This window comes from Hyalella azteca, unplaced genomic scaffold (assembly GCF_000764305.2).
Source record: "Hyalella azteca isolate HAZT.00-mixed unplaced genomic scaffold, Hazt_2.0.2 contig4579, whole genome shotgun sequence".
In the NCBI taxonomy this organism is placed as follows: Eukaryota; Metazoa; Arthropoda; class Malacostraca; order Amphipoda; family Hyalellidae; genus Hyalella; species Hyalella azteca.
Window position 1 is genome coordinate 22429 of NW_025934792.1, and position 60948 is coordinate 83376.

At 38.4% G+C, this 60948-nt stretch overlaps 4 protein-coding genes across 4 annotated transcripts; 2 read left to right on the forward strand and 2 right to left on the reverse strand.

The window, feature by feature from the left end:
• Nucleotides 1-14310: 14310 nt before the first annotated feature.
• Nucleotides 14311-20787, reverse strand: LOC108682068. Its single transcript, XM_018171178.2, has 7 exons — nucleotides 20727-20787; nucleotides 18894-19022; nucleotides 17850-17951; nucleotides 15970-17667; nucleotides 15468-15766; nucleotides 14913-15234; nucleotides 14311-14525 (listed from the first exon to the last, which is right to left on the reverse strand). Exons 2-7 carry the CDS (start codon nucleotides 18982-18984, stop codon nucleotides 14317-14319), a joined length of 2721 nt encoding a protein of 906 aa, XP_018026667.2. The 5' UTR covers nucleotides 18985-19022; nucleotides 20727-20787; the 3' UTR covers nucleotides 14311-14316.
• A 3977-nt stretch (nucleotides 20788-24764) lies between these two features.
• LOC108682076 (RNA exonuclease 4-like) lies at nucleotides 24765-27469 on the forward strand. The gene is made up of 5 exons (XM_018171189.1): nucleotides 24765-25207; nucleotides 25539-25732; nucleotides 25995-26130; nucleotides 26422-26524; nucleotides 26809-27469. Exons 1-5 carry the CDS (start codon nucleotides 24981-24983, stop codon nucleotides 27022-27024), a joined length of 876 nt encoding a protein of 291 aa, XP_018026678.1. The 5' UTR covers nucleotides 24765-24980; the 3' UTR covers nucleotides 27025-27469.
• A 135-nt stretch (nucleotides 27470-27604) lies between these two features.
• Nucleotides 27605-32694, reverse strand: LOC108682069 (phenoloxidase-activating factor 2-like). Its single transcript, XM_018171179.2, has 5 exons — nucleotides 32639-32694; nucleotides 31015-31408; nucleotides 30531-30723; nucleotides 29262-29306; nucleotides 27605-28995 (listed from the first exon to the last, which is right to left on the reverse strand). Exons 2-5 carry the CDS (start codon nucleotides 31401-31403, stop codon nucleotides 28393-28395), a joined length of 1230 nt encoding a protein of 409 aa, XP_018026668.1. The 5' UTR covers nucleotides 31404-31408; nucleotides 32639-32694; the 3' UTR covers nucleotides 27605-28392.
• A 10282-nt stretch (nucleotides 32695-42976) lies between these two features.
• Nucleotides 42977-60683, forward strand: LOC108682075. Its single transcript, XM_018171188.2, has 14 exons — nucleotides 42977-43225; nucleotides 49794-50003; nucleotides 50320-50812; nucleotides 51095-51243; nucleotides 51771-51982; nucleotides 52846-53014; nucleotides 53354-53607; nucleotides 53915-54148; nucleotides 54480-54566; nucleotides 54843-55029; nucleotides 55279-56667; nucleotides 57931-58022; nucleotides 58555-58639; nucleotides 59451-60683. The coding sequence occupies exons 1-14, from the start codon at nucleotides 43124-43126 to the stop codon at nucleotides 59469-59471; spliced, it is 3684 nt and encodes a 1227-aa protein (XP_018026677.1). The 5' UTR covers nucleotides 42977-43123; the 3' UTR covers nucleotides 59472-60683.
• The last annotated feature ends 265 nt before the right edge of the window (nucleotides 60684-60948 follow it).

A 60948-nucleotide genomic window follows, 5' to 3' on the forward strand; every position in this document is an offset into this window, starting at 1 on the left:
CTAGCTGAACAACTGATATGCATGCAGGTGAGACTAACTCATATATTAGCGAGCAATTATCAAGGTAAATAATTAGAAATTGTGGATTGAGCGCTTGCGTAATCTTTCAATAAAATTTCGAAATAGGTAATGGTTATTAAAAAGGAATTTGGAAGGAAATAGGATAATTAGAACTCCATGGATACATAAATCTCACAGAGATAATTTATATGCATAATGGATAGATAAAACTACAACTTAAATTTGTCACCTGCGGGAAAATTTTAGAAACTATATTTATATTAGATAAATTTATTAATACATTCTAAGTTATGTTTTGAAACTTTCTTTCGTATGTACAATTTGGAAGGATATTTCAAAGCATCATTTGCAGAGGTTGTTTTTAATGAATATTCGCCTCTCATTCCTTTAATTTTCGTTCCATGTGGTTGCCTAATATCCATTTGAATGAATTGTGATTCCCTGGTGTTCTCAAGATATCATTAACAATTAATTATAAGCCCAGATTTAATTTTGGAACTTTATTTTTCATGTGAATTTTTAATACAGATTCTAGAGAAGGGGGTCAAAAATTTTTATGTCATTCAAAATATATATACTATTGAGATTATGTTTGTCAAGTATCTATTAATATTTGTAGAAGTTAAAGTTTGTTTGTTTGATTGTGTGTTTGAAGCATGGCGCTGTTATGATTTGATTTCAAATGGGGGTTTGAAAGTTTTTTTTTATATTGTCATTGCTTTAGCTAGAAAAGTTTCAAGGGGATTAGCTGTAACGACTATTCCGAGTGACGACGGCTTTGCTGCTAGTGCATCATTTGGTTGTTTGTAAGATTGTTTGCCTGTTTGTTCCATTGGTCAAAGCTTGCAATTTTGTAGAGTATTTTTTCTTCCCATAAAATATGCTCCATAAAATATTCATAGTCTAATATTTATTTTGAGCTTTCATTTTCGGTACATTCCTTATATATAAACTTTTCATACATTCCATAAACCTTTTATACTCATAGTATTATTTTATGTCGAGCTCACATGTTGAAATGCTTCTTTCATTTTCGGTACATTCCTTATAAAATTTTTTCTTCCATTAACCTTTCCTAATATTTTCAATAGTTTCCTTTGCGTGTCTGTAAATCTCAGACACGTTTTCAAACATTTTCCTTAAATATATAACAACATTTTCTAAAGTATTACCATCTTTTTCAGGGCATTTCCATGAACTTATTGGTCAACATTAACACCATTCAATTCTCTGCATTAGTCTCATTTTTTCCAGGCGTTTGTTCGAAATTTTCATCGAGTTTTATAAAATTTTACCAATTTCATAATATGCTTTCACACCAGTTCGCCAGTTTTCTTCCTTCGAATGAAGAATTTGAATTGAAAAAAACAAGTCAGTGAGACCGTCATAAGGTTGACGGTTATTCTACATCAAACCGTTCTCCAGGTACACTCAAGTTTATTTTTTTTATTATTTGTCTTTGATCAAAACTGATCCAAATAGCATTGCAATTTCTGCTGTAGGTGTAGACAAAGCTTTAAAGTTATTGATAATTAAGCACTGAATGGCCGGCGAAGTCAAGGAGCAATGTGAACCGGTGATAAGCGTGTTTTGTACAGATTAAGAGGCGCAGTGAACGCGAATTTCTGGACTTTTATTTCGTCGACCATGTTGTAGAAACCAAAGCTGGACATACGAATGTTGCTATTCTTCAATTTAGGATTGCAGTTCCTAACACAGAGTTAGGAGCACATACAGGGGTTGGCCAAAATAAGGGTAACACGTGATGTTTTTATATCGTAGCTTTTGAACATGTTATAAACAATGAAAACGTGACATATTTTCAAGTTTTATTGTTTATTGTTCCTGCCAATTGATGTTTTCTGCTATTGTGACAGAAACTTCCCGAATGCTTGACGTTTCTTAGGAAAGACGGAGACGGAAAGTAATGAATATTGTTTTTAAAATAATCTATATTTAAAGAGAACACTGGCACAAAATAATGTTGATGGGCTTGATCATGTAGACTAGGTTCTGCTTGGCGAGATCTTTTGCACACGCACCCACCGAACCGTTGGCGATTGTGAAGCTGTGGGTGCACGACAGTAATCCGATTTTAGTTATACGTTCGATACAGTTATAGGTTACTGTTATAAGGTTAGGTTATAGTTATAAATTTGTTGAAGTAATAAGTTTGTTATAGTTATGAGTTTTTTGGATTAATAAGTTTGTGATAGTTTCGAGTTTGTTATCGTTATAAGTTTGTTAAAGTTATGAATTTGTCATAGTTATAAGTTTGTTATAGTTATGAGTTTGTTATAGTTATAGATTATACAAGTTACAATGCGGATGATAAGTTATTTTTTAGGATTGACTGTACAGCAGCAGATCACGGACCCAGAACTAAGACATTCACGTAGCTCCCCTTCATGACCAGGGGCGCACGCCCATCCCAGGGTAGGTCCCATGCTCGATCCAGTAGGGCGACAGGCGTCAGACAAAGGCGACAGGCGTCAGACAAAGGCGACAGGCGTCAGGTAAAGGCGACAGGCGTCAGGCAAAGGCGACAGGCGTCAGGCAAAGGCGACAGGCGTCAGGCAAAGGCGACAGGCGTCAGGCAAAGGCGACAGGCGTCAGGTAAAGGCGTCAGGCAAAGGCGACAGACGTCAGGCAAAGGCGACAGGCGTCAGGCAAAGGCGTCAGGCAAAGGCGACAGACGGCAGACTAAGTAGGCTGTTAATAACCTGGTGCGGCTTAAAACAAACGGTTGAATTTAAAGGGAGCGTTGGCACGTCTCCAAACGTCTTGTCTCTAAACGTTGTTACGTTTGATGACAGGCAAAAGAGTCATTTAATGCCGACTGCCTCCTCCCAACCGTAAAACATGACGGGAAAACATCGCCGACCGTACTGATATGGGGTAACATTTCTCGAAAATCCGCTGGACCAATAATTTCTCTTCATGGAAGAATAAACAACAGTGACTATATTTGGAATTTGTAAAGAATGAGTTCATCTAATGGTTCAAGCACTGTTTCCGGAGGAGATCGCTATCTTTCAAGATGATAATGCCCTTGTCCATACAGGTGGAATTGTTAAAAAATTGGAGGAACATTCTAATGAAAATTAGCATCGCATTGGGCCACTACAATCACCAGACCAGAATATTATCGAGCATTTAAGGTCGATTTTAGAGATGCAAGTCATAAATCGATTCCCACCACAATCGTCTTCAAAGGAGCTTGAGGGAGTTTTAACTGATGAATGGGTTAAAATTCTTTTAGAAGCAATTCACAATTCGTATGAATCAATACCTGGGAGAGTTGTGGCAGCAATTGGCGCAAAAGGTGGACCCACACTAAATATACGTATACTATAAATACCAAATATATACTAAAATATATTTTGTGGATTTTTCAGGTGTTTCCCTTATTTTGTCTAACCCCTGCATGTACTGTATAGGAACACCGCTGTTGGAAGTTCACCGGCCCAGTGCTTACGTTATCTGGTGCACAGGTGTTATGTCACTCGCTTTAGTGATTGAGGAAGCTTTCCTCTCATTCATGAAATTGTGTACACTCTAGAAGTATTTTCTGTGTTGTAGCTTTCTTTTCATGTTTTACACGCATTATACGCGGCACGATGAGCGTCTTGAAGAGTTTCAGAACCGTTAAGATGGATTTTCCATCCCGAATGGGTTTATATTATTTAAATTTTAACCCATAGTTTGTTAATTCGTTGTAATATGGCACATTTATCAGTCTGGCTGAAGAAAACATTCTTCAAGTATTTTTTAAAACAAATTTATTGAATTCATATCATAATTGAAGGAGATTTCATCCATGCACGTAGAAAGCATCGTTGATTCCTTTGAGTGAACAAATTTCAGCGAAGTCTTGCTTTGAAAATGACATGTTATTTCATCATTTCAGATGTATTTTCTATCATTGACATGACTCTGGCAATGAATTCCGGATTCCATCAAACCATTGCGGTAATTTAGACCTGGAGTTTCATCGAAACTTTCATAAGCATTTACTTTCGCATGACTCGTGAAAGATTCACCTTCGTATCACTTTTAAAGTAAATTTTAAATATCAGTCAAGTTAAGAGTCTCGATTCTCTGTCTTCGGAAGCTGTTCAGGGTTACGCGAAAGTTATCGTTCATGTTTTTTCGTTTTTTGAAAATTCTCCTTGAAATTGGTACTCCTGATCTATGCTTTATGGAAATGAGATTCCAATAAATAACCCATGAGTAGAAACTAAGCGGGGGTAGAGAGTTCACACGGTACGATTCAGGCGAAGGCTTAAGATGGCTTCTTAGAAAATGATAATTGCATTTCAATTTTAATTTTCAAGCCTGAGTTTATCCGGCGAACCAATAATAGCTTAGTATACTCATGAAATACAGCTAGGATTGATTCGACGATTTTTGCTATCATTTGCACATAAACGCACACTCGTTAATTATTGCAGAGGATTGCTAGACCTGAATTGATTTCACATTGTTGCTGGACCTGAAATCAGGGAGATCAAAGTCAAAAACAGTTGTACTATGGATCTGTCCATTAAACGATTATCAAATATGCAAATAAGTCTCAAACTTAAATAAACGAATTAATTATACAATCTAATTATCTTATTTTACATCCTAAACAATATATTTCAATTTAAAAAGAGGAGAATTCTTCCGCTGCAAAAGAAATGCTTGAAAATATAACTATTTATTCACAAATGCAAGTCAAACACAGTATATACAATCAGATTTCTCCGCTTTATCATTAAATGTCAACTTCTGGGCCGTAATTAATCGGCCACAGGACCATTTATTGCCATATGAAAAAGATCCATTGACACATTGCTTTTCAACAACAATGTTGTCTGAGCACAAAGCAAAAGTGTTGTGCTTGATGACTGGAGAAAATATATTTATTTAGAGTGTGACCTTCTTTGCTTGCTTTTATAGCACGAGCCGCGTCCAGAATAAATCATTGCAGATATAAATATAGTTTTCTTCGAAATTCAGAGCATGCCAATTAGTATAACTACTCCTGAAGAATGACATATCTGTTGAAAAACAATGTCAGCTTCTGAAACTTGAAATATATTTAGAAAAACGGTAATAATTAAAACAAATAATAAAAATACATAGAAAAATCTAGTCAACTAATTATTTATTGTCGACTGTAGTTAATAAAACTTATAATCCTCAAAAAGCATTTTCAATCCATCTAGACGACTTGAGAATAAATCACGGAAATCTCAAGTCAAGGAGTAAAATTGCCTTGCTTAAACGAATATATTCACATTTAGTCAGTACAATCGTCAAATACTCGTAACGATTGTTCATACTATTAGAGGACACAATGCAATAGTGTTTTATTACAGTTAGGTATTTTGATTTTCGGTTTTAAGTCACCTCTGACGTGACCTCGCTATGTGTGCTATACACTTACTCATTGCTGTGTGGTCCAACACGTCGGTACGTTTTACTTTTTCATTTGGTTTGTTTATTTTGTTATAATGTTCCGTTTCAGTTCGGTGGTGGTATTTAGAGGTGTTCACGATTATGATTATCAGTTTATTAGTTATTTGTCACATTTTCATGATATTAGGCTTTTGTTGTTTGTAGTTCTAAATTCTTGTTTACTTGTTAATTTCAGGAAAGCTCCAAATATGGAGCCAAAGTAAGAATTACAGCAAAAATAACACACGGTAATAATATTGTATTTATTTGTACTAAAGTTTGGTTGTTATTATATCTTTTAATTATCATTTTTATTCATCCTTCAATAGTTGTCCGTACGATCATAGAGGTACGATCATATTGTCCTGGTAACCCCAACAATATTCGAACATAACTTCCTACGCTGGATTGATTGTGGATGAAATTCAATTCATTTCTCAAAAATATCATCGTTTTAACGCAATTTTGCCATTAGAAAGTAAGTTTTCATAATTTTTACGTTATATTCCAAAGCTTAGGTCTCTAACTTGCTTTTAAAATTATGTTTCGATCTGAAATCTACCACAAAATCTTTTCAATGTTGATTCAAAAAATTTCAAGGTGACATTCTTATTTACTTTGAGAAATTGTGACTTGCATTCCCTAGACTTCATCTAGAGGGACGCCAGACAAGCTCTCTACTGTCAACTTACTGTACTTACTAGCTCCCTCTACTGTAGCTCGTTTGGTGAACAGTACTCTTCGTCAACCGATTTAAGTGCTCCGTGACTGCACACCGAGCAGCATTGCGATTTAAGTGCTCCGCGACTGCACACCGAGCAGCATTGCGATTTAAGTGCCCCGTACTGCACACCGAGCAGAATTGACGGGATCTTGTTATATATTCTTCGATGGCTGTGGACTAAGTCATACTTATGGGCTTGATTATCTACGTCCTGGTATGAGCATCTGAGCAACAGTGTGGTCAACCACTTCCACCCATATGGGCAGGAGCAGCAGCTTCCACCGAAGCGTAAGGCCGCAGTACCGTTTAGTCCTGTGAGTGCACCGTTTGACTTTTGAGGCTGCATGATGTCGGTTGTTGGCTGCTCACGCTGATGCTGAATATTCTTCTGCTCGCATATAAACTAAAACTAGTATTGATCTATACAATTCTATTTATATTTCTAAATTGTTATATATTCAACCAAATATACATTGGTGATGATTGCTAAAAGGAATGCCATTTCTTCATAGACGATAGGAGGGCCTCTGCATGCCTTCCGTATAAACGCAATTTTAATCGATGATTAGTTTATATAATTGCGGTCATATGACAGCACTGAGCGGAACGACATTGGTTCAATGGATGTAGAGAGAGCAGTCGCATGATGATTTTGGTTGGGAGTTTGATACATAGAAAGATCGTGGATCCTTTTATTACACAGTTTCTCAGCCCAGGTGAGTCATCTTCTTTCTCGTATCTTTATGCCGAATTAATGAATAAATAACGGAATATTTGCTGCCTTTAACTTTGTTTGATGTTCTTATCGAGCAAAAACATGTTCTTATCAACAATGTTTTTGTTTATTCTTCATGGCCTTAAATATATCTGTTAATTATTTTGAAATTTAGTTTCTTATTATTATATTATTATTATATTATATATTAGATGTATTAGTTTCTTCTCGAGACGCGTAAAATTAATTTAATAAAAACAACTTCTCTCAACTTATTACGCTGAATATTCGAAGCATCATAGAAGTATGATGAAAGAAAATATGTGGCATAAGGGGGAAAAGGCGCATATAACTCGAAGTAATATTTTATATCAATGTCTTTTTTTGCAATTATTCTGTAGATAATTATTTACCATTAATAGAATGCAAATACCTTATAATCCTTTCTTTTGATCGATGGAGCTTGAGTTCCAATCAAATAACAAATTAAAAAGTTGCAGCAGTATCCAATTTTGAAATTAATTACGTGATTTCTTTGATTTAATTTGAATCTGAGAATTGCTTAGATTTAGCTCATTATATCTAGTATGACTAATCTAAAAGCGAGCATTAATTAGGGTCATCTGTGAAACTGTTTGACAGCCAAAATTTGGCCGGAATTAGAAGTGATTAACAGATTTAGATTGATTTTTCTAAATAGAATTAGGAATGATTAGATAGTGGTCATAAAGCTGGATGCGAATGGCGTATTTAGAATCCAGAAACAGTTAAAAATAGAGCTAGCTGAACTGTACCATAACTGTTCAAAACCCTACTTTTGAACCAAATATAAATGCTCATTAAACTATTGGAAGTTCTGACAGAGGCATTCCAAATTTTATATATAACGGAATACTAATTTTGAAGTTACAATGCTGATTTAATAATAAAGATTGAAATGATATATCATTTATAATTAACGAATTCATTTTGGAATAAAGAATAAATGTTTAATAAAAGGTTATCGTGTATAGCACACTTTCTGACGAAATGTTTTGTGCTCGTCTTGACGTTATGACGAGTTTAGTACTTAGTCCACGGTCACGCTGATGCGCCGCCTTCGTCGTCCTCCGTCTCCGAGTCGTCGCCAGGTGCAGGTCACCCCGCCCTCGGGTCCCGGATGCAACGTTGGCCGTGTTCCGTATAGTTGCTCTCCTTTGGGCCAGCTGATGCAAAATGCAGTTGCCTGTCATTTGCTGAGGGTAGTTTCCCATAACCGGACGATCCATGACCTTTCTCAAAAACTCGTCCAGTCGTCTCTTGTGTGTCGCGTATGTCGCAAGGGTGAACTCCCCTCCTCTCAGTACCATTCATTTGGCAAGGCATTAAACAGCCTCGGTCCGTCCAGGACAGTGAGCCTTCACGAAGAGTCTGTACTCTGGCCGCAGCTCGGTTAGTAAATGGAGGAATCATGCACAGTCTGCCCCTACTTTCGTTGTAATATGTCACTGTTTTGGAGGTCTCACTTTCAAAGTTGGAAGCCAGCCCGGTTATTATCTCTCAAGTGCTCAGTATGATAAAATTATCTCTCCTCCTCTCCAGTGAGTACAGTCCCAGGTGTTTCAACCGACCTCAGTAGTTTGCTCCAGCTCCCTCATACTGCTGATCTTGGACGTGAATGTCTGCTGGATTGACGTCAGTTTCCGCACCACACCAGCTTTCTACGGCGCCCAAAGTGGGCAGCAGTACTCAAGACTGAAGAAGACGAGGGCTCTGAATAGTACAGAGCCCGTGTGAAGTGCATCCACTTCACACGTGGCGCACCTCGATCCTTCACTGAAAGAAGTTTGTGCGTTGAGCGTAGACAGCTAATGACAGAAAGTGACAAACGAACTATTTCGAAAATGTTCGTACCAGTCCAAAAATGTTCCTGCGCCGTTTTCGTCTAATATTGATCAAACTGTCGCAACGGACGAAGCCACAGGCGGATGACGCCATTGCGGGACATAACATGAACGCTGAATTTGCCAACAAGTTTTAATTTAACATATATAATAACATTGTTTCTGCCCGAAATATCAACGTTATAATAGTGATAATGTAAAAAGTTGAACATATCATTCAATAGTGAATAAACACACGAACGACATTCACATGCTTCATAGTTTTCATCGTTGGTGTTTGTATTGCCGCTAATACAGAGGCGGTTTTGAAGTTATAGGATATGAAACATACAGCCCCTTCGATTACAGTCTGTGTTATTTGTGAGCCAGGTAAAAGATAATCGACAGTTAATTGGAATTATTCATTATTTCTAATAATGTATGCAGAAGGTGTGCCAGAAGATTAACCTGAAACTTATGACATCATAGACTTGCCTTTAGCAAATTAAGTTACGTAACAATTCTACTTATTAAAACTTAAGTAAATTATCAATTGTTGGTGCGAGGAATGCTTGAACACCACAAATTCGCGCAACGTCGATCAGTTTTTCATTCAACCAGTTATGCAACCCTGCGATAGCGCGAAACTTACAAGTAGTGATGGTAGATGGTGGTGATTATAAACTCTCCGCAAGTTTTATTGTTGTTTCTCTGACGAATAACAGAAATAAATTATATCTAGAAAATGTAGGTTTATGAGTGCCTTCTTATTAAGTCATGATGTCGAAAGTTAGGTTGAATAGCAAATTTTAACTTCCATTGCATGCGTGCTACCGTGGTTAAGTGGGCAAGGGCGTCTCGCAGCCTGCTGTCCCGGGTTCGAATCCTGCTACGGTCGGATGGTTCTTCCGACGAAGAATTGGAGGTAAGTGAATTTATAGGGTTGAAAATAGTAGCCTATGTCTATGTCTAATAATGCAGCTAATTGTAATAATATGCTCATATAACTGTGACGATAAAACGTGTAAATAAATCTGGGCAAATATCTACATGATGGGACATGTACAGAGAGCTGCGTTGAGAAAAGTCATGTAGGAATTTAAATAAATATTTTATTTTATACACCAATCAGTGCCATGCATTTTATTCGGAGTTGTTTCTCCGTAATATCACTAGGGGCGCGTTTAAAGCCTAGGCTATATATTGCAAATGAATTATCACACTTGTATTGCTGAATAATTAATTTGAATGTAAAGTTATCTCAAATGCTTAGGTACAATTTTAACATTTTATTTCATATACTAACTAGCATTACATTTGCGACATCATTCGTCTGTCTGTAAAAAAGTTCTTATGATGTTTTTCAATAAAATTATCTATCACAAGCTGCATTATTATCCGTCGTCAGGGCCGCGAGGCTCCTTCATAGAAGCGCTCATATTTACGCGCTAATAGTAGTTGTTTTAGTTGCGCTAATAGTAGTTGTTTTTTTCATATTTACGCGCTTTGGTGCGTTGTTTTTACGCAGCGATTTGTGTGAGTGTGACCTCGCACGTGTCGCACGTCGATCCTGACCTCGCACGTGTCGCACGTCGATCCTGACCTCGCACGTGTCGCACGTCGATCCTGACCTCGCACGTGGCACACGTCGATCCTGACCTCGTACGTGGCACACGTCGATCATGACCTCGCACGTGTCGCACGTCGATCCTGACCTCGCACGTGGCACACGTCGATCCTGACCTCGCACGTGGCACACGTCTATCCTGACCTCACACGTGTACACCAAAATCCTAATCTTATTCTGACCTCAATATCATTAATGTTGCTGTGAGCGCTGAGGAGCTTCCGGTTCGTTATTTTATTTGATGCCGACTAGTTCTAGAAATAGCCATGCAGGTCAATAGTTTACTTGTAGCAAATAATTTGAGTGCAGCGTCTTGCGTGTAACAGGATTTTGGCTTCGTAGAGAAGGATAAGTTTTAAGTCTAACCCATATTATTTCCTTGAATTACTGTTTTGATGTGACAGTATAAGCGTGTAATTTAGTAATTGAGTAATTGTTTCAACTAGTTAAAATAACAGCATCTCTAGTCACGTCCATATATCAAGCTGAATTAATTTTACTGTTATGAGGATTACGCTTGAGAAATCTTATCAAAACTAGATATTTCAACGTTAATCATAAGCCTATCATTCCACTACGGAAAGACGTCACAACGAAACCAAATCAATCCGATCAACAATATAATCAATGAGCGAGGTTCGCAATCAGATACAGTGGGTCAGATACAGTGGGTGAAAAAAGTAAAGTATAAACAGAGGAAATGCTTATTTAAATAAAGCTTATTCAACAAAATAACATGAATAAGCACTAATCTAATGTAAATTTACATGGGAAATGTGTGTAACATGGTTCAGTGTGCATTGCCGCTTCATTTCTAGAAAAAATAATACATATCCTATTCAGATGCAATATTAGTCGCATTACTAGAAAGGCTACAATTTCCTCATCTTATACCTTGAACTCCGGATTCTATGCAGATTTTACAATTGCCGCCCATTCGACTAGCCTCGCATAACTGCCTAATATAATGAGTCCCGTGACATGTTGATATGAATATATATTTATATTCGTAGGGCGTAAAGCAGAGTTGCTCTATTTCTTGGGGTCTGTGTTGAAGTTTACAAATGAACGACAATAATTTTACTTCTATACTTATTCCCTAAAAACCTTGGCATAGACAACTCTACACTTTAAGAAACTATATTCAAAAGAAATGCGTCTATCACTGTTAAAAGGAATGAATGGATTCATCACACTCTCCCCCCCGTGTGTAGTAAATGTGCTTGCTATTTCTCAAACCAAAGATTTTTCCTTGAAATTTTAAAAACTATCAATTGAAGTGGAAAAAATATTGGAAAAAACACCCAGCACGTCCTGGGAATTGTAGGTGTATTTTTAATAACATATCAGCAGTTTCGTGATTGAAAAAGTTACTTGTGTAATAGCAAGGTTAAATGCTACATTTACTGTTCTAATGAAAAACTTGAATGTGGCGTCGTTCATACGCCCGTCTCTCTGTCTCTGTTCATACAAAGAATAAGTAGCCAACGCAATCTGATGTTGAACCTGTTAAGCCATACGTTATTCATCCTTGTGGGAGAGAAGCTTGAACCGTTGTCGAAAGAGGACGTTCGTGCAAATCTCTCTGTTTCCTTGTGATTTGTGAAAGTGCTGAACAATCCCTCAATGATCAGTTCACCTGAGGGGCAAGATCTCATTGACCCTGGTGCTTCACCAAATGCATCAGGGTTAGAACTGACAATGACTGATTCTCAAATCAGACATTTCTGTGATAGTGAAATTGTCGGCTTGAAAGATGCTGCTCCTTCTTCATCCCAAGATGGCGACTCGTCGGAATGCGGTACGGGAGCTGCACGTCGGAAGCGCAAGAGTTCACCTGCAGCCATTGAAGACATGTTGGGTGAGACAAAGAAGCGGCCCAATACTGGATCAATCTTTGTTCCCATAGAGAAGTCAACACAGAGGAATACCAGTGTTGTTGAGCTACAATTGCCCACCACAACCGAGCGACAAGATTCCCGGGTGGTTCTCATCCGCCCAGCAGACGATAGCTCTAAACGCATGTTGAACTCACCAGAGCAGCTCTGCTCAGTAATGGAAGCACCACCATTTTCAACCATGCGTGTAGAAGATGTACGAGTGAACCGCAGAAAAGGATTGATTGCTGTCCAGCTATTGGACGACAGTGAAGAAGATATTGCCTTTCTTTTGCAAATGACTCAGCTTGGTCCATGGTCAGTTAGGTGCTCCCAACCTAATCAAGGGAAGTACTGCTATGGAGTCATCACTCCTGTTGATATTGATGCTGACATAACTGCTATGGAGAAAAGAGTTCGAGTGGATGGTCCAAGCAAATTTGTGAAGATGGAAAGATTAAATAAGAACCTTGAAGGTAAGCGTGTGCCATCAACCTCAATAAGGGTAGTTTTTGAGGGCAGAGAGTTACCAAATAAAATGAAAATTGGATACTCTGCCTACTCTGTCCGCCCATATTCCTTTCCCCCACTGCAATGCTACCGCTGTCAACGGTATGGCCACTCAGCTGATGGATGTACCAGTAAGAGGAGATGTCTAGTATGTGCTGGAGAACATCACTATAGAGAATGTACAAATTAATTTTTTTAAATATTCGAAAATTAAATGAGAAATTCATTGTACATCTGTAAGATTGGAGACACTGGATTCTTTCTATCTAGGACTTCTGTTTATCTAACCAAATTCTTCACTTCGATTTTGCCCACTTTTTTCGACCACAATTCCAGATCCGCTCTGAGCCACTCCTGCTGTGGACGTCGGCATTGTTGATAACCATCACAATAACGATTTGAATTTTATTTTATTTATACTGGCGATGTCATTATGTGGATGCCATTGAAGCCCGGAGACTGTAAGTGGTGCTCAGTATGTGAGAAAATCTGCATGCTCAGTATGTGAGAAAGATAATATGCAACTTCTGCTTGTAGGCTTGTAAAGCCTAATATTTTTGTCTCTAAATTGTTATAACTCTAGGCGATCCTAATTCCGTACACGAGCAAACAGACTCAAAACATAAATTTGAAAATGTTCATTGAATTCTGCGGTGCAAGATAAGCTAAAACATATGATTTAGAGACAAACATTGTGAAATACTCTAGGAGAAATATCCTCTTTTCGCGCCTATAGAATAATGATATTCGGGAACGATGTGCACAACACTGAACGTCTGACCACGAAAAAATGGAAAATTAACGCAAAACCTAGATGAATTTTTCTAATGCCCAAAAGACTCCAAAACAGTATCATAGATTATTTTATATTAATGATCAAGACTAAACGATTATTTTATGCCATATCAGTTTCAACATATGACGATTGAAATATAGGAACATTTATACAGAACTATCCCAATGTAATTTCAACAGTCATGACTCATGAGTCATGGAAGTCTTTTCAAAATCATGCGGATGCACTAATAATATTTTCGACATAATGTTTTATCCTTTGTAGAACATGAGTTCGGTCGATCTTTTCTCCTTCAATAATTAACGGAGTTTTCACTATTAAATCATCAACGATCGAAGAAATAGCCCATCGGGAACCAAAATACTTCATGTCTCGGCTAAAAAACTTTTTCATTTACGGGCGGATTACTTTTAAACTTGGTACACATGTGTAAAACACAAATCTAAGACTTTTTTGTTCGTGTAAAATTTTCGAAAAATTAAAGAAAACGTGAAATTCATTGAAAACGGCAAAAAGGGTAGAAATCCATCTCCTCCTAGGATTTTCAAGCTACAACCTCGAGACGCATATCATTCGATGCGTAAGAAGCATATCTAGCGATTCGTCGTATTTTTTTCTAAATTATTATTTTTGTGAGTGGGGGGGATTTTTCGTCTGTTTTTTGATTAAAAAATTTGAACGGAAATTTCGTCCGTTTTTCGATTTCGGGGATTTTTCGTCAGTTTTTCGATTCTTAAAATTAGGCATTTGGTTTATCAACGAAGTTCAAACCCACCTTCTTGAGTAGAGGCACGTTCCTTACGCTTCCTCTCAACTGATCAACAAAGTTCTGGCCAAACTTTTGCAGTGAGCCGAAGTGGGCAGAGGCGCTAAGAGCCGTACCATCGACCTCGGCGTCCTCGGGACCGTACTGGATGATGCGGAACACTCCGTGGCTGGGGTTGGCACCTGCCGAGGCAGCGGAGCACAAGATATGTGAGCACAAGATATGTGATACTGTAAGGAAAAATTTACTGACCTGGGTCGTATTCACCGGAATTTGTTACAGTGTGTCTAAGCTGAAGAAGAACAAATATCTAGTTCTTTGCATGCCACTCAANCGGAATTTGTTACAGTGTGTCTAAGCTGAAGAAGAACAAATATCTAATTCTTTGCATGCCACTCAATCATTCCATCAACAGTCATGCTCATAGCCATAACAATTTTCGCTATCACAGACAAATTACCGCGATTTTCGAAAAAATAGTCACCTCATTACATTTTATGTAGAAATTAAATTTACACCAAAGGTATCTAGTCATTTACGAATTTACATACTAATTTAAAAGTCCTTACCGGTTCTCAGTGCTCGGCGGGTATACTCGACGTTCATGAGGTAGTTGAGCAACGAAGATTTGCCCGTAGAATATGGGCCCAGCACCAGAACGAGAGGTTGACCGAATATTTCAGCATCAGACATGTGACGGTTCGATATATCCTGATACTTGTAAATGACTTCCAAAGGCTTTATACTCGATTCGTAAATATTCTTGAGCTCCTTGAGAGCCGCGTCCGAGATTGGGTTAGACCGCATAGCGGTACTACGAGACGCTTCGTCCAAGCCAAGAATAGCCTCTATGTGGTCTCGTGGCCTTAATGCTGCAGGAACCAATATGATCTGAAAAATACGGTGGAATATTTAGATAATATCCAGACGAATAGAATCTCCAGGTATATATATATTCATTCTTTAGGACGCAGGCACATCCCTAAATTCACAAAGGAATCAATGTATATCAATGGTACTTGAAGGCCACTACATAACAATGGTACTTGCTTACAGGCCATTACATAACAATGGTAATTCCATAAAACAAATTGCGAAGAACCACACGTGGGCTGAAAACTCACTTGATCACTCTCATCGTCAGTGCCAAGATCCGTTTCATCCGTAGTAATGGCGGATGCTGAGGATGCATTCACTTCGTCTGGTTCCGCGTCGTCGTCAGGCTCCTCATCATCGCTGTCTTGCAAGACTGTTTCACCAGTAGCAGTTACAAATTGGGGAATATCTTCTGCTTCCTCATCATCTTCGTCATCGTGGTCGTCGTATGGACTCTTTTCCTCCTTCGTGGGGGTCGTGGGGACGATAGGCGCATCAATGGAACCATGGTCGGCCTTTTCAGCGACGGCAGCTTCAGCAACAGAATCTGAAAAATTAATTCGAAGTCCACATGCTGACAACTACGCGTTTCAGCTGTTCACTTGGGACAAAACAACACTGATTGCAAAATATGTTCATATTACATTTTATAAACAAGTTGAAGTTGGGTAACTAAAGGATATTGGTTTTTATTTTATCATAGTAACAGTAAAATATTTTAATATAGATAAAAAAGTCAAGTAGACTCACCCAATACTTTTTCTGCTCGAAACGTCCCATCCTGTCCAGCGCCTTTCCCCTCCTGCGATAATGGTTTATTTTCTTCTTCGGATTCTTCACCGGCTTGAATAAGCGTTTCAACCACGACAGGTTCCTGAAGAGTTCTTTCCTCCCGTTTGGATGGGGGAGTTGTTGTCTGATAAGTGACGGGCTCCGGGGATGGCTTCTGTTCAGGTTTAATTTCTGGTACTGTAGTTTTTTCGTGTACTACTTTAGGAGCAGGCGGAGAAGCATCGATGACAAGGTCAGCTCGCTGGAATTTTAAACCCGCTTCTTCATGCGTTTGCCAAGGTGTCGCATATTTAGGGTCTCTCTCACCTGTCTCATTTAATCCAAAAACAGTTCTAACAAATTTATCGAGAAGCCCTCCGGTGGGTCCAATAACTTTTTGTTCAATTTGCTCTGATCTTTTCTCCACTATTGACTTTTTGTGTTCGTCATGATCTTGCCACGGAATAGCCCACTTTGGATCCCTCTCTTTAGGTGCAATGTTGAAAATTTTGCAAATTAATCCATCAAAAAATACAAACAGTGGGAACGTTGTTGCGGTCGACACACGTTTTTCTTCGGGAGCTGTTACCGGCTGAGTTTTAACGGGATTGTGAGTTTGCCAAGGTTCAGCCCACTTGGGATCTCGCACGGCATTTTCAGTGTCCAAAGGAAACGCCAACCTAACCAATCTATCTAAGATTCCTCCAGATCCATGCGCTATTTCATTTACTTCTGGAGCCGGAACACTGACTTTAATGTGTTCGTCATGAGTTTGCCATGGTCGGGCGTATTTGGGATCCCTTTCCACATCTGGCGCGGGGAAAATTGTTCTAACAATCTTATCGAGTAAACCGCCTGAAGCAACTACTACTGGTTTCGCTTCTACAGACTCTTCCGAGGAAGATTTGAACTTCTCTTGCTGATCAGTATGTGTCTGCCATGGTTCAGCAAACTTTGGGTCTCGTTCCTTCGGGGGTTCATCAAAAACTAGGCAGATTAACCTGTGCAAAACTCCTCCTCTGGGATCTTGTATTACTTCTCGTGGCTGCTCAGACGTTGCTGGAATTTTACGCTCATGCTCGGGATGTGTCTGCCAGGGATCTGCCCACTTAGGGTCGCGTTCAGCCGAATGTTCGCCGAAAATAGCAACTACCATTTTATTGATAGATTTACTGACGACTCCTGGCTCCTTACTGACTTCAACCTTCTCTTGGGACACCGGTGCCCGTATGTGTTCTGGATGACTCTGCCACGGAGTCGCCCACTTGGCATCGCGCTCAGTTGGAAATTTTCCGAATATTGACGTTACTAGCTTATTGATTAGGTTCTGTGATTCAGCTGAGCCATCAGTGTGGCCTATGTTAGTTGACTGAACACGAACGGGAGCGGTTTCCGGTGCCGCAGCAGAAGGAGGGGCTGCTTCGGTAGGAGGAGGAAGTGATTCTTCAGCGCGAGTGGAGATGGACTCCGTGTCAATTGAAACTGTGGTGGGCACAGCGTCCAAATGAACTTCTTCTTCAATGTTAGGCCCCGCCTCTGCTGGATCAAGAAGTTTTGATTCTTCCGGTGCTGGGTTATCAAGGTCTTGTGCAGGGGATGTTTCTGAAGGAAGTTTTTCAATGGTAGGGGCATCACCCGAAGACCCTCCGCTTGTTGGGGCAGCTGTATCATCTGGTTCTATTCAATACATGACAAAGTTCAGGAATAATATTTTTAACATAAGCCAACGATTTTGTCTGAATTGTTCTGTATACGCCTCTTATAACTAATTAAAGTTCATTTATTTACATAATTAATTACATGGTTAAATCTGGCTTGGCATTATTATTAGATGTTTCGCACTTTGTGAGCAACTATACCTGGTCGAAGAGGCAGCTTCCCGTCTTTAAGTGCTTTCGATGCAAGATCTCGTATGGTGGCATCAATGTGAGGCTGACAGTCGGTGTAGCTAGGATCGTTAGCTGCAAAAAATTACAATCCTTACTAACTAATTGTAGATTTGCTCATGGCTTATTAAGATTAAAATATACATCGTATACATCGAATTCAAAATACGACCAAATGACTTTTGATGACATTATTTGTGAGCAGCAGGTAATCTAGCCTGTGACTCATAGTCACAGTTTGTTCTACACACAGCCAAAAACCGGATGCATCTGTTCAGAGGAAGTGCAACAAGATGCATTAGATGCACGTATAGCGCGTTGGTATGTTTAGCATTTCACGACACACTCGATCCCTCTGAGGTGCAGTCCACCTGAGCAGCAGCGACCTATACATTGACAGATGCTAGCGCGCAGTGTCTTGGCAGGGCTGTCGCGTATTTTAGGCAGTGACAGGAGACGATGATCGGTAATGATGCCTGCAGTGGTCTCGCCCAAAGGCATATTGAGACTGAAGTTCTGAATGTCGTCACAAAGCAATCTAGTATGAGTCACATTACAGTACCCATACCTGCATTGATAAAAATTAACTGTGTAATGGTGATTTTTAACTGAATTCAACTTCGTTGAATTGCAGTCTTGAATAATTTTCCTTTTCGAGTTATGCTTTATTTACAAATTCATTAACGTTTTTGGGACCTAGTGTTTTAACAACATGAAGAATTAGGTTCGAGCCGTAAGAAGTAGTTAAATTTTTTATCGAAATGGAGAAGAGACCAAGTGATTAAAAGCAACAAAATTGGGCCATGGGTTTGCGGGTTTGAGCCCAGCTGGATGTAAAAATTTAGCGATGTCTAGCATAGGTGATAGACCGACCATACTTGACCAGGTCCTCTCCGCAGCACTACCATATCACACCGTAAGTTCTGTTGCCAGGGACAGCAGCTTCCATAATCAGAAAACATTTCAAACGACTACAGCTGTTTCACCCACGTAAATTAATAATTTATTAAGACTCACCACACGACGAGCTTGTTGCCATCAAGAGGAGTAGGAGGGTGGCCAGCCAAGACGCAACTCTGCAGGTGGGACCCATGGCGCTCGACGCCATGCCGAGTCCTCATGTACTTGAAAGGAGCAATCCAAAAGCTTGGAGAAAGAATTAATCAACGCATGAATGTTCATGTTACAAGATTAAGACATTCCATTTGTTATGAATATTGCTATTATTCATGAGGTTGAAATTCACAGAAAATGCCTGTCCTTACGTGCTCGCGGTCACGAAGAACGTTTTAAATGTATCTTAAAGATTAAAGACTTTCACTACAAAAAGTTGTCCCTCGGCTTACAGTCGCTAATCCAAAACGAAAATTTGGCAGAGATCGAGCAGTGCATGAAATGAAGGAGCTGTTTACTTCAATTGTTGATCGCCCTGTGTATGTGATTTTAAAGCAATCTTGCAACGAAGAACTTACTTAATCCAATCGTCTATCAAAATTAATCCTATTTTTCAAAAATTTTCCAACATTATGCTTCGTTGCTGATGCTGTAAAATTTCTTGACCTCCGTACGTTCCCTCTGTCGTCTGCACTGCTTTCGCCTCTTTGTCCTGAGCAATAGTTTCTTTTTTTAGCAGTGTCCCTTGGCTGTGTTCACGGTAGTGACGTCGATCATCGTGCGTGTTGCCAAGCTTTCTTCATGCGTTTTTTGTTACACGTGCTCTACCCCAGCCGGCCACCAGCACTTGGCACTCTCTTGTCCACTCTTCGACTCTTTACACCAGTTGCTCATTTTTTGACGGACGGCTGTATGTATTCCTAAAAAGATTGAAACTCTACGCCCATGATTAAAATTTACATGGCGATCCCAATGACGATGAGTTTTAGAGTTCAGCTATCTTTCAATTTCTCTTATAAGTAAAAACATTTTTGGTGGAAATCTAACTTTCCTAATATTTCTCTACCAGGGAAGTTGAGTCCATGGTTGAACAAATTCAACCATGGTTGAGTCAGAGTCAAATTTAAAAAGTGGCAATAGTTTATACACAGGCTTAGGTTCCTATTCAAGTTTTAAACTCATCTAATTGACTAATTCATCGAAGTATTTCGTAATATCATTTACCATCGCCGGTAACCGATGCTAATGACGACTTGATTGAATTTTTATAACGGCATAACTATACCATTATGAAATGACAGCCGCCAATATTTCCGAAAAATAGTACTGGCTTCTTCCAACAACCCCCTCCCATAAACGAAAATGAGCGGGATTTGTAAATTTATTTATAGCTAAATTAAGTTATAGCACATTCACGGATTTGCATATGAATTTAACGAAAGTTATGGGCTGTGGTGTTTAAATATGCTCTCTGTCTTGAAACTATAAGCACCATAAACTGTTCAGAATAAAAACTCACATTTTTTCATTAATTTAATAATAAAAATCTCAAAATGGATTAATCACATTTTTGTTTCCAACCATAAATAAAAATGGATTTGTTGATGTCATGCGTAGGAAAGATGCAGGGCAAGACAGGCTGCAGGTGGTTCGAAGTCTACAAGGTTGACAGGAGCGGCTATTTTTACTTCGTTACGCTTGAACGCGTCTGCTGATTTACCTCATTTTCAACAAGAAAGTTAGATAAAATTTCAGTTATTGATGTAGAGCTATAGTAACAATATAGAATGATGCAATTAACATCAAATCATTCACGGCAATTAATAGATGAAATAAATGGGTGAATGATAATAATGCATGTCCGACTGAAAGAAGACTACAGTGAGATAGAGCAGATAAGTAATTCAGCAATCATGGAAACTTAGCTTGTAGTTCAAGGCATGGTATAACGCTGACCTTCCGGAGGTGTGTGGTGTGACCCTCGATCGGCACGACCTTAACTGGTACTGACAGCCCGTAGCGTACCCAACCGGCAGTGCCCAAACTAACTGCAGTCACGTAGAAAATAACCTCTGAGGAATTACAGTATTGCAATGCTTGCATAACCTATATTGCTGCAAATTTATTCTCTTTTTATAACGATTTTGCTTACAATTAACGCATTTTTGAGCATTAAATTTGGAAATGCTCATTTGTATTGCTACTGGGAACGAGGTTGTGTCCTGATCTAAACTCCACGAATGAGTGTGCGCTGACACTGAGTTAATGTTTTTATTTTTTCCCTTCTTTGTAACCTAAAATATCTTATTTAGATATACATTTCTAGGTTGTTAGTCAAAACTAAGAAATGAAACGCTTCTTACAGGCCGTTGTCGAGTATAAAATGTCGTAAAGAAAACTCTTTAACATTTACAAGAGTAAGAGTTTCGTACAATTTCACCTCCATTACATTTGATTTGCACTGATAATGAAGAAATTGATATAATGGAGATATTTACCGTCCTAGAGCTACTTAAACAGCTTCATTCAAAATCGAGGCTGAAATCAGCACGTACATTATTATGATTATATCGTGCCAATAATCGTGGTAATAATATTGAGCATAATTTCGTCCAGTGACAAGAAAATATTTTATTAGCTCTTTAAAGTTTGCTTAGAATGAAATTATATGGAGATTCCCAATTAATCTATAAATGTATTGATTTCGCCAAATGCTACAAAATGCATGCTACCCAGTGAGATCATCGAAAAATGTGTCAAATTTGACAGTTGACCTTGCTCTACCAAATAGTGAATAACTGTTTGTATAGGAAGAATATTATGGTTTGAGACTTTTAAATAAGTCTGTGAATATATTAGGAATCCTTTAAGTATACTTGTATTCACTGATTTCAAGTGATGAATAAATTGATAGATGATTAAGTTGAGAAATGGATTTAGACACATGAAAACTAATTCCGTCACAACTTGAATTGGACACACAGATCGTTGCAAGCTATGTACAAAAATTAAAATTTGCTTAATTAAAAGCTTAATAGTTGTCAATTAAAAGCGTAATTAAGTGGTGTTCAATATTCATTAGTGTTCTAATTCAAAGCCGTGTTGTATTGCAATACAGCTCACACAGCGAACGGAATTTGAACACGTGGATGACGGCATTACGTATCAGTAGAATTTGAAGCGCGGACGGAATACACCTCACCACGTGCCGAATATTGCCACACACAGTGACGGAATATAGGGATTTGGTAGGTTTACATTCTAAAGGCTTTTACATAAATATAGCAACATTTTGTGACGTTTCATCGTTGCCGATGCGTACTACGGTGTTTTGAGAGTCGCCTAAAGCAAACAGAACTTGAGTAACGCATACGGTTATTTTTTTATAGTTTTTCATTTCTCGATGCGTCCTTAATGTGACGGAATATACCACGTTTACCCTAGCTAATTTTTTAACGGTGAAGTGCAAATCTGTTCTCTAAGTCAAACTGTCCAATTCTGTCCAACTTCAAGCAAACCAATGAAAAATCTTCTTAAAGTGTCTGACGTATAGTAATATACTATAGTTCTGTCATTACAAATAATTACAATTATAACTCATTGTTATTATGGGTCTTGTGTCTACAAATTACCATTGCCATAAGCCCATAACCTGATAGGCCCCCAGGGCGCAGAGGGTGTATGCAGCGTCGCCAATATATGGGTTTTTAAGCCCTAAGCGTTGCTGGGTAATTTCAAGATGCGTCGCCGGGTAATATTTAATGAAAATCCATTTATGCTGAGTAATGAAAAACTATTTACAAGCTACGAACTTATTTATAAAGTTGCATGCACATGTTACCCCAAATAACTAATTTTACCCTAAAAACAGTCCGATTATACAGCAAGTGTCAACTGAAGTTACTGAACATGTGATTAATGCAGTCTGACCACTCTAATGTGACCGCAACTACGTAATCGTGAGCTTGATGTTTAAATTTTTTTGGCGGGAACTCATCGTAACTGATTTCCGGGCAAGCTTCACTGCATCCTGATCCATGCAACATATCGGAAACCTTACTTTTTTTTAAATAGTTGGCTGAAGTCTGACAAATATATTAAATGCAAGAATTTCAATCTAAATGTGTCGGCAAGATCTTCTCATGGCGTAAATTTTGCTACTGAAGTGTCGCCAAAGATCTTGCAATATTCATCCACCCTCTGCACAGTGGAATTAGGCCCTAACCACAATGATTTTAGGCTTTTAGCTATTTTTACTTTTAGTTTTAACTTTATTTCTTTACACTTACAGTTGCAGACATAAAAATTGGGCCATGAAAAGATAGTTGCAATGCTAAAAAATAATCTGGAAGGCTGGGGCCTGGGGGTACAAGATTTTAAATTTATTGAAAATATATGGTATGTCTTTGTTGTCGAACTGCAAAATTTCAGTATAGAGAAGAAATTTTCAATTATAGAATCTTGGAATAATTTCTTTTATCTCTTAGAAGTCATGTTGCAAATTACAATGTATAATGAAACATTGAAAATTTTTAGTGCTTAGCAATTGAACAAAAGACTAAAAAAATTGAGTCTGATTGCCTTAATGGCTATGCAATAGCATACAATGACAAATTGAACTTTTGTCTCAATATAAATTTACAAATTTAAAATTAGTGATGAAATTTTACTGACCTTATGATCTTATCTTATATATTACTTTATGCTTACTTGTTCTATTATTGGTAATTTGGTAAGATAAATTATATTTTATCATGTACTGCTAAATTTGTAACTTATATTGGCCCATAGGCCATGACCATGAGTACCGTTATTGGGGAAAGGGGGTTGGACATTGGAGGTAAGTTGGTAACTAGCTTGGTGCACTAATGTCAGCTAAGTCATGATGTAAAGTGATCTATTCTGTTTTTGATTTAATATGCCATGGGTCCATGTGTAAATTAAATTCATGCTATAGAAATTAGTAGCTTAACAAAATTTTGCTGGAGATCAATGTTTACTGAGATTTAAAAATTTGGTTCCGTTAGTATGTTGAGGGTTTTTAAATCCTGAGGAATGCCTATTTATAAAAGTGCTGACATAGATTTACTGCTAAAGACTCAAAATATCTCGTTGATAATTTTTAAACAGAGGTAATGATATTAAAGGAATGACCTGTTGAAATCCACACTTTTCAGAAAACTTGTATTTATATCCATTCATTTGTTTAAAGCGAATTAAAAATTCTTATGATTTTATCAAAAATCCTTGTTTGTTTGTTTGTAGGTATGTTTGAAGCCTATCCCTTAAATATAGTGGGGTTAGCTTCTTAGCTTCCCTTCATTTTTTCTTTAGTTTTGACTTAAGAATGCAGAATATGTGCATCCATTCTCAAAAGAACAAGCTTATTTGTGTATTTATTTTCTTATTTTTCAGTTCTCTTTATGTCTCTATCAAGTTTCTTACGCAGGTATTACTGCTCACCTTGATCTGCATAGGTAATCCATGTTGCAAATGTTCAGCTATACTGCTATGAGCAAAAAATATTTTTGCTACAAGTTCTACATTTTTTCTTAACTTAAAGGGAATATATTCATATGTGCCTTATACACTAAAGTTCATAAGTGTCTGTTCCTAATACTGTTTTCTTCTCCTAGTGCCAGTACGTCTGAACAAGAGGCTTCGGAAATTGGAAAGGGACAGACATATTCAGTCCATTGCTGCTCACACTGTGGCAGATAATACCACGGCACAAGAAACATTGTCTGCCAATTGGAATCTTCTGCATAAAGTAAGAAAAATACTATTTTTAAGGATTTTTTCATCATAGACAAATTCTGAACTCAGATTTGCCATTTATACCTTAGTTCAATATCATTATATTGTAGTTTATCCTCTCCTAATGGTATCATGCTCATTAATTATCAAGTCAATAATAGCAAACATAGGATGTAAGCTAATTTTGCTAAAATATCATGCTTAAATCATTTTTTTTTTTTGTTTACTTTGAAGGTTCTGACAGATGACAAAGGAAAAGTAAATACTGACCATAAAAAGAAAAGGAGACGTCATAGCTCATCCAATTCACAAAATAACAAGAAAAAATCCAAAACTGAAAACTCGGTGAGAAATCAGGACAAGTCTGATGAAAATGCAGTGTCTGATAAAGAAAGTGGAAATGATATTGATTCTATAATTAAATCCATAAATGATGGGGAAAATGCTGGGAATATGAAAGATGAGCATAAGCTGGCATGGTTTGAAAATGTTGACCCCGTCTTGGTGGATGACGATCTGATTGGCCCCGAGTCTCCCTGTCAACCTTCAGATGCTGAAGTAAGTGATAATGAAGATGCTGTTGAGGTGGACATGGATGAGGAAGATGACTTCATTGTTACCAAGGAGAGCAATCAAGAGCAAGCTGAAAGATTGAAGGAAAAGAAAAGAATTGATGAATTGTAAGTTTTCTGCTGAAAAATTATAGGGTATTTTATCCATATTTTGAGAATATGTTTTTACTGAATTTATGTAGGTATGTTCTCTCACCATCACACTGTGCATAATAATAAAATCCTCTAGCTGTGTAAAAATAAAAATGAATGAATGATACTGTTTTAAGCTGATGATTGAAAGTACATCCAATTCTAAGATGTATTTGCATTTCAACATTCTAAAAATTTACATATATTTCAGTAACAGAAAGATAGGAAATTCTTTCTATTACTTCTCTGTTTTTGTTATTCTAGGCAGGGCATGTCTTAATTTCTTATAATTTCTATTCCTGTACAGAAGCATGAACGCTGTAGCACTGGACTGTGAGATGGTGGGAGTTGGGGTAGGTGGTTGCAGCTCAGCCCTGGGTCGTGTCAGCATCGTTGACAGGCGAGGGGATGTTCTCTATGACCAATTTGCTGAACCTGTTGAACCTGTTACTGACTACAGGACACGCTATTCCGGCATCAGGCCTGAGAACCTGAAAGATGGTGAGTTGTTTTACGTTAATTTCAGTTCTTTTAAACCACTCAATGAGAATTTTATGAGGATAAATTTTAGTTAATTGATCAAATATCTTGACTCCATTATCAATGGACATATATAGAAGTAAAGCCTTGCATATTTTTCATCTGGCTTAAAACTTTCCTCCCTCTCATTTCCTTCCATGAAATGCATACAATTTTTTCCCACCTTCTAAATTTAATTACTCTCTGCTGCAGCCATTAAAACATGATTTGCATTTTGTTTCAGCACCGCCCTTCAGTGAGGTGCAGGCGGAGGTTGCAAAGCTCATAAAAGGACGCATTGTTGTTGGCCACGCGCTAAAAAATGACTTCGGAGTGTTGCTGCTCTCACACCCGCAACAGCTCATACGTGACACTAGCTTGTGAGTGACTGGCGTGATTATACTTGGCATTTCCCATCTGAAATGTTTTTTTTTTCGTTCACTAATGGCTAATTTTCTGTTAATGCTCCTCTCTGTGGCCTCATAGTAAATTTAAGCAAATGCATTCTACGGTCATTAATAACACGTGTATAAACATGCAAATTATTCCATCTAATATGAATTTCATAGTAATTGTGTAGTATTTTGGATACAAATGAATTTGAAATGTAATTAATTTTTCTGGATTTTCAAACGTGAAGACATGACTTATATATTACTTGTGCACCGCAGGTACCGCCCCTTCATGGAGCGCTACCGAAGGGCTGCTCCCTCACTGAAGAACCTCAGCAGGGACTTCCTAGGTCTTGTAATTCAGGAAGGCGAGCATGATTCCGTGAGTTTTTCTGCCATTGGCGCTTTGATTATTACAAAAAATGTTGCCTCTGCTCATCAAAGTTTCATCTTATCACTTACTTTCAGGAATGTTTCGAACATTAAGTACCGACATTTTTGGCCAAAAATTTTATTGAACTTCCACTTTTCAATGCATGAATGTTATTTCTGTTCATTTCGTCCATATTTTGTAAGACAGACCAAGATTTCTGTGGTTTTATGACGGTACTTGTTACACGAAAGACATAGACGATAATGATTAAAAAACAATGGATGATTTTGCAGGTAACGGACGCTCGTGTGGCCATGCGGCTGTATTACCTGAACCGTGTCAAATGGGAGAGAAATATCGCTAACGGCACCCGCGGTCACTTCAGCAAGTCAATGCTGGCGGCCAAACCCACGTCTTCTGGTCACGGCAGGTCGCAGCGACGACGAACGGGGAACAAGAACAAGAGGAAGATCGGCAAGGCTAGCCACAGCAAGTCCCGTAGGAAGTAATCGTCGCATAGATGTAGCAGCCAAAAATTGGTCATTGTTAGTATACTGACGCTCAAATGTTGATCGTGATCAATTTAAATGCAGGGTTTGGATCAGATATCGAGTAAGAATCGTGCAGTGCTGGCCGTTGCTAGGCATTAACTAGAGTTCAGCATAGTAAGATAAACTTGCTTCTTTCATGCTCGAACAAAAAGTGTACGAGAATTTCTTCATAATGTTAGAAAATTGAATTTCAAATTTTCCTCGGATTGTTTGTTTTACTATCAGTAATTTCTCCACACACGTTACTTGCCTGTTAATTTTTTCAACATTTCACGTCAAGTGAATGAAAGTTTCTTTTTTCTCTTATGAAAGTTGCTCTTCATATTCATTTGCTTCATTTTCACTATTCTCTTTTGTTGTGCGCCTATGAATACTGATCTTCTAAATTTCTCTTGTTATTTCACCAATTTGTTTTTTTTTACCCCATGCTACGTCACTGTTAATATTTGGTGTCGTTTATTGATTATAATCTTGATGCACGAACTTGACCATTTCATTCCTTCAATTGAGTTTGTAAAAATAACAAAAAGTCGACGATTTCCTTCACATATTTATTAAATGTGTCATAATGAATATTGTCAATAAATATCTGGTTACGTCACACTACGAGTTCTAAGAGAGGAATGCAGTCTGTGTTTTCGCGAATACAAGATCATAAAGAAGAGCTTAAAATTAATGCCAATGATGGGAAAATTCACAAGAAATTCTAATTCATTACATACCAAAGGTAATTATTACCGATTACAACCTACAACAAAATTCACGTTCTTCGTCCGCGTTAACTAGAAATACCAAATCTGGAGACTAACCCAGGTACGACGTAGTCATGCCAATCCTACTATTTCCGTAACCAAAGATTGGGTCCCGCTTCTTTGGACGTCAGAAGTTGAACAGAAAATTCAAATGAAATTGTCTTCCGTTATTTATTTGGCGTAATAGTAGAATATTTTCTATACCATTAATCTATCTTGTCAAAGAAATGAGAGAGTTGAACGAAATGGATGGGACTAGGATAGGTTCAATAAATTCTATTGTATAATTGCGTGACAAACGAGCTTTTCGAACATTTGACCATTGAGCTCATACGGCGACGCTGTGTAGTGACCGTGATTATGGTGCTGGCTAAAGAATAATTGTACCGATCTCAGATGTATTGAACGCGTTGTGATCGACTCTTAAAAATATTTAATTTGTAGTACGTTCGACTTTCTTTGCGATTAGCTCCAGGACTGATCTTGTGTAGTTTTTCATGGTTTTATTTAAATATTATATAATTTCACATCACTGTGAACCAAATGCATTGCTGTACGCACCAACTCTTAATTATTAATTCGGTCGTGTGTAGGGAAGAGTCTTTAGCTTGGCGGTCACCCACGGGATGCCCTTTGCAACGTCCGCATAGACTCCAGGGATGCCCGGCTCGCCGCATCCGATGCCCCAGGAAACAATGCCCACCTGCACGTAGGTGGCAGGGTCCTGGGCATAAGGACACACCAGAGGAGATCCTCCATCACCCTTGCACGCGTCCTCCCTGTTCACGCCCCCGCCGGCGCACGTGAAAGTCGAATGCAGGTGAAAGTATTTCCCTAACCGCGTGGTGCGGAGTGCCGTCTGGCAAGCGTTATGCTCGACGATTGGTAGGGACACTTTCTTGAGGATGTTCTGAAATTCACCTTCTTTGCCGAACTCGTTCTTGCCCCAGCCCGTGACAAAGCACTTGTTGGGGTCGATGGAGGTGTTCTCGTCAGGCAGGCAGATCGTGTCGATGTGAGGGGAGAGCGTGACGGGCGACTCGAGCAGCAGTAGTGCGTAGTTATTACTGAGTGAGCCTGCGTTGTACTGTTCGTGCGTAACCACCTGCTTGACACGCCGGTCCACGTGCTGGTATAACTCGTACGTGCGCTGCGTATCCCACTCGCCCAACCGCACCTGTTGACAACACCAAGTGTCAAGCGATGCACGAGCGAATTACTGCGGGGTTCACAAAGTTTGACTTTAAATTTTTCATCCTGCTTAATGTCGCCGGTGATGTTTCAGTAATATTAAAGAACGAAATGGCTGTACACTGTTTTATGAACAGTGCAAAGCCTCGCACGTCAGTGTAAGTTCAAGGGTGGAATCATTCCCAAACTCGAGTAGAGTTAATACCATCAACACTACGAAATAAAATATGCAACTTCAAAATTTAATTGCACTCTCTGGTCTATCCACGGGAACTCGCCAAACTGCGCTTGTTGCGCCTGATAAAAAATGATAACGGCCACGATAACGAGATATTTCGTTTTGGTCACGTGCCGAAATAGTCTTGATTTTACTATTTTAATCTCATGTCCTGAGGCACGAGATTAAAATGAAATCAGGAAACGTCAAATATTTTTTTTTAAGTGGAACAAAAAAAAATAACTAAACGAAATCCTACACGGAATATTAAAAATATGGCGAATTTCTCCAAGGTATCAATCAATATTTGCGGTTCTGACCTCTATTACGAAGAACCTTTTCTATTTTCTTAGGCGTGCTAAAAATAAAAATTTGAATGATGTTTTGTATCAATAGATTTCCATTTATGCAAAATCAAGTCATTTGTAGAAGTTAGCTTTTGTTTATCATCTATTTAAGAATGGCCCATTAATTTCCGATAAGGTTCAATTCTGGAGAATTTCCAGGCCATGATGCCAATTCTTCAATGACAAAATCTATTAGAAGCTTTTTGATGGCACCGGCTCTATGATAAGGCGCTCCATTGTGATGGAAAAGGCAATTTTATTCAATAAACTGATTGTCAGTCAATTAAGGGGATAAATATTCGATCAGAACTTTTTCGTACCAAACTGCATTTATTGCCATAGTTGAGGGAAGGAGATGTAGTGCTCCTGTTCCCTGAACTGAGAAGCAGCCCCAAACATGGACAGTGCCTGCATGGATACTTCACCGTGGGCGCAAGAAATTCCGGCATGAAGCGCCCACCTCAAGACAAGGACTTTGCCAGAAGTGCATATTGTCCAAATTGATGCAGGTTTCGTTGAAGACCAGAGAGTATTTCTTATTGACAATTATCTTATTGTTTTTCTCTATTCGGCGAATTAGGCTCTTGATAGGTACTGAAAAGTCAAATACCTGGTTTCAAAGGGACATTTTATTCTAATTTTAGTTTAGTTCAAAATTTAATTGCACTCTCTGGTCTTCAACGAAACCTGCATTAAAGAAAATCTTCTGCCAAACTACACCATTGTCCAAATTGATACATCGTATTGTCTAAATTGTGATACACTTTCTGAACGTAGCTCTGATTCGCTCTTTTTGCCTGGGCAACTGAGATGAACGAAAGTAACGAATGCATCGCTACTTGAACCAAGTCAAACCGCTCATATCTCCTAATGCAGCACCCTTTGAGTGGATTTTCCTTCTGTTCTTCCCGCGACTTTGTTGAAAGTTTGAGCAAATTTAAATTTGCGTAATCTTACCGTGAAACCTGAGACCCTGGCGTTGACGCCGGTGGGGTTGCGGTGGCCGCACTTGGGGGTGTACTGATGCAGAGGCCCCGGGACGGGTACCACGGCGGTGTTGGGGTGACCGCAGCAAACGTCCAGGAAATTCGGACACTGGCTGTGAGAGTTGACACGCGTCTCTCCTGTGTTGTTCAACGTGTTGCCAAATCTGGTGCAAATAAATGTTAGTAAAAGAAAGCAGAATAACATTTTGTTGAGCATCATGTCAGTAAAACTAATCATCCATATCGCTTTTATTTCCATATTTCGATTTGGCATAGTAAGGCAGAAGTTGTTCTTTTATGCAAGTATGATTGCAGATTAGAGAATTATTTTATACAAATTGTTATGTTTATTTTTTCAATGCGTCTAACAATTTTCATACTAGCGCTGATAGTTTGAAAATCAGGTTCCCATAAAACAATTCAATACACAAAGAAGTTTGATTTGGAGCCCTCACCTGATATCTATGATACCCTCGCCGTCGGTGACGATCTCGCCTTCCTTGCACTGGTAGTACGGCACGCACTCGCACGAACCTCCGCCTGGTGGCACACCTTCAAACAGACTCGCCAGGTCAGACAGGTCGTTGATGGGGATCCCTCCTGTAGCGGAGAGAGGACCTGCACCCGGTGCACCCGGGAACACGTTCGCAACAGCCGCAAGAAGACCTGCACCTTCAGCACCAGGTGCCACATTCACAGCAGCGGAAGCTCCTATAGGAGGTGCAGGATCCGTCAGCCACCAGAAGGAGTTATCGTCTTCCTGCCTGCGGGCTCGGGACATGGCAATCCCGCTGGAGACCAGCCCGAGACACAGCACTGCCACCGCTGCTCGGTGCGACAACATCGCGTCTGTATGAGATCATCGAGCAAAGGTTAGTACAAAGTTAATCAATTTGTGTTTTATATAAAGTTATTTGTGAGCCTGAACGTGTGGAAGTCCCAGCGATGTAGATGTGCTATCAAGTTACGTTGTAGGCGCGTTCTAACTAATTTTTTTCCCTCAACTCTAGATAGTAGATGACATAAATATTTGGATTTCCTTCACGAAAACTTTTTCCTTTACATCTATGATTTAGATTTTAGATTATACAAAAAATTAATCCATGTAAAATCCCACTATGCCGTTTCACCCAATTCATAGTTGGCTTTTCGCTTGAACTGCACGTTTTTACAATGTCTAAGGTTTTGGATCAAAGCTTTATGATTAGGCAGCGTTATCGATTGGTTCAAAATCTACATATTTATTAAAGGCATTTAATTAATGTTAGGTCTTCCTGACACTCTTGGTTTGCAACGCATTTACAAATGCAGGAAATAAGACACTTCATCACAACCACTTCGAAAATTTAATCTCGGGTCTAGAGTACTCCTGATCTCGGGATTTTTTCACGAGCATTTTACTTGAATGTACTTGTTCTTGACTTTTCCTTGTACTTGACTTTTTCTGTAGTTCTTTTGTTTGTCTGGCTCCAAGCAATAATCGCAACATCCTGGGGAAACCCTCAAGTTACCGCAGCGCAGTAAAATTTAACTTGAACAAGTTGTAGAAGTTTATGGCTACGCAGCAGAATTCAGATAAAAAATGAAAAAATCCTGGAAATCAAGTTAACATTTTTCACGAGAGCGGCTGGTAGAACGCCCGTAAGTTAGCATTTATGTGTACACTTTATGAGAGAAAATTGTGCTTTTACTCGCAAGTGAATGAAGTGATTATTTATAAAAGACAGATTCTTTCTCAAAACTTGTGACGGAAATCCTGTAGTGTTTGCTGTAGAGTTACAGACCTAGCTAGCTCTTTGTTTAGCATTAGCAGTGCGATGAAATTAATATATTAATTGGATACTGATATAATTTGGGCTATAGTCAAGAGATAATAGTTTATAGAAATATTCTTTCCACATGTAGAAGAGAAAGTGGTCACTCGATATTTTTCATTTAATATTTGAATAAAAACTGAAATCAACCATCACAAATTTAATAATCTATGACTAGATAAAATACAAAAAGGATAACCACATGGGCATGCAGAGTTAACTAACGGATCGACACAGATGAATTTAACCAGGCTGTGCCACGTACCAGGTAATATAAGGGAAATTGTTCGCTGTAGTTTGTACGCACGCACAATAATTAGTCTTAACTGCACGGGGGACGAGGCTACACTGACAGCTAGCGCGAGTTGCCTGCTTTTATAAGGCACATTGGGATCCTTGATACTGAAATCTCTCCATCACCGTGATCACCGGAATCTCAAATAGCCGTCAACAACTTATTAAAAATAGTAATAACCTGGAAAGATTACATTATAATGATATTCAGGTAATGTTGCCCTGCCTACATTTTGGTTCCGCAACTGTACCGGGAAGGACCTTGGACTGATAATATAATTGTTATGTTTAATAAGTTGTGCCTGCCACGAAGCGTGGGATATTTTAATGAAAAATAAATATAAATAAAATAACTGTACGTATTGAAATTGAAATTACACTGATTTGAAAAGTATTTTTCTGTACTGGAAAAACATTTCTTAGTTGTAGCACTTTGTTGGCTGCTTGAAAGTCGAAAAACAGTATATAAACAACATAGGACAGCAAGATGCAAGGAGCTGTAGGTAGCACCCTGTCATATACGGGACGTCTTACGTCACTTATACGGGCGTTACGTCATTTATACGGGCGTTACGTCATTTATACGGGCGTTACGTCATTTATACGGGCGTTACGTCATTTATAAGCTGCTATTATATAGAAAAATAATACTTAAATGATACTGCGATAATAATGAGTAACATAACGTGAATCTGAATCGTGTTGAAGTTAAATATTTATATGGTGGGTAACCATTACATTATTATTGGTAAATTGTCTTTGGCCATAATCACGGTGATTACTCAAGGGACGTTGATTGTTACCCTCTGCTAATGCAGTCAAAAATGCGGTATTTTCATTTGTGCATTAAACGAATGTACTTTACTTACGCCGCATAATGTGTCTTGTGTTTTGAGATGCCAAAATTCCCTCATAAATCAAAGAAATATTGTAGTTTCTTCAGCGTGCTTGGGTTTTTCATCGCGTATGTGAAAAGTTTTTTTATCATGAGATTTCCATTTAATTGTGAGCTAGAAAGAAAATTTTACCCAAATTTCCAGAAGTACAAACTTGACATTTTTTTCTATTGCGAAATATTTTAAAATAATTAATATTTTATTTTTTATAATCTCTGTACGAGTTAATTCCTGTCATTCCATAACACAGGTGTGTTATGGAATGTTTATCAAGCCAATTTTACATTCCATAGACAATTTTACATTCCAAACTCATAAAAATGAGTTTATCAAGCCAATTTTACTAAATCTCATTAAATTTATAATTTAATAAAGTATAAATAATTCCCACCCTGGCCGGCGAAGCTGAATACATAACCTTGAATACAACTAAAAACTTTAAGGCAGATGAAGGAAAAAAGATCAAGAACCGAAGAAAATACAGTAAACGATAGGAAATTTCGCATTGTTTTCACTTGAGTCCACCATTGAACAATATTCATACCTTGAGCCTTAATTAATTTATCATGTTTTCGCAAATGTCTATCGGAGGTAAAATTGCACTGTGAATATAATAGAAAATAGTAAGTTTCATAAATAAATAAATATCCATGCATAATTACAAATTGCAATCAACATTAGAGATGATGAAATAAATTGTTTTTAGTCAGAGGCCACCATGTCACTGAAACTTTTTCTTCCTGCATGATGGCTATTATGTTTACTTGTGCTTGCACATTAGCATCGCTGCCATTCTCATGCACAACCGCACGCAAATTGTCTTGCTATTTTGAACGCGACCAGGCTGTAACGCCAAAAATAGCCCATATCTTAGGTGCATTGTTTCCGGCGTGCAAAAACTGACATTGGTGCTATCTGGAAAATTGTTTGCAAAACAGGCAAACTCTATATTTTGAACGCGACGAGGCGGCAACGCCAAAAATAGCCCATATCTTAGGTGCATTGTTTCCGACGTGCAAAAAGTGACATTGGTGCTATCTGGAAAATTGTTTGCAAAACAGGCAAACTCTATGGAAAGTTGCAATAATTCAGTCGGAAGTTTGTTCATATCCTGATGCGCTATAAGTCGCCTTCCGCACTACGTTCAAGAAAAGCACAGTAACGGGCTTATTAAGTGTTAGCAGAGCTGGACAGCGCTACTTTGAAACGTAGCGGCCGCTACCGCTACCGCTACATGCTCTAAATGTAGCTGGTGCTACCGCTGCCGCTACATTTGCTTTAATGAAGCGCCGCTACCGCTACATGTAGCGCGCTACTGCCCACCTCTGGCCTAACAACTAACATGTTGACACTAGTAACAGGCTGAGGTTGACAACATTACACCGAAATCTTTCGTACAGGTTTATTCTGTAATTTATATTATGTATGTATCATGCTTGCCTTTAAATAATATTTAATACTATTAATCATAATCTAAAGGCTTTATCTATAAATGTAGCGGTAGCGCCGTAGCGGTAAAACCTCGTATCGCTACTTAAATATATAGCGGGAACTACCACTACACTTGCTTAAATGTTGCTCCGATACCGCTACCGCTACTGAAAATGTAGCGGTCGCTAGTAACGGCCGCTACATGTAGCGCGCTACTGCCCACCTCGATCTGAGTATTAGTGTGACTGATGTAATTTGACAATATTAAATTTTATGACTACTTTACCCTCTGTTATTTTATCTTGAATAAGCTTTCTGAAGCGTGTTAATTTTTGGTTTGTCAGAACTTGTCTTCCGACCCTTGAAATGTTTATATTCATAGTCTTAACAGTTATACACATATTAGATATACTGATACAGATATTTACTTTTGAAAACTCACTTATAATAATGGCATTAAAACTGCAAGATTTACCATCGCAGCAAAATTCGAAACATGCATATTGTCTCATAGAAACTGCGATAACTTAGATAACGCCATTACTTTTAGAAAATACTTGGGGCATGAATGAAAAAAAAAATAACAATGTTTATGTGTTTGCTAGTAAGCGCGTATTTATGACACACCTTCTAAGTGAAAGTAAAGGGATTCACAGAATGTATTGTCGAATTCGGGAAACCCAAGTATGTGTAAGGCTCTTTCGAGTCTTACATCGATATTCATTCTTATCAATTCTTTTGAGTGACCTTCTACTAAATTCTTCCGCATTAAGCTCATCAGAATATAAAAATATTGTGTGTACAGAGCATGACCTCTGCCACTCGAGGAAGCTAGCTCATCGACATCGAGTAATCGGAAATAGGATGCCTTGCCTGTTACGAAACAAGAGTTTGGGACATCCCCACCAGGGATTTTTTTGTAAACAGCGTACAGCCAGTGTCACTAGTTTCTTGTAAACATCGTACAGCCAGTGTCACTAGTTTCTTGTAAACAGCGTACAGCCAGTGTCACTAGTTTCTTGTAAACATCGTACAGCCAGTGTCACTAGTTCCAGTTCATCGTGCACGATAGATGAAGTACACGAGAGAGCGTTCGTGCCTCATGAAGATTTATTGAACAAATAACCATTCTATTTGGATAAATCTCAGCAATGTTGGTACATTAATGCTTACATTACATCAAATAAATAATAGTCGTTTGCATTAATAAAATTATCGAGTCAGTATGACAGGAGATGTTCCCTTCGACATTGTTTTAGTGGAATATATTCCTTTCATCATTGTTATAAACTAAAAAAACTGCGCTGCAACTTCTCTACGCGACAACATTTCTTCTCGCTTCGAATCACCAACATGAGGAACCGCCTACCCATGCAGTGACATCGTTGGCGCTCCAAGAATGAACGCGTTCAAGAACAGACTAGATAAAGCTGTGGAAAAATATATGTTCAGATTTGTGCCTAGCTCCTTATCGAACCCGGTGGAAGTCTAGTAGCTTCTTCAAACTATCGTCAGTCATGAAAAGATCCGGTCAAATGACACGAGTTTAGATCTTCTGTGAACAAGGCACGAAAAGTAAAAGAATCGGCGACAGGCCACATCAGGCCTACACTGAAGCGCCGAGATCACTATGTTCTGGAGTATGATATTGCCTTCAGGAGTGTTCTGGCGGAAAATAACCCATTAAGAATTGTTGACGTCGAAAATATTGCTTCAAAGAGGCAAGGCTGAGCCAACAGGCAACTGCTGTAGCTGTCGCTATGAGTTGACCTACGGACTTCCCGCCGAACTCATAGTTCAATCGTGCACGATAGATGAAGGACACGAGAGAGCGTTCATGCCTCATGAAGACTTATTGAACAAATAACCCTTCTATTTAGATGAATCTTAGCAATGTTGGCACATTAATGCTTACATTACATCAAATAAATAATAATCGTTTACTATAATGAAATTATCGAGTCAGTATGACAGAAGATGTTCCCTTCATCATTGTTTTAGTGGAATATATTACTCTCATCATGGTCCTAGCGAGAGCTATACCCTTCAACATTGTTTTGGCAGAAGACATTACATTTCACATTGTTCTGTAGGATGACATTGCCTTCAGGATTGTTCTGGCGAAAAATAATCCAGTAAGAATTGTTCACATCGAAAATATTGCTTCAAAGAGGCAAGACTGAGCCATTAGGCAACTGCTGTAGCTGTCGCGATGAGTCCTCCTACGGACTTCCCGCCGAACTCATTGCCTCCCGTCTCAAGAGGACCGCGTTCGGAGCAGCTTCAGAGCATCCTGTGTAAAGAGAGTGATGTTCGGAGCAGCTTCAGAGCATCCTGTGTAAAGAGAGTGATGTTCGGAGCAGCTTCAGAGCATCCTGTGTAAAGAGAGCGATGTTCGGAGTAGCTTCAGAGCATCCTGTGTAAAGACGGCGATCTTCGGAGCAGCTTCAGAGCATCCTGTGTAAAGACGGCGATGCTCGGAGCAGCTTCAGAGCATCCTGTCTACAGAAGGCGATGTTCTGAGCAGCTTCAGAGCATTCTGTCTCATGAAGGACGATCTTCAGAGTCGCTCTGGAGATCGTAACCTTAGAACAACTGCTGCTGTCGAATTGTTTTTATTAATAGTTTCGGTTTTAATTCATTTTGTCGAGCCCTAATGTAAATTCCTTTAATGATTTCTAGCTTTGTGTGCTCAAGTAAGTCACATCGACCGAGTCAAATTGAGCATAGGAAGAAACTTCTGTGAAATTCAAGCCCACAAATTTTTCCTTACACTTCTGCTCCATGCTACACACTTGTCACCATCGGCACGAAGCACGGATCTGTTGAGACCGTAGCTTTTAATCTTAGGTTTAGTGAGCCATTCTTTAGTGGGCCATTGTTTATAGTGGGCTCACTTGCGAACGGATATGCCAGGTCCTAAAAAATGCAAGCAGTCACGCCATCTTGTGCTCCACGTACGTGCGATATAGCCTAGTTTTTTTTTTCTCGCCCTGTTGCTAACGGAAGGAATTTGGCATCATGCAGACTGCGTAAAATGTCATTTCACATCTGAGCAAGCAAGCGAAATGTGTTTCGTCAAATGCACACTCGTTCATCGGATCCATTATTCATTTATAAGGTGATTTACGAATAATGCATTATGTTAAATTAAAATTTCAATTATAAAAGAACTTTTGGGAGATGCAAAAAACCTTGCTTGAACACACGCGTTTCTGGTGCCTATTTCAGAGTATTTTTGCTGTAATATCAATAAATGATAATTAAAACTTGATTCTTGATTATACGCCCGAATTATCAGTTGAATAAGCTGAATACATACATAGTCAAACAGGCAGATACAGCAGCGGAGATGAAAATACATGGAAGCCAGAACACGTTCCGTATGTTTTCTTTGAATATTTTCCACAATTTTTACCGTCATAGAATCGTACAATGTGTATACAAAATGCAAGAGTGGACGCCTAGCTTAACACTGTAGTCACTATTAAAAACGAAAGCACTAGCGTCTATGTATAGTACTCTGAAATGTAGTATAGTACTTTGAAATGTAGCACCGCTACCGCTACCGCTACATGCTCTAAATGTAGCGGGCGCTACCGCCACAGTAAAATGTAGCGCCGCTACATTAGCCGCTACAATGGCCAAAATTATTGGAAAACTCTAAATATTTGTTGTTCTGTTATTGGGATTTACTCATAAACATTTAATGATAATAAAACATTTTCAAAACATATCAATGCGATTTTATTGCAATTAACCTAACCGAACTAGTACGGGTTATATAAAGTAATCTACCAATCTCAAAAATCTTTAATCTGCCAATCTCAAAAATTATCCACATAGGTATACATATAAAAAAATCACTCTTTTATTTGTATATATGTGGATTATTTTTGAGATTGGTAGATTAAAGTAGACATCCATGTAGGGAAGACTACAATTGCTTAAATGTAGAGCCGCTACCGCTACCGCTACTGAAAATGTAGTGGCGGCTAGTAGCGGCCGCTACATGTAGCGCGCTACTGCCCACCTCTGACTGTACTCCTACTATTGGTTCTATATACAAAGTTCTTTGGTATTATATAAATGGTACTAAGTCTATTGGTACCATATATTTATTGATTTTTATCATTAAGAGGACAGTCAGGCATCATAGCGCAGTGAATCTACAGTATCGTAGCACGTGACCTCCGACACGCGTCAAGGCACTCTAGGTATGATGTATATACACGCTACATGTAGTTACTTTGACTCGCACGGTCTGACTGCCTACAGGAGTGAAGGTAGACCATTCATTTGATTGTTACACTTTCTCATACTTTCTGAAATACTTGCAGGTTTTTGGCCTTACATGTCCAAGATTAATAAATCCTGCAGTTTTTGGACTTCTATGTCCAAGATTAATAAATCCTGCAGTTTTTGGACTTCTATGTCCAAGATTAATAAATCCTGCAGTTTTTGGCCTTCTATGTCCAAGATTAATAAATCCTGCAGTTTTTGGCCTTCTATGTCCAAGATTAATGAATCCTGCAGTTTTTGGCCTTCTATGTCCAAGATTAATAAATCCTGCAGTTTTTGGCCTTCTATGTCCAAGATTAATAAATCCTGCAGTTTTTTAATTCCTAATGATTACTTCGCATTTAGAAAAAATTCATTTATTTGGTATAGTTTCATTATTTTATAGCCGTTTTCCTCTGCATGCCATTGATTTCACCGATCATATTTAAACTTAAGGTTGTGAGAACTAATTATATATCTAAGATAATTAAATTTTAAAATATTACAAAGTTTGTATCTCGGATATTCAGCATCTAGCTGAGCTTATTTTAAAATATTCCAATTCTTTAAAGATTATGAGTGGAAAAAATACAGCGCTCTCTTAAATAATAGCCAGTTTAATGGAGCACTCGAGCGAGCTCTGTTTTTAAAGCGTTTATGTTTTCTCTTGCGCGGTCGTGCGCCGGCCAATTGTAAACGAGGAAGTGAGAGTTGCGGCACAAGCACCGAGTCCTGCGCAAGGTCATAGCTGGTCACCATAGGTCCGGTCCGCTGGTCACCATAGGTCCGGTCCGCTGGTCATCGCTGGTCACCATAGGTCCGGTCCGCTGGTCATCGCTGGTCACCATAGGTCCGGTCCGCTGGTCATCGCTGGTCACCATAGGTCCGGTCCGCTCTGTACTCGCAGAGAAATGAGTGGGGGGACTTTGTCCAAGTAACCATAGACATTTTGCCCACGTCTGGGTCATCCTGGCCCTGTGGCCCGGCAAAATGACGTATCAGTGCTACGTCCGCTCTCTGCTCGTACTGTTGGTAAAAAAGTGTGTCGTAATTTGGACAATATAACCCATTCATTTCTCTAAGTGTACACTTCCCATCCGCCCAGCCTCTGACCACCGGTTTGACCTTCTGCTGCTATAGTTAAATGGTAGCATGATAGAGCAGAATAGCAAATTCCCTAATTAATTGCAATGAGTTAAGTCGTTAAAATGGAACTATTGTTCTTTGAATGATTCTTTCCAGTTTAATTAACACAATCGAAGTTTAAATCAAAATAAAATAATGTGTTTATTTCCTATCTGTGTTGTTTTGGGAAATCGAATTCGTTAGCTCTAACAAAATCTGTGTCGTGATGTTTTATTTGCTTGTTTCCAATTCTTCGTGTAAAAAATATTCGATTTACGACCACTTCATTGTACACATTCTTCTTGAATCCAGTTAAAATAAAATAATTTACAACAATCCAAAAGAACACAAAATTTTGCCAAGATTCGTGCAGAATTTTCCCACCTAAAGCTATGCAGTTTCCGAACCCGTTTACCGATTTATGAGACGGCAACTCAATGTGAATGAATAACCCTAGATTTTCAAAATGCAAACTGTAAAACAGTGGTGAATTTAGGTATAATATCTTTTATTTTACTTGAATCTGTTCTGATGCCTTTAATTATAAAGTTTTTAGATATTCCATTGCACTGTGAAATTTTTGAAGCAATTGATAAATAGACTAATGCCCAGATTCTGCCAATTTTCCGAAGAAGGACAAGCTATTTCACTGGCTATTTGCATGAAACTAATTGCCTAGGAATAACCAACGACAATTATTTACTATAATCTGATAACCTGAAATCCTGTGTGGCCTTAATTTATTTATTGCCTTTTTATTCTCAGTGGGCGGATAGTGAGGCATGGCAAATATGGATGTAAAAAATGTACATTTTTTGAACGAGAGTCAAATGAGAGTTAATCTCACTCACTCTCTCTAATCGAGAGAGTTTGACTCTCGTTTGAAACGAGAGTCAAATGAGAACTATATGTTTTTGATGGTGTTTATTTTAACTTCTATATTTATAAGTATTACTTCTTAATTTTATTCTTATTGTCTATATTTGTTATAAAAGCAGTACAAAATTACAGTGATCATCGATGCCTTGGGCTCGATTATCAATACCCGGGCTAAAAGTTACTACTATTCGATGATATATAGAGTTATTTTTCAAGTCGTTTGTGGATGTATCTATTGTGCGCCATATATGTCCGTTGGCAGGGCTGACTGTAACAATTGCACATCCATAGTTGAACTACTGAACTAGTATATATAGTTGAACTAGTATATAGTATAGTATATAGTTTGACCGTGTTGCACATCCATCCGCCCTATGTACGCCCACCCCTGATGCCGGAGCAAGCGGCAGAGCGACAAAGCAGAGTTCCGCACTATTGTCAGAGGTCATGCGACGCTGATCACCTTCCGTGATGTTATCCCGTCGGCTGGTCACCAAATTATATTTTAATTCGTAAAACTATTCTGAGTTCCGGTTTCGGGTGCTGCCGGGCTCTATGTTCAATGTTTCCCATTATACCTATCGCAAAAAAATCGCATTCATTTATAATGATTAATGAATTTATTCGCATTCTTTTTGGCTGAATTTTCTATATTAAAGAAAAACGCCTCATTACTACCGTTCTGAAACTTTTGGGAAGAATTTTAAAAATAAATATCTCAAACCAAATCGATCTTAACCAATTAAAACGATGCTAATTATTCACAATACGCTCGTGCAAGCGCAGTAGCACGTTTTTCTGTCCACTTCAATTTAAATAAATGTTACTTTTTAGCACGTTATAAATGCGTAAGTTTTTATGTATGCTAAGTTCGTTAAGCGTGCAAAGTGGTCTGAATCTTCGCATTTAGCGCGCTAAGCGCTAACGAAGCGAAGAGAATAAATGTAACAACCCTCGCTGAAGTCTAACGAAAATGTCATTATGACTAAATAGCTTCGTTGTTAACAAGTTCAAGATCGATTTCGATTTGCAAAAACTTCTGAATTAAGTGCTCCGAAATATTTACGATTAGTGTGGTAAAACACAACGGATAGAAAAATTCTAACAACGTTTGCAGGAGCGTACTGTCAATAAATAGCATAGCAGCATTGTTAATTAGGGCAAGATTGGTTTCTGTTTGACTAAATTGCGCGTGGAAAACCTACTGAAGAAATAGAAGAAATTAACAACGTTCGCAGAAGCGTGTTGTGGCTAATTTACATCTTTTTAAATTTGGTCAAGATCGGTTTTGATAAGAGCGTAGAAAACCTGTTGCGAGAAAAAAAAAAACATAGAAAATGTAGAAAACCTTAGGATGCATAGAAACCCTGTTGTAAAAATTCGCAACCAAAAATTCGTCGCAGCAGTGTCGAAGAGGTTTAGAGGTCTTCGTTTTCAATTAGTGAGAAAAAGTATGAGATAAACGCTAAATTATTCAATGTTGAACTAGTTTGAACATGAAGTTATTTATGTAACTGTTATTTTACTCAACAGTTTTATCCATGAATGAGATTAAAACTTCGATAGATTTAATTTTATTCTGATTTAAAAAAATAAATAACTGCAATATAAAAGTTTACCATTCAACCAGTGCTGAATTGATTGAAAAGGCGAAACGTTCGCAAATTGGCGTCAATGTTCAAAATCGTGCTTGGCAGTTGGCAACTGAGGTCGAAACAACGCCCAGTGTCGCGAACCGCGAACGTGATATCATAAGGTCGTGTAAGCCAGTAATTTAGTTTCATGCAGCCGTATTAACTATTAACGTTTTCTTGAAAGTTTCATACCAAGTTTTACTTCTGTCAATGGCAGAATTAAATTTTAAAGTGTTTCTTCGTCCACATCCAGTACAAGATGCTCCTGAGTCTGACCGAGCAGTATTAACTCCTGACTACTCCCAAAATTTGGTAAGTAGTCAGGGCTTTTAAAATGAAATCGATATTACCAGAATAGTAAGTTTAATTGCCAAATCCCATCAATTAGGTATGGTAGCTACTAGCTATTGTCAGTAAAGTGCAAAGTGTGAAACTGATAAGTGAGATAACTTTTTTTTTGCAATTTATTTCATTGAAATGAAATTTGAATGAGACTCAATCAGTCAATGAGTGATGAACTCATTGCAAGTTTGCAACTTCTACCTAGGCCTAGCCTATAATCTATTGAATTCACCCTTTTTAAAAGTATTTGATAAGTGGCACTAGGTTGCTGACCATAGTGGCAATCGAGAACATATTTTTTTTCTAGGGTAAACATATACAATTTCTGAACGCAAATTAAGCGTATGCATTGCATCACAATTTTATGAACGCCGATGGTATCATGGTAAACAGTCAAAATATAACTCAGTTTACAAATAAATTTACATTTTAAAAAATTAGTTTTTACATATCTCTGTCTCCAAGACTCCAATGTTAGTAGGTACTAGGTTCTGCTCTGCTGAGACCATAGTGGCAAAGCAGAGAGTTTTTTAGACTCTTCCTCAAGTTCATTTTTGAGTCCTATAAGTAGACCAGTAAAGTATCTTGGATACCAGAGTTATCATACATAAGAAATCTGTTAAAATCTGGGGTAAATGAGGAAATTAAAAATGAACTGATTCTAAAAAATCTCTGGTTTGCCACTATGGCTGAGACAACAATGCAAGTTTGGACTGTTTGGTACTGGCAGCGCAGGCATCGACAACCACACGTGACGCCAGTTTACATACGTCTGGCAACAACAATACTCGTTCAAAACTTCACGTTCAAAGATCAGATTTAGAAGTTGAGTTTGTTCAATGCTTTCGAAAAAGATACTCTAGTTTGTCATAGCAGAGAGCCGAAGACGTTCATTCCTTTCTAATCCGCATCCGCTCTACTCTGGATTTTGTTTTCAATTCAATTCCTAATTTAGAGCAAACTCTTTGTTGAGGGATTTTTTTGCAATTGACATATCGATTCGACACCGTGTATGATATTTTAAAACAAATTTACAGAACTAAGTTTCATAGCACTTTTTCCACGCATAAGTTTATGAAATTGAAAATAAGTGATAATTACCAAATTAAAAATGAAATTATTCACTCACAATGCCCTTGTGCGAGCATGACCAGGTATTTCTGCTTCTACCTAGGTACTTTAATTTTAATGAATGTGCTAAATGATACTTTTTTGCACTTTTTCCCTCTAAGATCTTCAAATCTGAATCGATCTTGACATAAGTAAATATGTATCTATTTATTGACAATATGCTACTGTATGTGCTGGAAGACTTTTTATTTTTATTGGCATGCCAGATTTTTTTATGAAACTTGGCACGTATAATTATTTCAAATCCAAACCAATTATGACCTAATTAATAATGAAGATGTTTATTTACAATACGTTGTTATGAGCGTTGTAAGAATTTACTTCTTATTTTAATTTTGTGTCAGCTTCATTTTCACATGTGTATATTATATATATGGTTGAACTTTATAAGGTTGACCCACGAAGACTTCTGTCTTTCAGTTCAGCTTTCTTATTACGTCACGTAGATTGAGTTACATGAACAATCTAGTCATTCCCATGACGGATTGGTTTGATCGCATTTTGATGATTTGTTAATGCCTGTGACGTCACTGAGATCAGTGACATAACAGGCAAACAACAAACTAAATTCGCAAAAATGAGCTTCTCATGGGTCAACCTTATGCTAGTTCAACCATTATACCTCTTGGACACATTGACAGCCTGACATGTAGCAGGTCTACAAATTTCAGTGAACCTTAAAGGCTTAAATATCTCCCAAATTAAGGAATGCATCTTGATGAAACTTTGCACACATGTTCAATAGGGCCTAATGGCAAAGTTTATATTGTGATGATTTTTTTGCTTCTGCCGTCCTTTTCTAGTAATATTGGAAAGCTTGTGCAGATGGATTGGATATATATTAGGCTCACAACAAACTTAGGACAGCATAACTCGTAAAGGAAAGCAAAATTGAAAAAAATATCACGGCCTGAATATCTGTTAGGTCTTTCTGAACGCATGTGCAAATTTTCATCAAGCTGCGTTGATTAATTAGAGATACTTTAAGCTCACTGAAACTTGGAGACAGGCCGTGAGCCCGGCCGTAAAATTGTTTGAGAGGTTATAGTTACAAATACTGCCATATGCGCTTGCAGTAGAGTATTTTGAATATATAGCTTCGTCTTTGAAAGGGTCAAGCTTGGTTTCTATTATATAAACTTATGCGACAACGTGCAAAAAGGAGCATATATCGCGCTAGCTAAAATCTAAATTAATTCTGACAGCGCTCGCTGAAAAGTATTGTTAATCTAGTTGACTATAGTATGCAAAGATACGCTATTCAAATGTGTCATAGGAATTTTAATGTGTCGTTTCCAAAATGATGCAAATCATTTTCAATAATAATAATAATGATAGCTGATACGACAATGTCAGTACAGGAGCTGCATTCTTGGTATATGGTATTTGACAATTGCAACGGGATTCGCTAATATAAGGGATTACCGATCCCAGCTACACCAAGCAGGGATGCATGTTGCCATAACAAAATGGTTCTTAGACTTTATTTGAAAGCAGGAAGGGGTTTGTAATTTCTTAGAGTAACCTTAATAATAGAGGCAAAAATAAAACGACCAACTTTCTACGTTTATTGCAATGGAGTTACATCTAAATGGAAACGTGGGATTGTAGATATGAATATTTATCATAAAATTGCCAATACTAAATCACATATTCTACAAATAATATCTATAGAGGAACCTCTTGTCTTAAAAGCACAACCCCAAATAATTATTGTTAAATTTTTATCTAAATACGATTCTTCTCTGCTTTTTTGTAATAATTTTATGCTCAAAATTGGTTTTCAAAGAAGCCAAGGCACTCGCTCTCACTTACGTCTCGAACATTGTCCGAGACTTCTCTCCCTTGATGTAAATAAAAAAGGCCTGATCAATTTCATATACATTCATTTAACAATATCTTTGATATCATCTATGAAATTTCAAGAAGCTAAAGATTACAGCAACCAATCTAAATGAGCTGTGCCGTGGTTTGCATATCATTAATCCTTTGTTTCCGTAAGTTATGTATGACCATGATAGCAAATTTGACCTCAACTAAATGAGTGCCAATTTGGTAAGTAATATAGTAAGCTATTTTATAGTTAACAAGCCGGTATCTGGTTTATAGTTTAGACAAAATTTATAAGGTTATCTGTAAAAATGTCTTGTCATCTGAAAATAATTGCTAAAATTTGAATTAACCAAAATTTGATCAAACTTGTTACCTTATTCTAGTGACTGTATCCCAATCTAACATGTAACAGCTGATATTCCTTGGAACGGGGGTACTGTTTACTTCTCGATCTCGTTGTGGCAACAGCAATCGGAAGCCATTGCAGTTACCATTGTGAACCTGTGATACAAAACATAAATTAAATCAAAAGTAGAACATTCAAACATAACAAACTTTGAAAATACTTAATACATGCCATATCGGGCCCAGTGTAGTAAAATAACAAAAAGTGAACGTAAATTACAAAGTTATGAACGCGTCTGAAAATGAGTCTGGCAAAAAATTTGTTTGCCACCATGGGTTGCTCATGTAGCTAAATATTCCACTATATAAGTAGTTTTAATTACTGTAGTTAACAAACATTATTGACAAACTAAATATAGGTAAGGGATGGGTTAGGTAGTAAATTGGGATTTGGGAGTTCAGAACTTCATGAGTCAGGACAGGAGTCCAACATTTCATGGTAGAAGTGTTGTAGCAGCTAAACTAATCAAAATATTGCAAAACTAAAAATAGAGGCATGAAGTTCAACATTTTTGCTACCATCAAACGGGGTAAAAAGGGATGGTTTTGAGCGTTTTGTGTTGATAACTTCTTACCATGAAACATTTCAGAAACAATTTTAGGTTCATTTTATAGCTCTTTGCAAGAGCTATTTAATGGCATCTTCCAATAGTTCCAAAAATTCCATATGCTATTTGTAAGGTGCCAGATCATAGATGCAAAATAAAACCATACCAACTTACCCCTGGGAATGGGGTAATCTGGGACACTTGCAATAAAAGTCAACTTTAAACCGTTTGAAGCATGCAGAGTGTACTCATCCATTACTAACAGTACTCTGAACCTGAAGTTCTCCTCTTTCGTGTTATGATTGTAGATGATGTAGATGTAAAATAAATGACATTTCCTGTAATTTTTACTTGTTTTTCCTTTATTGATATGATATTACCATATTCATTAATTACCGTATTATTAATGTGATATTACTGTATTCATGGACATGCCATAAGCCATTGAGCATTGACAATGACCTTGTCCATGGCAAGCTGGTCAAGGTTTGTAATTTGGCACAATTTTAATCGAGTCAGTCAAGTGATTTCACTATAACAAAAAAGATTGTGAAAAAAATACCTGAAAGGCTGAAACAGAAAATAATGTTTTAGTGACAACCATCATATGTTTTGGAGAAAGAAATCATAGTTTCGGTCAATTACTTTTCATTCTATGATGCCTTGTGCACAATTCTATATATAGCATTCTATGTACAATTTTGTAACGACCGATGATGCACTAATTTTTTGATAAGTGAATTTTTTCACTGAGTGAGGTAAATGTATTCAAAATTCTTTGTTGTTAATCATTTTGTTTTGTTAACTGGAACCTTTGCTAACTGAGGTTCTACTGTAAATGCATTTTTAAGGGTGTCCCTAAAGCCTAATTACCCCAGGGGGAGGGTGTCCCTTTTTACCCCATCACGCAGAAATGGCTGCCATTTTTTTCGAATGATATATGCAAATTCTGTCAATTACGTTTTCAAGCCGACACCTGGGTGCAACTTTTATGTAAGTAAAATTTTTTAATACGGCGNCTCTGGCAAGACCTTCACTATGGGGACTGGTGGAGGTCTCCAGTCAAGACCTCAGGTGACTGCTTTTTGAGTTAGGGCTCATTTGAACCAAGACTAGGTAGGTACTTCCTGACTTGCTCTCAATTTAGGCCCTTGGCATTTGTTGTAAATTTTTTATAATGGTGTAAAAAATTCATGCTTTAAGCGCCATAAGACTTATTGGCTATTGATTGAAAGTGTATCCTTATTTCTCTTCACTGTGGATCTATTCTTTCACATGCAAAGAGTAACATAGACATGACAAGCACAACAGCCCTTTTTTTCCATAAATGAGAAAATGTACTAGAAATGCTACAGCTGCTGATATGAAGCTTGCAGTGGACAAGGTTATTGTAACACAATGGCATGTCCATGGATAGGGTAATATTACATCAATAATGCAATAATGTATGGATATGGTAATATCATATCAATAATGGAAAAGCAAGTTTAAAAATATAGAAAATGTCATTTATTCTACATCTACAAAGGAAGAGGAGGACTTCTGAGTACTGTTAGCAATGGATGAGTACACTTTGCATGCTTCAAACGTTTTGAAATTGACTTTTATTTCAAGTGTCCCAGATTACCCCATTCCCAGGGGTAATTTGGGATGCTTTTATTTTTTTGTCTGGCACCTTACATATAGCATATGGAATTATTTAGATGCCATTCAATAGCTCTCGCAAAGATCTTTAAAATGAGCCCAAACTTGTTTATGAAATGTTGAATGGTAAGAAATTGTTAACAAAAAATGCTCAAAACCATCCCTTATTACCGCATTTCATGGTAGGTTTAACAGAAGCTGGCAAATGATCAAAACAGACTAAAGAATACAGATGTTTTAGATCACTGCAGGTGCAGTGCAGATGGTAAAAACTGATGCAGATCATTGTTGATTTTCATTATAGATTTCAAATCTGACATTTTTCTTTTGAACAGTTGATTAAATTTTGTCAGTAGGTATGTATGTAATTTGAGGAGGGTGCTATTTAAATTTTATGGATGAGCTAGCTTGTGTTGTGATAAGCTTGACAACAAATCATTGACCCGAATGTTGAACATATTTTCTTGCTTTGTCAAATCTTCCACTCAGCTGGAAAATTCCTGTCTGGAATTACAAGCTGGCGTGCCAAATGCAATGCCAAAGTTACACAATTGATACACAAGACTTGAGGAGTTCAGAAATTGCATGCAAGCTGTGAAAATGTCCCATTTAGAAAAGGCTTTGTTATTTTTAGCTTTTCTAATTAACTTTCATAAAGGAAACTGCTGAATTGATCAGATGTCTCACTGATTTTCAATTCAGTGTTACAAGTTTGTTTGTTTCAAAAATGCTTTGTGATGTAAATTCAAATTTATATACCTTTCTCTATCTCACCAATTCTTACTATTCGGAGAAGTACTTTTTTGGATGAAAGTGAGAAAGAAGGTTTTTCACTGTGATTACTATGTTACTATGATCACTCTGTTGTTACTAGGATCAAAGCTGATGTAGCTGAGTCATACTTAATTTTACTTGTATATCTATCAGATGTTTTGTACATGCTTTTTATCAAAAAGATGAAAATTTCTATTTTGCAGGTGCAGGACACAATATCCAACAGGACATATGAGCTGGATGGTGTTTTTGACCCATGCTGTGCCCAGAAGACGGTATACGAGAAGGCTGTACAGCCTCTGGTGAAGGCTGTACTACAAGGCTACAATGCAACTGTCCTTGCATATGGCCAGACAGGCTCTGGCAAGACCTTCACTATGGGGACTGGTGGAGGTCTCCAGTCAAGACCTCAGGTGACTGCTTTTTGAGTTAGGGCTCATTTGAACCAAGACTAGGTAGGTACTTCCTGACTTGCTCTCAATTTAGGCCCTTGGCATTTGTTGTAAATTTTTTATAATGGTGTAAAAAATTCATGCTTTAAGCGCCGTAAGACTTATTGGCTATTGATTGAAAGTGTATCCTTATTTCTCTTCACTGTGGATCTATTCTTTCACATGCAAAGAGTAATAGTTTGAGACAATTTATATAATCATAATATTTCTATAAGAGCATAGAGTTTTGCTCACTCTCATTCACTAGTATACATTGAGATCAAATTGTGATTTCCAGGACCAAGGAATACTCCAGAGAGCTCTGGCTGATTTCTTGGATGCAGCAGCATCTGGTGATGCAATAGCATATGAGGATAAGGCAACATCTGGAGGCACTGAGCCACAGCATAGAAGAATTACTGATGTTACCCCTACCAAAATCTTTGCTACTAATGGAAATAATGAAATGGAAGGAACAGCAGAAAGTAATAATTTCATTGAAAGACATTCTTCAGAAGTGCTGAATACAGATGCCATTGAGGGTGATGGATCTGGCTCCTGCAGGCATAAGCATGATATTCCTGAATTACCTTCACAGCTGATGACTGATGAGAGTGGGATGAAAATAAATACACCTAAAATGAATGCAACAACTTGCGTTCTGAAACAAGACAAGGCAAGGGCAAAGTTTTGCATCAAGTTATCATTCTTGGAAGTGTACAATGAAAAAGTGTACGATTTATTGACTTCTAATCGCTCCCAACTGATTATCCGACCTGATATGACAGGAGGTATGTTTGAAAAATTGTCCATGGCAGTATTGTGTAAATTGGTGTATAGATGCTTGCTGGAAGTAGAATTTCTTTGCTCAAAGTGGATTTCCTTTATATTAAAAATTGATATGGAATTTAGTTGGTACCTTTAACTCCTCTGCGGTTCCAACAATTCTGCTTGAATTACTTTAATGCCCAAACAAACAATGCTTATCCCAAATGTGTGTTGTGCTAAAAATAAGGACACTGCCACAGGTTTCAACAGAATATGCTGCAAGTTTATTATGTGTGTTTGTACAGGCATGCAAGCCACAGGCTGCGTGGAGAAGTGTGTGAAGTGCGTGGAGAGTGCGGAGACTCTGCTAGCTGCAGCAACCCGACGACGCACCGTTGCCAAAACCAATCTCAATGTACACAGCTCACGCTCGCATGCCCTTGTTGGAATCAAGGTAAATATTGATATAATAATTGGTTGATATAACTTTTTTTTTACATTTGTGTTGAATGTTTTTCTTTCAACTGGGACTACCTCTGATGATCAGAAAGAGAAAATGAAGGGAACAGAAATTCATTACATTGAAGGACTAACATTTTTACTACCTGCTGCTGATGAAGTTAGAATGCTGAATGAAATCAATTGACTTGCATGAAATTTCATCTGTTATATTTATATGTTGGTGTCAACCATTATCAGAATCTAAACATTTCATGAGATATTTCCTAATATTGATAGGCTTCTATGGAGCGATAATTCTTGATGCATTTCCAGCTGAATATATTAGCATTGATTCTTGTTATTTGTGATCACTGCATATGGTATTGAGAGTTCAGAAGAGGATTTATGTTGATTGCTTGCTTTTTCTGCTGTGAAAGGGTGTGAAATTTTGTAGCCAATGAAATTTGCTTCGCCAGTTTTCAGTGCTATTAGCTTGGGCTTGAAATTTACAAGTATTATAATGCAATTATTCTTAACTAGCTGTCGAGAGGGCAGCAAGGATCGTCGGTGTTGTGGGTTGTGGACTTGGCTGGTAGTGAGAGCGTCGGTCGTCAGTATCAGTGCGCTGCTGATGCCGCTCAGGGCAGCAGCAAGAAGCTCTTCAATGAGGGCGTGGCCATCAATAAAGGCTTGCTGGCTCTTGGCAAGGTGCTCTCTGCGAGAGCATCCGGAAGTGGCCACGTCCCTTACAGGTCTGTCTGTAAGACATGGTAAATTTAAATCATTTTCAAAGATCACTATTGAATTTCAACCTAATTTATTGTAGTGCAGTGGTAGTGGACTGAAATAAGAGTAGATAGTCTTTGGTTCAGGCATTGGGAAGCTCAGTTCATTTCTTGGAGTCGCTGGTGGACGGAATTTAATAGCCTTCAAGGGTGAGGCTTCTGTCATGGTATAGTAATAGTTACATAGCGGTATTTTAAAGTTTGTAGAACTGTATTGTCTAGCGGTACTAGCAGCTGGAGCGTTGCACCAGCCTCGTGCCGCTGGCAGCTTTACAGGCTACACACTAGAACAGTTGTGCCCTTAAAAGTGAACCTCTAGTGTTAGGCATGAGCCTTTCAGGTGGTAAGCAAATGTTTTCAGCTTCATTAACAATTTGAATTTCGATTTTTTTTTCACTTCACAAAAATGTTTACGACTTAGCACAAGATAATCTGGCCGCAATTTGCAACTACTGCCATACGCACCTCTTCCTGTCTGAGCGACTCACCATCAAATAAAATAGTAAACTTATTCATCGCTCTAATTATTTGCGCATATGGTAAAAAAATATTAATATCTCATACCGGTGGCTGATTTGCTAGTGGCAAGCAGTGACTGAACGTGGTACGCGATCACTAAAAGTTTAGATTGTTAACGCCAAATGGGGGTCATATTGAGTGTTGTGTTGATAATATATTTATGAGTTTCAGTAAGTTTCACGTGTTCCTTCTGTTCAAGTATGTGGCTCGGTCGTCACGTTTTTCTGCCCGCAATTTTTTGAAATCATTACGGACGGAAATGATTATCTTGCTACCGTAGTTATTGAAGTTGCTATCTTGTTTGTCCTCAGAGATTCGATTCTAACTCAACTGCTGCGCGAGAGCCTCTGCGGCGACGCTTGTGCGGCTGTGATAGCGTGCGCGCGTCTCGCACATGTCAGCCAGACGCGCACAACTCTGCTCTACGCAGAACAGATGCGCGACGTGCGCACGCGGCCTGTGCAACAGCTCAGCTCTGCGGTTAGTCCTGAGCTAATGTTGACGTGCTGTTGATAACCTGTTATTGCCATCCCGACTGTGTAGCCAGTTATGTTGACCCATCATTTTATTTGTTGAATTGCAAATCGCTGGAAAATTCTTGTCGAAAAACTCCAGAACAATTTTTGATTTTGTCTGAAAGGCGCCATTTTCCCGGCAATGTTCATCAAAATGTTAATTTTACGAAATTGATGGCGGAAATTGTTCCCTATGGGTTTACACACAAAAAAAACATAAATTTAGTTGAAATATCCTTTTCCCACATATATAAGAAATTGTATTGTGTTGTTGACTGAAGTTAACAGCAAGTCTTGTTTTCAGCGCAAGATGCTGAAGCGTCGCTATGAAGACCCTACAGCTACACCCAACCTTGCCTCCAAGCGCCTCCATTTAAGGACTTCAGACTTAAAAGCCACACGTTCTGGCGCCTTGAGAAATTCATCTCTGAGTATCAGGGGCACGCCTGGCCCTCTGGCGGTGGCTCACAACACAACCGTCAGCACACCTGGCCACACGCCCGCTGCCACTAGGGGCTCCTTGAAGGCCCTGGACTCTTCTTTCCAGCCTCGCTTCCGGTAAGGCAATTCAAGGTATAAATGACCTCGCATTCCATGCCTTGGCCCATATTGCATAATTAACCCCCATGTCACATAACTTACTTCCATCGATTGCAGTTATGATGCCGCATCTTTGAATAAAAATGTAACTTGTGTGAATGATTGCTTTTCTTTTGCTTAAATGAAAACTTCAGAACCATGCATACTTGAGCTTATATTTTGCTTTGCTGTAAGGTTCAACTAGTGAACAATTTTCTAGGCCAGGCCTAATACCAGCAATGTTGCTTTCTGTCATGACTGTGTCACATGCGTGTCTGTATTGCAGAGAGGATCACAGCATCGGTACGGCGAAGCGCTCTCCCCTCATATTCCCTTCACTGCAGCAGCCTCAGTTTGAGGAGGAGCACTCCCTCCCACTGGAAGATCAAGCACCAGATGCTCCCACTTCCCAGCTGCGTGCGTCTTCCCCCTTACAGAACAACTTCCTTGGATCGCCTTTAGAAGGAGTGGCTAAGCTGCCCCGTAGTGTTCTGCAAGCTGATATGTCCAGTTTCATCAGGTGGAGTAATTAGTTATTGTATATTTTTTATACCAAATTCAATTGAGAGATACTCTTATATTTCTGCGTCTGCAGTTTGTCTGCGTTCATTGAGATTATTATATTTATTGTGCCTACGAAAATCTTGTTTATTTATCAACCACTGTTTTACGCTAGTGTATTGCAAATACAACTCATTAGTAGTAGAGCTACGCAGATCACACTACCGGTACATGTTGAACAAAAATCTAAATGTTTTTTACCACTTACTAACTTGATTTTTAATTTGTATCATGTTTTGCAATGCCTTTCCATTTAGTTGTAAATTTTGTTAACATTGTTTTACCTTTAGTCCTTTGGTGCATCAAGTGGAACGGCGCATCATGGACAAGCTGGAAGACTCTTTCAATTTCTCATTCATAAGCCGCTTCACACGCAGGTACTCAAGAGTCTTGTTGAGTGTGTTGTATGAATATTTTTCATTCATAGACCATTGACTTGCTCGCACATTTGTTGCGTTTTCACTCTTCTTGTCCTAGTCATATATATAAATATAAAATACATGACAACTCTGTTGATAAATTTTAGGTTTCACTCGTGCTTGCTAAGCGTTGTGAATAACAACCATTGTAATTGGATCTGTCGCTCTTCTATTTCCATTTATCATGTACCATGTTAAAATTCCTTCTTATTAGTATTCCTTCATTGTTCTCAGTCGAGCTGTCAAGGATGCCACGGCCTGCACAGGGAGTGAACAGGGAAGCCCTGACCTTGGTGCTGCTGTTCTCGAGGCGATGTTCAGCACCCCTACCACGAGCGGGCGCCAGCGGCGACACTTCCATGACGCTGTCGAGAAGATGGTTGAGCGCGCTGTGCACAACTCTGTGGCAAAGCGCCCTAGAGTGAGAACTTTTCTTCAGTTTTGTCTTAATTTTGAACCGAATCGTTTTCATCTAAACTTTATCAGCTATTAACAGAAAGTATATAAATTGAGTTAACCGATTGGAATATACTAATAAATACTATTAATATATGCTTCAATTTGTCTTATGCACATAAATTAAGATAGTTCTTCTCTGCGGCTTGGCTGGTGTATTTGTTTATGTTTGAAATATGTTTTTGGACTATGAAAGCAAAACTTTTTATTGCAGAGGAGCACGAGACTGTCAGTTCAAGATGCAGAACCTTTGGATACCCTTGCAGTTTCTATGGACTCTTCTGAAAATTCTCACAACTCGAAAACTAACGATGGATTTTTAGTGCCAACTTGCTTGCCTCCTGTAGCCAAAAAACGCGCCAAGAAACTTGCCCTGGAGTTTTTTCCCCATACACCTCACGCTGTGACTCCCGGCATGCTTGACAAAAAGTTAGAGTTGAGTGAAACTTACAAGCCTGCATCAGAGACGGGATGTGCACGAAGACGATGTTCATCTGGTGCGGCTAGTGAAGCTGGCTTGTCAGACTCAGCGTCAGTGGAGGCGGGAGCAGCAACGCCGTGTGATGACTCTATTCATGACGGTCGTGTCTCTAGCACCACGGCAGAGCCTTCACGCCTCAAAAAAAAGACTAAATATGAAGATCCAGTCAACGTTTCTATCTTTGATAGCGATGAATCTTCTCATTCTATCCTAAGCGATAGCAATGAAAATCGGCAGACCGATGTTAGTCAAGTTAGCTACGATATGAAAACTATGAATGAATCTGTAGGTCTAAAACGGAAGCGTGGTCGACCGCGGAAGAAAAACCTTGAGTCTTGGGAAGAAAACGTGGACCATCGTGCCTCTATGAAATCCATGCAGAATAGCTGGAACAGGTCTGTTCTGGGAGATGTTTCCAATACGATTCAATCTGATTCGTTTTCAACGGACTTGAATGAAACGGTAATTGATTCTTCAATGTCGAAAACGGGTGGTAAGCTGAGTGCTACTTTGAGACATAACATCATGAATGATAGTGATTTTTTTGGAAATGAATCTTACCAACAAACGGAGACATGTTTATTCGAAAATTCACTGATGCCAGAGCCTCGCGTGAAGTTCAATGTCACCTGCACTAACTGGACCACTAGGAATCGGAAAAAGGAGGCAGATGAACACCAACAAACGCATCTTCAGGATGAGACAGATTTTTCTTGCACTATGCGAAGAGCAAAACGGGTGGCAGCTGCCAAGACACTTAATCAAACTTGTGTTGATATGAACTCGTCAATGTGGCATGCGGACATCAGTCACAATGCCTTTGATGATACTTTGAACACAACACGAAGTGGTTTGAGGCCCCGGCAGAATATTCGTAAACCTGCTCGTTTAACATTTGAACCGGTAATAGCAGTTAATAAAGCGTCAAACTTGCGATCGAAGAAATCTTCTCAGAACAAATTAAATGCAACCACTTGCCTGAGCAATAGCCGAGTCAATGCAAGACGTGGAGATAAGCTCAATACAACATCAAGCAACCGTAGGAAGAAGATCCAGCAAGCTTCACTGGACGTGACTACGTGCACCGTCAGCCCCAGCGTAGTTAGGAGCCACGCTCAGCATGTGAGTGTCCCTAACTCTTCTCGCTTACCATAAAAAATCTAGCACCACGGCAGAGCCTTCACGCCTCAAAAAAAGACTAAATATGAAGATCCAGTCAACGTTTCTATCTTTGATAGCGATGAATCTTTTCATTCTATCCTAAGCGATAGCAATGAAAATCGGCAGACCGATGTTAGTCAAGTTAGCTACGATATGAAAACTATGAATGAATCTGTAGGTCTAAAACAGAAGCGTGGTCGACCGCGGAAGAAAAACCTTGAGTCTTGGGAAGAAAACGTGGACCATCGTGCCTCTATGAAATCCATGCAGAATAGCTGGAACAGGTCTGTTCTGGGAGATGTTTCCAATACGATTCAATCTGATTCGTTTTCAACGGACTTGAATGAAACGGTAATTGATTCTTCAATGTCGAAAACGGGTGGTAAGCTGAGTGCTACTTTGAGACATAACATCATGAATGATAGTGATTTTTTTGGAAATGAATCTTACCAACAAACGGAGACATGTTTATTCGAAAATTCACTGATGCCGGAGCCTCGCGTGAAGTTCAATGTCACCTGCACTAACTGGACCACTAGGAATCGGAAAAAGGAGGCAGATGAACACCAACAAACGCATCTTCAGGATGAGACAGATTTTTCTTGCACTATGCGAAGAGCAAAACGGGTGGCAGCTGCCAAGACACTTAATCAAACTTGTGTTGATATGAACTCGTCAATGTGGCATGCGGACATCAGTCACAATGCCTTTGATGATACTTTGAACACAACACGAAGTGGTTTGAGGCCCCGGCAGAATATTCGTAAACCTGCTCGTTTAACATTTGAACCGGTAATAGCAGTTAATAAAGCGTCAAACTTGCGATCGAAGAAATCTTCTCAGAACAAATTAAATGCAACCACTTGCCTGAGCAATAGCCGAGTCAATGCAAGACGTGGAGATAAGCTCAATACAACATCAAGCAACCGTAGGAAGAAGATCCAGCAAGCTTCACTGGACGTGACTACGTGCACCGTCAGCCCCAGCGTAGTTAGGAGCCACGCTCAGCATGTGAGTGTCCCTAACTCTTCTCGCTTACCATAAAAACGTTTGGGTACGTTTATTGATTACACTCTACATTCTTGTGCGCCAGTTAACCAAGTCGATTATTTGTCGTATGTTAGTACTAGTGGGAATTAATTTGAATATGTTTGACTTGAGCATTATTCTGGTAACTAAGCATGAACATGTTCTGTAGTTTACTAAAATATTTCCACTTGACAGGTGCTGGCGATCCTCAACTCAGGCGATGAGAAGCGAATACAGCAACTGCCCACCATTGGACCAAAGTATGCCACCATTATCTCCAACCACAGGTAAGTTAGGTAACCTGCTTTCTCTACCATCTGATCAACTACACCCACTCTGGGCCTATACTTTCAAAAAAAGTTAAGAGATCGTAAGTTCATCAGCCAATCATTGAAGGCATTTCAAGCAAAATCCACTAATCATAGACAAGAAAATATAGAGCGTAAGTACTTACTTTCACTTAGCCAGTTTTGAAAGTATGGCCCCTGATCATCAGGCTACACACACTCTGATCAACTGGTCGTCTGCTTGAAACTATTCTGGTTGTTGTTTAAGATAATTTTGCATTACGTGATGCCAGTGACACTCAATTTCCAAATCGGACATTGCACTAAAACGAATTGACAGATCAAAACGTGTAATTTTATTCTGTTGGTATAAGTTTTTTCCAGCGTCTATTACGCGCTGGATATATTTTTTCAGATATGTAGCATCTGCCAAGAGAAATCTAGAAAAAATTATTAGTTTGGTTATAAAATTTACTTTAACGGTAAGCTTGTGAATTTGTTTTAATTTTAATAGTTTATGATTTTTCTGCAGGAAATTTTTCGGCGATTTCAGCAGCATAGAGGACGCCACGAGCATCCCAGGCTTGCCCCGTACCATATGCCGCCGCTTTGTAATTGTGAGTTATGATGCTATGGTCTGTCTTCTGTAACCCTCATCTGGTTTACGTTGCTTAATGCAATTACATTATGGCTTCAAAATTTACGAGACGAGTGTCTAATTTCTGGGCTTTGTATCAAAGCATCAAGTACTAATCTATTTTTATTTTTTATACCTGTTTTTTTTTGCTACGGGACGTTTTTTCCATAATGAGCAGAGCTGGGCAGCGCTACTTTGAAATGTAGCGGCCGCTACCGCTACATGCTCTAAATGTAGCGGGCGCTACCGCTACCGCTACATGCTCTAAATGTAGCGGGCGCTACCGCTACTAAAAATGTAGCTGCCGCTACATGTAGCGCGCTACTGCCCACCTCTGATCTATTAGGAATGAGCTGCCTGAGGAATAATTTGTATTGGTCATTGATATCAGCCAACCTTTACGCAGGAGCGAATATTTCACTTGCAAGAATGAGCTGCTGCAAATTTCCATTATTGAAGAGGATGATTTCGCGTATTATTTATAAAAATAAAAAATTATACAAATTATTTCTTGAGATATTAATAATCAGTTATATTTATAAATAATTATTAAATTTTTATATTCATTTAATAAATACAATTTTTTTTATTGAGATATAGTTCATTAAATATTTAATTGCTATTATAGGTAAAATTTCAATAAGACATGAGATTTTTCTACTTACTTAGACTCACTGCATCATTGCCCCAGCACTTTATTTTGATTTAAAAGGTAAGATGACAAGTAAATAAATTCTTCTACACGACATCACCCGAGATATTGATTTCAACCGTCATTATTTCTCTTTCAGGCCAATACATTGCTCAACTGAGCAAGCCATGTACCAAGCATCACTTTCTGTTGTGTATCTGGACATTTGCTACATCTGGACACATCTTGACCGTATGAGTGCATGGTTTCCGCTCTTCTCGCTGTTTGGACTTGGCTTGGTTCAGCAGTGCCCCGGTGGCTGGTGCTGCCTGAGGCAGCCTGGCGGACGGCCGTTGACGAGTGCGACGGTTGTCTAGCTCTGTGGGCATCTGGACTATCTTTTTATGTAAATTGTTTACATCTGAAAATGTCTTCGTCTGTAAAAGGTGGACGTCTGGACATTGTCCCCATCTGTGCACAGAGTTTATTGTGCATTGTAAACTCGTGTAACGTCCATGTTTCAAACTCATTGCGCTCCTCAGGCGTCTTGGCTAGTTAAATGTTCTTTAGTTTTTATTATCGTAAGTTCTACAATCAATAACTACGTGTTAAACAGCGGAAGCAAACTACACATTAGTGTTAATCGTTCTACAGTTGCGTACGTTCGACGGCTGCTCTCTGATTTTTGCCGGTCTTCATTTCCCAACGCTTTATTTCGAGTATCCGTATTTTTTTGCTCTTAATTTAGCTTGTCTGTAATTTTTTGCCTGTTATTTTGCTAATTCACATTTCTTTGCTCTTAATTTTTCTCATCCGCATTTCCGCTTTTCCTTCTGCTCATCTGTATTTGTCTGCTCTTTATTCAGATCATCCGTATTTCTTGTTATTTCCCTTCTTCATTTCATCTCGTTTATAGCCTTTATTTGCGTGCAATGAAGAGGAGTTGATATTCAGTAAGTTTTATATGTGTAAGATGGCCTAGTAACTGCTGGAAAATTATTTCTAAGGTAAAAGTAACAAGCCTTCTGACAAGCATTTTGTGATGAATATTCAATGATGAATACTGCCAGATGTGTTCTTTCATATCAATTCTGTCAGTCTTGCCAGTTTCTGCTGCTTTCAAATTCAGTTACCGTTTTTCAGTTTCAGTTTCCATAGAACGCTTTATTTTAATCGCAGTTCTGCTTTTCGAGTCGTGCAATCAATATTAATTATGGATGAAAAGACTGCAATTTATTTTAATGCAGATATCGGCCGAGGATATAACATGTTGAAGTATAAGTTGATTTGAAGCGGTGAAAATAGGGATCTAGCAAAATTCTTTATGTTAACCTAACTTTAGTTTCTTGGTTGTCTTGAATTTGTCTGCCGTTTATTATTGAAATTTCAAGTTTGTTTGTTTTTATTATCCTATTGTATGTATTTTTTTACTTTAAATTCCGCTTAAGACAGATTCTGAATGCATGAAACAGGTTAGGAGTTTCTAGTTTTGGTGGGCGGTAAATCGAGTGGCAACTCGCATGTAAGGGTTGTTTGTTGTACCTCGAAATGCTGGCCGCTGTCGGGGTAGTGACCAATACTGGTTCAAACCTTAATACACTTACTTCATAGTGTTAAAGTATTCAGACCAATATAATGGAATGAAAATATTTATTACA

Bases quoted from the DNA above. Each gene is read 5' to 3' on its own strand.
- LOC108682075 (XM_018171188.2), top strand. From the start codon at position 43,124: ATGGCAGAATTAAATTTTAAAGTGTTTCTTCGTCCACATCCAGTACAA. The intron at 53,608-53,914 runs GTAAGGCAATTC...TCTGTATTGCAG, and splicing joins TCTTTCCAGCCTCGCTTCCG to AGAGGATCACAGCATCGGTA. The intron at 58,023-58,554 runs GTAAGTTAGGTA...ATTTTTCTGCAG, and splicing joins ACCATTATCTCCAACCACAG to GAAATTTTTCGGCGATTTCA.
- LOC108682069 (XM_018171179.2), bottom strand. From the start codon at position 31,403: ATGTTGTCGCACCGAGCAGCGGTGGCAGTGCTGTGTCTCGGGCTGGTC. The intron at 29,307-30,530 runs GTAAGATTACGC...ATTTTTTATCAG, and splicing joins CCAGGGTCTCAGGTTTCACG to GCGCAACAAGCGCAGTTTGG. The intron at 28,996-29,261 runs GTGCAATTAAAT...TGTTGTCAACAG, and splicing joins TCCCGTGGATAGACCAGAGA to GTGCGGTTGGGCGAGTGGGA.
- LOC108682076 (XM_018171189.1), top strand. From the start codon at position 24,981: ATGAAAGATGAGCATAAGCTGGCATGGTTTGAAAATGTTGACCCCGTC. The intron at 26,131-26,421 runs GTGAGTGACTGG...TGTGCACCGCAG, and splicing joins CTCATACGTGACACTAGCTT to GTACCGCCCCTTCATGGAGC. The intron at 26,525-26,808 runs GTGAGTTTTTCT...ATGATTTTGCAG, and splicing joins AGGAAGGCGAGCATGATTCC to GTAACGGACGCTCGTGTGGC.
- LOC108682068 (XM_018171178.2), bottom strand. From the start codon at position 18,984: ATGGCGTCGAGCGCCATGGGTCCCACCTGCAGAGTTGCGTCTTGGCTG. The intron at 17,668-17,849 runs GTATAGTTGCTC...TGTATTGAATAG, and splicing joins GAAGCTGCCTCTTCGACCAG to AACCAGATGATACAGCTGCC. The intron at 15,767-15,969 runs GTGAGTCTACTT...TTAATTTTTCAG, and splicing joins TCGAGCAGAAAAAGTATTGG to ATTCTGTTGCTGAAGCTGCC.